Here is a 72,089-nt window from a genome sequence, read left to right as displayed (position 1 = left end):
TAAAAACAGAATTCAAGATAAATTGCCTCTGTCATCCCATCTGGAAGGTGTGATTATGTATTTAAAGTATACATTTTATATTCTGGTACTTCAAGTGTTTAATTGTAAACAGAAAAGTGGGGCTTCTAGATTGAATGACAAGTTAGAGCTTGGACTGAAGTAGGATTATGTTTGTGACTATGTTGACCTGTTAGGCCAGCTGATTCATCCAACAGCATAACTGCACATACACAAGATCCCCAATTTTCTTCTGTGTAGTGAATTCAGTAGAAAACCCCCTACTATAAAATATCTTGAAGGTGAATCGGATTGTTTTGTCAGTATTGGGTTGAAAATATATGACATACTGTTCTGCATACACTTGTGCTGTCAGAAAAGTGGACAGCAATCATTTCTAGAAAAATGGTGGTTTAATGGGACACAGAGAGATATCTGGGGCACCAAGTCTGTCTATGTTCTGAATACAAGGGACTGTCATTTAAAAAACTATTTATTCTGTAATATATTTTTATCTAAGTCTTTCTGTAACCCCTCTGTTGATATAATATGACATCAGTGATAGGTTGTATATATGTTGAGGTAAATGGAGTGGAAGATGTGTACTGAGCTACCAAATGGTACTGTGCTTCATGTTTTGCTCATGGAAGGCTACATGTCAGAAATCTAAAATCACTTTTAAATAAGCACAGAGGGCCCATATTACTTACCAGGACACAGATTCTACACCTCAATGTCTCAAAAAAATCTGTAGCTACTAATGAAAAAAATTTAAAGTTGCCAGAAGTAATAGCTGTGAAGGTTTGGCTTTATTTACATATGTTGACCTGTAGTATATAGCAAGGAAATTCTTTTCTGGTTCTAATTTCTATCTTGGGGAAAACAAAATGTCAATTATATACAGAATATGTAGTATTTCATGTGGCTTGATTCCACAGAGAAATCACAAACGGAAGTGTCATTATTATAATATTAATAGATATTTCCTAGGTTGTTTACTCATATGTGACTTTACCAAGTAGAGGAAAGGATACTTATTGTAAACTTCATAGGTGAAAATTCTTTGATCACGGGCCAGTGATGTTACTTGTAGTGCCAAACACTTACCAATCTTCTGTCTTTAACAGCTGCAGAAATTGCAAGAAAAAGGCTGTCAAAAGCCTTCACAATGACAACAACATATTTTCTTAGTAGTAGTCTAGAAAATATTTTCTGTACCAACTTACTAGTTCTGGTTAGTGTAGTCTTAAAGAACATCTGTTGACTTTTTATATGATAGCTGGTTTGTAATGTTTCTAAAAGGACTTTCTACCTCTTTGCACACTTTTTTAAAGGATAAGCATCCACATTCTTCAACCCAGATTTGCTGGTCCCAATAAATAGATATTCAGCATGTTGATTTAGCATGGGTATGCCAATTACTTCAGGGTGAATGAGAGGAGAGAGAGAAAACAAAAGAAAGAACTGTGAGATCCATTTTCAAACCCTTATAACCAGTGATAGCTGATATGTTGGTTAGATACCACTGCATGGGAAGATACTATCTCATCCATAAGTTTCAAGAGTAATTAAAGCAAAATGTAATTTCTGGCAATACCAGGCAGCAGAGGGAACATAAGAGGAAGACAAACAATTTCCAACCATTAAATTTATCTAGTTGCTGACAAGAGAGACTCCGTTTGCTGGATTGTGTGATGAGATCATATATTTATTGATCACAATCATATTAAAACAGTCTGGATCATGTGAAGGGGAGAGGGATTGTGGCATAATACTGTCATCTGGAGAAATGCCTTCTAGCAGGAACACTTTTAAAACAGCCAACATCTCCCATGACTCTGTGACCATCTCTGAGGCAGAAGTAGGTCATGATCTTTCTTACAAGTATGGAAGATGCATTTGTGATGTTCAGGAACCGTAAGACAGGGCTGAGAGTTCCTCTAAGTACAGGGAGTGAGATGAGCCAGACCTGCACCTCGTTTGATAATTTCCGGTGGTACAGAGGTTTGGATACAAGGTTCTTGATGGAATGTAGAGCCAGCACTCAATGTGATTGTAAGGCGATATAGGTAGAAGTATCCCTCTGCCACAAAATGATGGAGAGGACTGCTTTGGAAGATTTAGAGGCTTAATTTCTGCCTTTCAGTAGCTTCTTCAATCAATGTGCTCAAAGTTGCTGTCAGCAGGAAAAATAAAGCTTTTTAAATGGCTCAGGGGAATAAGGGCTATGTGCCTTTTCTGCGTGTTTATCACATCAGCTCCAGCAAGTAAGGCACACTTGAAGTCTTCTATCATCTTCAAGCGTGATTTTTGGCAGATGATGAGTTTACATTTGTTTTCCCAGCTTGTTGTTGATACTGAATTTAACTAGATTATGATGAAGACTTTGAGACATACAGACTGTTCAATTATTTGGCACCTTCAAGATGAAATAACTAGCTCACAGTCTATGTAATGTATGTACAATTCTGGGGAACCTTATAGATCAAATGTTAATCTTCAAACAAAACATTCAGCAAAAGCCATTAGAAGGATAATTTGCAATTTACAAATCAGTACTATAGATTGTGCATTATTTGTCTTTGATTCAATGGATTGATTGCAAATGGGAATATCAGGTAATGGATATGAATAAAAACAGTCATAGGGTTTAGGGTAGAAAGACTAGTTGGGTACTTCTTGTATCTAACAGAAGACAGATAAAACACCTGAATGTATGTACCCCGTAAGTAATTAGAAGTTTGAAGATTTTTTTTCATTAGCTTCAACCTGGAAAGCGATTGAAGATATGAATCAAATTAGCATTGATGTTGGTTCATTAGCAGAATTGAGAGAGGAGTTTGAAAGACACTTAAGGCTTTGTTGAAATAGGCTTCACTCTGTATCTTGTTGCACACAAAGGAGGGTGAGAGGAATTCACAGGTTGAAAATTTGTTCTGAAAGTTTGGTGAAAGTTACTTTTGGAGAAGGATGAGTAACCAGGGGAGGTGAGACAGTAAAGAAGAGCAGCAGCAGTAGGATGCCAGCTGACCTTTCTGTCCAGGGCAAAGGTGGTAATGATGGAGATGTGAGAGGTTATATAGCTGCAAATAGCAAACTGTTAGTGTTACTGAGGTTAACATGCTGAGGCTTCTCAGCACTTGCAATTTGTTTGATCAGGTTTGTTGAGAATTATGCAAAAATTTAAAAATGCTTTAGATAGTTTGTATCAGTTTATGGTTTCGGGTGGAAAGTCTGTACGGCATCATGGCCTTTCATGATTTCAGCTAAACGCTAAAGAAAACTTTGATTAACTGTTGATTAAGCTTGAACCTTACTAAATGAGACCCAAAGGATATTATTTATAGAGTAAGAGTGCTGAATAATATGAAAATTTGTAGGATGGGTATGATAAAATGAATTGAAGCCTAATAGAGAATGCCTGCCTGAAGGAAACCTGACTCATCTTCCACAAACATGATCAATATCTAAACAGCCAAGGCAGTTCTATCACCATGTAAATGCAGAATTCTGTAATGTAGAAAGTGTAAATTTCCGTGTGTTACATAGCTGCAGAACTATTTTAAGTCTTCAGTATGGGAATGAAGTTTTAGTATATCAAAATGTTGGCTGAATTACCAGCATATTCAATATTTATTTTCTAATGACTGAATCATAATTACAGATCAGTGTGTACCACTCACAGTGCTTAAAATAATCATGAAATGAATGTGATTCGCGAAACCCTTAGCAACCACAAGGCTTCCTGTGCATATGCTCAGACACAGCAGTGACAGAAGTAATTTCATAAAACACATTTGCAGCACTGAAAATGTGATGTATCTTTCTTGCATTTCTCAGTAGCAGAATTCATTGAGAGACACCACCTCTAATAAGAAGAAATATTAGGTAACTGCATTTGAAAGTGCATTTTTTATGTTAACAGGGAAGTATAATGCACGTCAAAGTCTGAGTCAAGAGCTACCTGACCGTTGCTCTCCACTGATATCCTGGCCTCGCCCTGACTGGGAAAATGCCCCCATATCAGCATGTTTTTCCCTACCATTATGTAAAAAATCTTGAAGGAAAAGTTAGCCATTTTAAAGCTATGTTAGGTGGCCACTTAGTAACTGTGGGTAGGACAAGGGGAACAGGAGTGGCTACCCAAAGGGATCACTCCTGAATCTTTATTGCCATGTTCTGGATATTTCTGCAGTATTTCTTGTCCATTTGTATGATCAGGTCTAGTCTTTTATAGACACATATTACAAATATTACAACTGTATCTGGGATTTTCCTTTTTAGTAGTATTTTTTCTCCCATCTTGCAGAAAACAGACAAAAAAAGGGAATTATATCTTTTGTCATAATAAAAGATTTCTGGTCATCTATATACTATATTTTTTATTTGAAAAAATGAGACCATAGACTTTGTGCATGGTTGATTGTTATTATTACATTTGCATTTTATTTCTGATCTACATTATTCTAGAGTATTTGTTGGAGGGACTGGTGTATTTAGATAAAGATTTATTTTATATATGCACATTCTTAATAAAAAAGTGTAGAATTCAAATGACATTAAGTCATGTAAAGATTAATTGGAATTCAGCAATTTATATAGGGAATTTTAGAATTCAAGTGAAATATCAATGAGTTTTTTAATTGTGATTTTTCCAAGATGTTTTTCTATTCCCACTTTAGATTTCTCCTAATTCAGATATTTACCTGAATATCGAATGTGTAGCTTTGTAAAACAATGTGGATTGTGAGATTTGGCTGTTTTAAATAGATGAGCTGAACTTCCCATTGTCTTTGATTCAGAATTGCTGGATACTGGCCCTTTATCACGGTGTTCATGACAGTGAAGATGTAACTTCTGTCTTTATAATCTGAGTAACTACAGGGTGAGCAATGCTTCCTACAGGTTGTGAAAATTATTCAGCTGATTATTACAAGAATAGCTATAGGTAGCAAAATTGGCTTATAGTTTTAATTCTAAATAGTTTTAGAGGAAAATTTCCTACTTTCCCAACTTTTTAAAAAACTAATGGTGTTTAAACTGTGACTGACCATATTGTCAGAATGTGGTTACTCTCCTCCTCTTTACTTGTAATTTCACATTACCTATTAGCCCAATTTTAGTTATGTTTATTTAGAGGGTAAAATCATTTGTATACTAAAGATTACAATTATGCACTTAATTTTCTTGTTCTATATTAAACAGTCCAAACAAAATGTGGAACAATTGTTTCCAGAAAATAAAAATTTGTTCTGTCCTTAAACTTTTTGACACATATGTCATTTGCTCATAATCTTTTCAAGGAATTAATACATTTGGTACGCAGTATGGGCTTCTCTCAACCGGTTCATAGGAACATAATAATTTACAACTGGTAATTGGAGTTGACTTAACCAACACAGACAATTTTAAAACTGTCATTATGGTTATTGACTATTAATATGAATAAGTATTTCTCTGTAATTAGCATCAGCATGTGTTTACTATTTTCGAAGAAGAATTGCCCATGTGTTCTTTGCCTATCTTCAACAGTGAATTCCATTAGTTTCAAACTATAATAGGAAGCAGGGTTAGTTTACAGTTTACTTTTTATAGTTTGTTTTGCTTCCTCTTTAATAGGATCAGTGGCAAAAACAAGCATTTCTGTGTGTGTGTGTGTGTGTGTGAAGTTTCCAAATCAGTTTTAAGTGAAGCCCAGATGAGTGAGTTAGGAAACTTTCTTTGCCATGCTCAATGGTGGTCAGATGGCCGATAAAAGTCTTTAGAAGTGCTGACACAGAGTCTTTTTCTCAGGTTTAGAAGTTAACTTCAGCTGAATTTTCATCTTCTGTTTCTTGAAGACTGTTAAAAGGAACCTTTACCTCTCATTTATTCTCAGCAATTACTGGTAATCTATTTTCCCTTGGAAAAGGAAGAGGCATTCTGTAAAATCTGAAATTCACAGAATCACAGAAAGACTAGGTTGGAAAAGACCTTCAAGATCAAGTCCAACCATACCTGTCCTCTACTAAACCATATCTCTACGTACCTCATCTACCCGTCTTTTAAACACATCCAGGAATGGTGACTCAGCCACCTCCTTGAGCACCCTGTTTCATATCCTGACAACTCTCAGTGAAGATTTTTTTCCTAACATCTAATCTGAACCTGTCCTGGGAAATTGTCCAACTTGTCTACTCCTCTACCTTACCGTCTCCCTTCTCAAGTAATCCCACCCTGGTACCTTTCTTTATGTTCAGGTGTTTAGGAGAATTATTAACTATTTCAGATATATTCTTTTTGTTGAATTCAATAGAAAAAAGCATTTCCTCATTTCTGCAAAAAATCTTTTTTTAATAATTTATTCCTTATCTTCATTATTTTTTGCCCCTGTAGTTACTGAAGCTGTCACAGAAAGCCTTCTCAAATATCCCAAAACCTATCCTCAGTTAATTTGGTGCAAATCCTGAAAGTTACAGTAGATTTATCAGAACATTAATTCAAGCATGGGCGAATTTTAATGACAAAGGAGGGTTATTTTGGTATTGTTAATCAAGAACATACTACTTGGTGAAATCTTAATTTTCACCTGGCTTGCCTGTGTTGCTTGATGGGCCTCAAAGCTTGCTGCCCACAGTTGGAGATGGGCATCAATTGCGTGAGTAGGTGAATATGAAGGAATCAATTGTCCTGATAGCCTCACAGACAGCACTGTTAAAGGTAGGAGCAGAGTGCATTTCAACTGTGTGTAAAAGAATTTAAGACCACAGTGCTGTTAATGGTGTTTACCCAACATGACAGAAGATGGTTCTCCACCCACTCCCTTTATTAACTGCAGATGTCTCTCCCTTACAAACCAGGGTGCTAGTTTTAAAATGCAGTTTTCAGTTGTCCTGGGAGAAATACTGTTTCTTTTGCTCTGTTAAACTCTTTCTTGTTACATCATATTAACTTTGTATACAATTTTCTTTCAACCTTAAAATAGTTACGACAGCTCATTTCTCTATTTCACAAAATAATGCCTCCATTTTTTTTTCTTGGGGATGTCTATTATTTCCTAGTAGCACAGTTCAGAGACAGGGTAATACAATTAGCTTAAATTTTCAATTTATCACACAATTAAATGAAAACAAACAAACAAAAGTCCTGTCCAGTACAGCTAGGGTGTAATTCATTCTTGTTACTTTTCCTTGGTTTTTTTACAATTTTCTTTGTCTTCTGGAATGCTGGGCTCTGAGTATTTTAACACTTGTTGATTGTCTTATAATCTGACATATTAATTCTTTACTAAAATCTTGGTTTCATTACTGAAATGTCAGCTCTCAAACACTGTGCTTTTTCATTTCAACGCATAATATATTGAGTATATTCAGACCATTCATATACTGTTATAACCCACTTAGTTTTGCTGTGTTAGAAGTCCATTCTTCTAAATTTTGGGGTAAATATTATGATTATCACCTAGCAAATATCTGATTAGCAACACTATGGAGGGATTTTGTTGTGTCCAGCTTCCTAGTGGGAAGTTGTACTGTAGACAAAGACATAATTTTCTTGAAAGTGCACAGTAAAGGTTGGGGGTTACTGGACAGAATTTGCCACAAATGACATTCTAGATAAATAAATATTGAGAAAAAACAATCTACACAGTGGCTGGTTAAGTATTGAAACTCGTTGCCCAGAGAGTTTGTGAAATCTCCATGCATTCAAAACTTGAGTGGAAATGCCTTTGAGAAATTTGATCTAACCTAATCTGAGTTTTACCTAACTTGGTGCACTAGATTTGTGCACAAGCCTAGACCACGTTGGAGGTCCCTTCCAACCAAAGTTATCCTGTGGTTCAAGATAGATCTGCACTAAGTCAGCTACAGATATTCTTGAGGACATCTCAAAGTGTGGATGCAGGAAATTAATTATTATCATTGAATTATACGGATTTTATCCTTTGTGATTTTGTAACCTCTTAAGAATCACTTTGACTTTGCCTGAGCTGCTTTTCCAAATTGCCTGGTCTGTTGTGTTCTGTATTCCTCCTAGAATATGGACAAGGGCAAGTTACAGCAGTTGACTGCCACCTGTGCAGTGATTGTTGTGGCTTAAAGGCTCCCCCAGGTGCTCGTTTCCTCCTGAAAGTATAAAAATGCTTCCACATATCTGTCATCTGGTCTGTGCCCTAAGAAAACATGGAACCACTGGACATCATAGGATTTGAAGCCATTTTGAGCTAGTGTTGTTCTACCATAGCCTGCAACCCTGCTGTGAAGCACTGAAGGTTTAAATTCATTTATGCTTCCACTTTGAAATGTGCGATTTGGAGACTCGTTCCGTCAAATATGGAGGGAAGAGTGCAAGTGGTAGAGCCACTCTCTATGGCTATGTGTAAATAGTGGCTCACCTGGAGAGGCATCACTAGGCAGGAGGGATTGTACATGTGTTTGTGTGCATTGCTGAGGAGTAGATATCACAGGAGAATTACAGTATGTGCATTGGGTATGTGAGGTGAGTGTGTATGAATTCGCTTCTTTATAGGTACTTTGAAATGGAAGGAGTTATGCATTGGAAGTTTCTCTCCATGCATATGATTATTTCTTTGTAGGAGATGTACTCCTACAGTTTTTGATCCACACACTTCACCTCTCTGAGAAACATTTTTAACACTAAATTTTCCATTCCATTGATATGCAATGCACTGTGTAAAATACCAAGTAAATATGGTTGCTAAGAGCCTTATTTGTGTTATGTTCTGTCCTAATTTAGATTGAATTAAGACTTTGGAGAACTGAGGAGGCTGGCCTTGAAACTCCATTTGCTAAAATTATCCTTGCAGGCTTGGACATAATTATACTTAGGCCAAATGACTATAAAACAAAAACACAAAAGTGGTTTTATGATGGAACAGTACTTTCCAACTTTATGAGAGATTTGCTTGTAATATCACCACAATTTTTCAATTCAGACATTTTAATTAGGCCCTATCAAATATTGTATACACCCAATAAAATTAATATATGGTGTATATAGCATATTATATAGCACTGCACGTCTTTTATATGGAGTTTCATGGCACAAATACAATTTTTTTCTGAAAGTCAGCTTAGTGCTGGCTCAATTTCAATCCACTTTTTAACTAAATGCCTATGTCATACAATTTTTTCACGTTCATGAAAATATGTTAAAATAATCATGTATCTCTAATTACAAAAATCTTTATCTTACATGATAAAAAATTGTAGATTATTTGAACTCAGAGATATAGCATAGAAAGAAGGAGAATACTCCTACTTCTTTGAGCTGCCTTTTAGTCACAGCTCTACATAGTTACTGGTAAGGTTTTCATTTCACTCCAGTGCTGTGACTGCTCTGGATGGCTAAGTTGAGCAGCATTGGAAGTGTTCTTCTCATCAGAGACTTTGGGAAAAATCTGGTATTCAAGGAGTTTGGATAAATGTGTTGCTACACAGGCATGAGTCGACGCATTACAAAATCCACTTTGGGTGTATCCGTGTTTGTAATGTAAAAGAATGTTCTCAAAACTAAAAGTAAAAGCACACTTGGGAAAATATTTGGATTTTTCTAATGCCATAGGCACCACCTTTCATCTGGTATAATGCTGAATTTTTGGTAAACACAGAAACAATTGAGCTCCACATAAACTCATGCTAATAAGAAATACAATTCTGCAGCAAAAACATACTGGAGGCCTAAATAAAAATTAAAGACATTTAAATGGAGAAAAATCAGTGTATAGTGGATATTAAAAATTTATAATCAACCTTCTAAGCAAAGAAATGTTACTGTAAGACAACATGTAAAGTTCTATTTTTTATTTAAACAAAATTAGAGACTCAGACGTAATAGTAATGTCAAAAGTAACATGAAATTGTTCTGATGGTAGTTAATGAGTCCTTTCTGGCTTACTGGAATGTATATGGCCTTTATTAATAGATCTTATAAATTTAGCAAGCTGTAAAAACATGTAACTGGTCATTCATTCTTATGCACATTATAAGCCCAGATTATTATTTTTTTTTAATGACAAGAAACACAGTGGTGGTCTCTTGACTTTTGTGTTGGCTGCAATATTTCAATTAGAAAATGCAGTCACTAAAATTTGATATAAGCAATGCACTGATATTTTATTTTCTTTTTCACAGATTAAGATGCTTAGTAAAGCAGCTGGAGAAGGGTGACATTAATGTCGTGGATTTAAAAAAGAATATCGAATATGCAGCATCTGTACTGGAGGCAGTTTATATTGATGAAACCAGGTAAGTTTGGGGGTGAGGTGGGTGGAGAAAAGGAAATCTCTTGTTAGAAATTTGGTCTTCGCAAGCTTCAGCTTGTAGCTGATACAAGCTGAAGGTCTCTACAAATCAGAATTGTATGCGGCTTTTAGGTCTTTTAGTGACAAGGTTAAAGCAAGCAAGATTCCAAAGGTCAGGTTTAACTGTCATCTGGAAAATTTGCCTAATTGTCATCTCCCTTGTCAAATGTCCACAGTATAAAGTCATAAGAATTTTCTGTAGGATGGATTTTCTGTGTCCCACCCCTCAGGCCACATAATGGTAACTGGGCTCAGGACTGTATCAGTAGAAAAAATGAGCTGTCATGGAATGAAATGCTCACAGAGATGAGTCAGAATATTATAATCTGGCCTGTAAATGCATACATTTAGGAAAAGTTGTGATTTATTTTGTAATATTTCATGCTTTGTTTATGATTATTGTTGCTGGCAGTATTACAGGCAATCATCTTTAATGTGGTTTGATTCCAATTAAATTAGAAGTTCTAAGTATTTGTCTTCTTGAGAAAATTTTAAGATATGCACTATATTGAAGTTAATCAGCTAATTTACTGGTTTTATGTCAGCATGATGGCCTCTCTGAGTTTTTTCTAAGCAGAACAGTATTGTAAAAACGTCTACTAAAACTTCCTCAGTACTGCTGGAGCATGCAGTGTATGTCTTGGCTCCATAGTACATTTAAGAAGTCTGTCATCATACGGAGCATTTCATGGACCTAACTCTTCCTCTTTCTGTTTTCCCCCTGCCCCTTGCAAATCTGCATATTTGATACAGTGCTTTAGGTACTGCTCTAATTTTTTCCAGTTTCTTTTCCTTTGATGGATGTGATGTGCTTCTTGTACAAAGCCCTGCTGGTCACGTATTTGAGCATCTACTCTTGGGCAGTAGAAACCCTGCCCATTTGCAGCCGGAAGAATGAAAACAATAGCAAATGAAGCTGGTACCAATGATCTGTTTTTCAGAGATTGTATTAAAGACTAAGTTGGCAGGATCACTTATACTGGTGCTCTCAGGGTGCACGTGTGTCGGATTCTGTGAGATGACCTGAGCAGCCTCTCAGGCACAATGCAGTTCTTAGGGACACTTTCAGAAGTGTTGCTAGTGATGCCAAGTTAAATAGGCAACATAAGAAAACATAGGTATCTCAGTGACATCAAAAGCACTGGTGTCATGAAGATGTTAACAGATTCAGTTAAATTAAGCTTAACTGGGCAGACTTGGGAAAGCTACCTTGTGTGACAGATGGAACCTGGAATCATATTACCACAAGAGAGGTAATAAAATTTCATTTTTTGACAATTTTTCTAAACGTAAATCGTGTTGGCACATCTCATGCGCTCAGGAAGCTTTGGAAGATCATGCTCCTCTCTCCACTGTGTTATGGAATATTGTATCTCCATCAGTGGTCAAAATGTAAGCATGTAATTTTTTATTAATAACCATAGGAGCTGTGTCAAAGCTGCATAGGGGACAAGGATAAAAAACAATGATTATTCCTTCCATGCATCTCACAAACACTGTGGTTCTATGGGTTTGGTATTCCTAGCCCTGTCTCAGTAGTAGCACCTGGACTATGAAAATAATGTGAGATTTACTTAGTTTCTAAACTGAGGCCTCAGTGGAAGTGAATAACATCATTTCGGAGAGGAATCCAGTCTTTCTGGCTCTGTGTGGGGACCATTGAGATAAGTAAGGTGTTTCATACACAGAGAAAACTGGTACACCTGAAAATACATATGCTTTGGCAGCAAATAATGCAGAGGTGCATTATTTTTACCATAAACAAATATTTAAATAAGATAATTGCCCTCATAGAAATTAACAGCAGGATTATTAAACTGCCAAAATGAAAATAAACATATATCATTTTATAGGGGGTTGGAAGATTTTCATAGTCCTTGGACTATTTAATTATGCTTAGAGGCGTTATGACCTCATAACAGTGACTATTTCTTTTCAAAAGTTCTACTCCAGTATATAAATAAAGCTTTTCCTCTTTCCTAGCTTGATACACACAGTGTGTAATCTTATTTATATATTGCATCCCATGTTTTGCAGAACAAACTGATTTTTTTACTGTGCAAAGTCATAAAGGAAGGAACAAACTTGGGACAGGCATCTTGTTTTGTTCTAATTTATTGAATGCTGCTATTCTCCAATGGAGCCTTAACCTGAGTTTGTGAACCTATAAAATTTTGGTAGGATTCCATATATATATATATATATGCGTTAAGTATATGGCTTATATATATTTTTCTACATTGATAGCTACATTTCTGATGTATATGTAGACATATAAAAAAATCTTGCCCATGTTACTGATGTTATTAATAATAGTTAAAATGAAATTACCTTAATAAAATCTACCTTTTTACTTCTCTTATTTTCAGTGTTTTGCATTTTATATTCCATATTCTTACCTTTGGTTTGCAGTAGTTGATTTTGGTTTTAAGTTCTCTTCCTTTGATTTATGCAGTCTCCATGGAAGTCAGACTCAGAGTGATGCATTTTTCTAACATGGTGGTCTTTGTGTTAAATTTTTGCTAAGAATCTAGAGGCTGAGCCTCTGCTTCTTAGTTGGAAAATATGTATAGTGCTGTTTGTAAATTAAGATATTTATTACATGGCAGATAGAAACTTCAGTCTCCACTGGTAATAGTAAACACTTTTGCATGGCAACTGCAAAGTTCATCGCATTTTAAATAGCATGATCAATATTCTGAAAAAAAAATGCACAAAGTTCTCTCCAGCTTCTAGGAAGCTAATCCTTAAGGAATAGAAGCAGTATATCGAGTCAGATGCCAAAGAAGGCGGGGATTAGTTTGTGGGGTTACATTTGTCTCATTCCCACCAAAGAATACAGGTTCTTTGTCCTGCATAGAGCTACCGCTGTCGGGAGTCTGGAACTGAGTTAAGTGAACTCATTAGTAGATTAGAAATAATAGTTTAGATCATAAGCAGAATGGCCCATTCCTGCTGAGCCTGAACATGCACTTTTATACATCACAAAGTTAAAATTACTTCAGTGAATTTCTTACTTATGAATTGCTATATGGATAAAAGTAATTGCTATAGCATAAAGCAATAACAATTAATACACTGAGTAAAGCAGTGAGAAAACTATCTGAGTACAGATTACTTTTATTAACTAAGTCCCAGAAGGAATTTGCATGCTTTACAAGGTATAATAGCTCTTACGACTTGGCTTCTGAGATAGAAAATGTAACAGCGCCTGGTTCTACAAGGTACAAAGTATTGCAGGCTTAGGACCAAGGGTTCAGTACAGAGTTTCTGGAACTGGCACAAAAATACCCATGCTTTCTATTTCAAGACCATGCTTGAGCCCTGGATTTTGTCCTGGTTTCACTGAGCCCTTGCTTACATATCCAAGCTGAGGAAGACCTCAGCTTCAACCAGCCACCTGAAACTAAATCCTGTCTGTGGTGTTTTCTTCTTCCCCACCTTTCTGGGATACAAATTTGAATATCAACTGAGAGAAAGCCTTAAATACTTCTACAGCCAGATTAGGGATAGCAACCAGCAGAGTTCATTAGGAGCAGCTTTCTAACTCATCTTTCAGTTGTGATGTGCATCCTATTTAAAAGCATAATAAAATGGTCCCATACCAATTGCAGAAGGCCCTTCTCTTATTCTTCTTAGGCATAGAGATGGAAAAAACAAAAAAGCAAAATCATGGCTAGGGTCAATAAAGAGATCCAAGTACAAGGCATCTCACAAAGCTTGTTTAGTAATGTAGCCAGGGATCAAGGAAGACCCTGGCCTGTTCTACAGGGGTTCTGGGACACCATTTGTGCTATGTAAAAACTAAATGTCAGGCATTAATCTACCAAAACCACTTTTCTCTTTATATGCCTGAACTGTTTTGCTGATCAGTTCCAGTTTCTTACTGTAGGAGACTGTATTGTTACTTCATTTGAGTTCATTGGAAAGTCTGTATCATTCTAAAAAGTTGTGAGTGCACATGCAAACGTGTAAGGTGACAGCACTTTGAATCTTTATTTATAAGGCAGCAATCAGCTGGAAATGGGCTGTAGAATTCAAACCCTGTAGCCTTTTATCTGAGAATAAGATGGCATTTTTTAAAACTGTACACATACTCATTTCCATGCATGCTCTTTCTAAAACTATATTGCAGATGGGTTGGGGAAAAGACAGAGAAATAAAACAACAGGCTTTATTTATGGAGTTCTGAGAATGGACTCCTTAAAACCAGTGATAAGCAGTAGGGACAACCTTCCACAATGATGAAAAATTGTTTTGGGGCAGTGACTGTCAATGTCATATAAAAGTTCTGAGCTGATAGAAAGTTGGAAAGCACAGAGAAATCAGACAGATATAAGTGCTGCTTTCCTAAGAGCTTAATTATCTGTGGCCCCGTGTCAATTAGTAAGCTTGTTCAACAAGCCCTTTTTAGGACTTCTGGATCTCTTGGTGCTGAATAATTATGAGCTGCAGTAAGCACTTCGTTGAAGGAGATCTAGCACATTGGTAGCTGAAGCAGAGGTTCACTGTCAGCTGAAAACCATCAGTAAAACTCTCTCCATTCCAGCCCCTCAGCGGATCTCCTCTGTAGAAGTTCCAATTTACTCAATAGGTGTTATAAATAATCCTGACAAATCTTGCAGAATTTTCTCCATTAGTACCTGCCACTTGGCTCAAGATAGTGGAAGAAGGATATTTAGAGTCAAACAGGAAATAAACACAGCCTGATAATTCAGTCATGACAGCTGTTCCGTTCCTTGTAAACACAGCTCTTCATTCATGCCGAGAAGAAAATAAGTCAAATAAAATCTAGATGGAAATTACAAGATTAAATATACATATATGTGTATTCCAGAGCCAAATAAAACAAAACAAAAAAACAACTTCTTGTGGAAAACATTTTTAAGTTGTTCAGGATAAAATCAGAATATTTTGTTCCAATTATGGCCTTATTACATTTTCTAAATGACTTAATATTTTGGAAAATATACTTGATTTCAGGAGGATATTTATCACTGCAGTTTCATTTCCGTTCATGGTTTTTAGTTTGTTTTGGGCTGTATAATGCCCTTTAAAAAGACTTTAACCTCTTGAGAACTTTTGACTTAGAAGAGACCATGTTTCAGTAATGTATGAAGTAGATCTGTTGGATATAGCTGGCAATTGCTTCATGCATCTTTGGTTCATCAAGACAAAATAAGAAATAGAGGTTATTGCTACATTCATGAAGTGAAAGGAAATCTCATTGAGGGTAAGTGGCGTTACAACATTTCTATGATATCATAACGGTACACACGGTCCTTGAGAAAAAGCTCATTTAAATGAAATGACATATTCTGATATGTATAATGTGCTAAAAAGGAGGCCATTAAACCCAACCTTTGTGACTGCCATTTTAATAAACACCTCAGACCACACTGAATTTCGGATGCACTGCTCCATTAAGGCACTAAATATTTCTGTGGTTTGTGGACTTAAAGCAGTGACAGACATACCTCCAAATTGTGGACAAAAAGAAAATAGTTTAAACTGTGACCATGTCACTTGCAAGAGAAAGAGTTCTGTCATTTCATATCACCAAACGTCTCTGTGAGCCTTGAAGTGTGCCACAGAAGTATTTGTGATAGAAACATGCATGTGAGTATGTATCTTTGTCGTGTGGGGTCTGAGGAAGAAGAAAGGAGAAAATGCTGGACAGGATGCTGGTGCTCAGAGTTGTGTGTTGTGGAAGTGTGAACGGAGCTTAGCAACAGCCCAGCAACTAAATGAAATTCTCCTGTTTCCAGGAGATGCTGAGGTGAGGAGGTGTCAGTATAGCCTGTTCTTGGGCAGCATTCAGTATGCAGTTTTCATTATTTCTGCAGGCTGGATAAGGCTGTTGTTCCCTGGTCTTTTCATGTTTTTCAGTGCTGCCACAGAACCTGAGTCCATGGCAGCCGTACCTTAGGCTAGTAATGAATATCTCAAAAAATAATGAACTGGGATAGTTATTTGAGCCCCCTGTGATTTCTTTCACTCTCTTCTTGCCATCTATATAGGTTTAGGAGCTTCTTTGTATTTTAAATGAGAGCAGAAGTTGGAGAAGGCTCCATCTTTCATGTTTCTTGTGGTATTTCATTTTCATAAGCCATGTTTTAGTGTTGTAAAGCTCTAAGCTAGCCCTACATCAGCTGCTGCTGGGCATCTTACAGCAGGAGACTGTTGCTTGACGTTACAGGACCATTTGCATTCTGTTCCCACCCATAGCATCTACCTGATCTGTGAATCATGTTGTTTCACTGGCCATAAGGGTCTTGTTATCAAGGGAACAGTGCTAATTCAGATCGTTCAGGGTAACCAGCGGAGATGATCACACTGGCAAATCGCTTTGCAGGTGCAAGGGTTGAGAAAGTCAAACTCTTTTACATAAAAGAAATCTAGATAATTGTTTAAAGTTTTTAATGTGTATATTCCCAGTCTCTCTACTGAAGGAAATAGAGTTTTTTCATTTATAGGTGAAGGTAACTGTTTCATTTACAGAACAGGGGGACATAAGGTCAATGATGTAATTTATTTTGGAAGGATCTAGACAATATTGCTCTTCAAGATAAGTTTTTTTTTAAAAAAATATATCTGGGTATATTAAAGAAATTATACAAGGATAAAACAAGTGGAATGGGATGCCCTATTTGGTAATTATTTGCTAAGTAAAAATATGGTGAGTATGATTCCTCTCTCAGTTGACTTATCTGAAGAGAGATTAGAAATGGCAATTATTTAAGCATGCAGTTAAATCATAACCTTGAATGTTCAGTGAAGTTTGCTGTGAGTGTGTATTGCTGCCCTCCATAGCCAACCCATGGTTAAATGTACTTTGCCTGAAGTACCTTTGACAGTAACAAATGTGCCATTTGGAGAAAATCATTCAGTTCATTCATTAAGGGAATCTACAAATGATACTTCTGCAAATGCTGCTATTGAGAAAAAGCTTGTTGTGTGGAGATTAATTCAGTATCTTTTGTATTAAGCCAAAGGTTTTTTTCTGAGAGGGATGCTCACAACAGCATCCAAGTTATATAAAATAAAACCCACTTAAAATCACAGAAAATCTGTTAAATTCAGACTAAAACTCTTAGTTCAATTAGGATATTTAATAACGGCCTGCATCCCTTTTCAGAAGTTACTGAATTTTTCTATCTCACAGTTACAGCTGTTAATTTGAGTCATGCCCTGAGATAGTCCCTGCCCTATAGAGCTTCCAGAATGCCACATTAAAGCAATTGAATGAAAAAAAGGAAAATACATCTGCTCACAGCTGTATTCCTGAAAAATGATACTTCTTAATTGTTCATATTCTGACCTGAATCTTAAGATTGTTGATGACCTTTGCTATGTACATCTGTATTTCTGAATAGGTAGTACATATCAACGAGTGTATGTTTCCAGTAAGAATGATCCTTACTCCATGATTTATCCACTATTGTAATAACTGTATTTCATCCAGAGTCTTTGCCATTTATAGTAATTAATTGGTAGTTCTTAATATGTGTACAAAGTTCTTAATATGTGTACAAGTCTTCTGAGAATATGTAAGAGTACAGCATGTTGGTGACTCATCCTTTCCTTTAGAAAGGTCTTTATGTTCGAAAAATGCACGACAGTCATTTTTGCAATTTGTTTATCTTCAGTGGTAGTCAAGAGAATCTTTTAGTGAATATTAGTGGAAATTTTAGTGGACTGTAGAGAATGTAAATATTGATTGAATATATTGATTCATGCTCATTCAGGAAGATAGTGAGACACTAGAACACAAGTAATTGATAAAAATGTGAATTTTCTATTTGGACTATAAAGTCTTTGCCTTCTGCATTCTAGACCTAGAAAAAGACTTTGATCTATTCACTCTTAAGGGGTTGATCATTAGCTTGATTAATACACTAAATGGTAAACAGGTTAATACCTCCTTCTCAGTCCCTCCACTGGAAATCTTTCACTGTCTCTGTTAGGCAGCGTGACAGATTTTTTTCCCCATAGCCTTTGTCTATTTTTTTTTTAAATTTTCTTTTCTTTCTTCTCCTCCATAGTACATCTGATATATTCCTAAGGGAAAAGATACATACTTCTGATGAGTCTTGTGCTATATTTAAAGTTCTGAAAAAATGAAAAGAGCTAGAAATTATCATTACTTGAATTTTGAAAAACTATTCTTGGTAAAAAACACAGTAGTGTGACAAGAAGATCAGGTTATTAGTTACTATGACTGCAATATTAATTGATTCCTAAGCTGAAATGTTACAGGCCATATCTTACTTATTCCTACAACTGTCAATGGGAGTTCCACTGATGGAACAAATAGAATTAAATAACTGAAGCCTCCCCCTTTCCTTCCCACACATGCCTCTTCCTCCTTTTGCATCTAATAAGCTAATGACATATGAAGAAAATAAGTGTATGTAACCCTGAAATTCTGACTTTGTGTTGAAAAAAAAATACTTTCTGTGGCACATTGTGTTAGACCCTTTTTTGTTTATTTATTAGAATTTTTAGGTGTTGCTTAGCTTTAGGGAATTAAAAATGAAAGTTTGTGACTTGGTATATTAACATGTATTTAATTCAGCTAGGATATTGGAGTTCATGCCTCCCAGTTGAATGGGATTGATCTCAGTAGAGTTTTACTTTAAGGCTTTATGGAACAACTATGTAGCTTTAAAAGAGAAAGTAAATACCTGGCATCTCTGATCTTCAGTGTGGTTGATTTGGAGGATGAGGCTGGGATCTTGCAGTTAATCCACTCTAAGCGTTTTCCAAGCCAGAGGTTCTACCCTCATATTTGACAGCTAAGGTCACTTGTTATTTGCTCATTAATTAATCTCATGGAACTTTTGAAGCTATGTAAAAGTTTACATATTGCAAAATGTTGCAAGATTATATTACAATTTCCAAATTACATTTTATAATTAACAATTAAAATTGTATTGCAAAATCTTGAAAAGAAATCCCTGTTATACTTGTCAGGAAATTCGGTGGTTAAGCTATGTTTGTTTTGACCCTGTCTTATGATACTATTTCACCTTTTCCTCTCCTTTTTTTTCTTAATTTAAAGGCATCCTGAATAGTCACCTCTAATTATAATTTACGTGTTCACTTGTGATTCATAAAGTGGCAAGTTAGAGCAAGAAGTCTATATAACAGTAGAATTATAGAATACAGAATTTATAAATACATTTTCCATTTATCTGGGCCATAATAACTTTCATTAGGCAAAACCCAAGAACTTCCAACTGATTCACTGATCTTACTGAAGCTTTTGAAAGTTGTTAGTTCTAGGTAGATATAAATTAAATTAGCAGTAATATAAACACTCAGAATAAAAATATTCTGAATATACACTTTGGACTGTTATGTTTTGCTCTCAGGAATTATAAGCAACGTGCTATTTTAGAATTTATAAGCAATGTTCTATTTTAGAATGCTATGAATTTGTTCAAAGAAATGATGATGTTATAATGCTCAGTGATTGAATCAGTGTGATGTTATAATACATCTGGTCAAAGAGTCAACCTTTGTTCTGGCTGAGTCCTGAACAATAGAGGCAGTAACAGTGAGAAGGACGGGCACATTGGGGCTTTGGGATTGACTTGGTACATCACTGCAGTGATGTACATCAATATACCAGAAGCCAGCAAACAAGCTGCAAAGTGGTTTGGCATAAAAAGAACATTATTCATGTAAAAAAATACAGTGGTGGCTAATTGAATGTTTCTCGTTGGGTGAAAGAGAAAATTTCAGTTATTATTATAGTATAAGTGCTGAAGTACTTCTGGATGTGTACAAGTTCTGATATTTCTTCTAAAGTGTTTGGGTTTTTTGGTTACATTTAGTAGAATTTATATATATATGCATTTTGTAAATAGTAAGTAAAATTACTGGCACAAAATATGGTTTTATGTCTCAATGTATAAATTTGCTTTATTTGGGTTATTTTAAAAAAATATTTTCACAGCCAGCGGGTAAGAAGTTGAACAATTAGATTTATTTCACAGAATCCACAATACTGTGTATGTACACACATGTATATGCACACTCCTGGACATACATTGGAAATACCTTATTTTATAGTTAAGTTATAAATAGACGAAAAAATTGACAAAAGTTACAAACTATGGAATGAGTTGAATATTGGATTCTAAGAATTTGTGATAATTAAGCATAGTTTATGTGGTGCAATATATAGCCTAACTTATTTGCTTTCCTAAATTATACATCCCTCTAACCCTCCATTTACTCAGATGTGTAGACCCATACATGAGCCCCATCCCTGTAATTACAGCAGAATGGCAGTCATTAGTGAATTTGTTCAAAGGCCATTGCTAGCAATGCATATGTCATGAGCAATTTTCTCCAATATTAGTCTTATTCTTCAAAAGGTCAGGAAAGTGTAGAAAATAGCTATGAGATGAATGACTAGCCCTTGTTTCCTCTCCTTAAATGTTATTTCAGTTAGGCTTATGAAAGAAATTAATTCTTTTTGAGTAGTCACTAAGGTTATGTGTTTAGGGATCTGTAAGAGCTTGTGTGCACTAAGGATTGTGCTTGCAACGTAATTCTATGTTGCAGTTGCTTTCCTGGACGTTCAAGTAGGAACCAGAGACAACGGATCTCTGTCTCCCATAGCACGCAGGGAACAGTGGTCTCATGACAATTACTAGTTAAATACACACTTTTATCAAGTTCTGTTTTCTCTGTTCTGTCTTTATAAAATAATTCCTACTACTATCATTTGCAGACTGAATAGTCCTGTTTTACAAATGAATGGTTAAAAGGTTAGAGGAAACTGTAGTGTGTCTTGCTACCCTTAATTTGTTCTCCAGCGGCTCATATCCTTAGAGCCCAGGACTTGGTTCCAAACTCAGGTCTGCACCAGACTATAGCAAACTGATAAAGAGCTCTGCTTCATGCTGCTCGGGTGATGTGGAATCATAGAATCATAGAATTGTAGGGGTTGGAAGGGACCTCAAGAGATCATCGGTTCCAACCCCCCTCCCAAAGCAGCTCCCTAGGACATATCACTCAGGCGTCCAGACGGGTCTTGAATATCTCCAGAGATGGAGACTCCACCACCTCCCTGGGCAGCCTATTCCAGTGCTCTGTCACCCTCACTGTGAAAAAGTTCTTCTGCATGTTGGTGTGGAACTTCCTGTGCTCTAACTTGCAGCCATTGCCCCTTGTCCTATCCCCACAGACCACTGAAAAGGGGCTGGCTGATTCCCCCTGCATCCCCTGCTTCAGATAATTATAAACTTTAATTAGGTCCCCCCTTAGTCTTCTCTTCTCAAGGCTGAAGAGTCCCAGCTTACTCAGCCTATCCTCATAGGGGAGATGTTCCAAGCCCCTAATCATCTTCATGGCCCTTCTTTGGACTCTCTCCAGGAGATCCCTGTCCTTTTTAAACCAAGGAGCCCAGAACCAGAATATCCCTGCTGCATGCTTGAAGGCAGCCTAATGCCCATGGTCCTTTGATCACTGGAATAATGTAATCTAATTTGAGTAACAGTTGGAATATGTTTTAGGGATTATAAGGTTTATTCCTGATTATACTACAAATACATCAAATGTCAAATATTCCTCAGAAATATAAATTTACTAATCTCTTCAGGGATATTTAATAACAGTGTTAGACTAGTAGGGACTTAAGTAGACTATATCATAGTGTTCGATTTGTGGTATAAAATCAATTTATAGCCTTTGACCTATGGCCAATCTCAGCCTTGGTTTTGCAAGATAATTTGCCCAAATCCTTTCCTCTACACATGTCCTGCTCCTTCAAAATAAATTACTGACTTTTGGCCTCTGTTCCACTGTCAGAAAAATCTCATAATTCTTGTCCATTCTCTTGCACTTATGCATTAAAGAGCCTTCCTGTCCTGGTGATGCTGTGTTCCTAATAAGCAGGAACATTTCTGCTGCTCTTTCAGTAAATGGGGGTTGGAATTTTATGATTTTTTTTTTAAACCCAGTTGAAAAATCTCACAAAATATGCTGCCAGCCAGATAAGCTGCTGAAACTGAGAACAGGAAAGATGAGCAGAGATATATTATGCTCACTGGTCACCAAGAATTTTACACTTCTGGCATCATGCTTCCTTCTTGGATTCTTCGTATAATTCCTCAGACAGTACTGGATTTATGTGGGGATTCCTTTGAACTATACGGTTCCATATTATTGCTTAATTCATCTATGTGCCAGAGAAGACCTAGATTAGACAACATTTTGAAAATGTTGAAGAAGAGAAACAGAGAAGGTGTAAGGTGTGAAAGAGAAGATGAGGAGATTGCATGAATAGGGGGAAAGGTCAACAGAGTTAGATTAAGAGTATAAAGAAAAGATGGTCACAGAGGGGACAATAACAATATAGGGAAGGAATTCCTAATTTTCCTCTCCTGAATACCCATCTGAAAATGCTGTTGGTTGATTTCCCACCAAATATATGTCCCAGGAATCCTGTACACTCAAGAGTAGAGTTGCTGGTTTTAGTTCGACAAGCAGATTATCTGATAATAAAATCCCACTCATAAATACTTTGTCCATCATTGCTTTCTGTCATACTCATGCAAACTCAAGCAGTTGCAGAAAGACAACGCTAGCATAATAGATCTATGTAATTAAGTAATGTCTGCAGATCAGTTAGTACCACTTTTAATATAACATTTTAGAAGTGTGGTATGCTCTACATATGTCCAGGTCATGCTATCTCTGGGGTTTCTGGCATAATTGCTCGAAGGAAAACTTGTTCTCTGACTAAATAAGGGATTTGGCTCTTGTAAAACCAGCAGGCTGAGTGATATGGGCAAATAACAGCAAGAAAAACGTGGTGTTCCTATGTCTAGTAAGTTTATAGAACTGAAGTGTTGAGTCTAATACATTTTGGTTATGTGTTTCTGCTGTGCCTAGCTTCCCAGGGGCCTCAGGATGTCCACTAGAGAAGACATTTAGTGATGTGCTTATTTTACGGATGACCTCAGGTTCTGTTAAGTTCAGTTTTGTTAGCTGTTCACCTGTCCACACTCCTTTTGCTTCAGTCTGTTATCTTCTCAGTTACCTCCTATTATTTTTTTTGTAGGAAGCTTTTGGACACTGAAGATGAGCTCTCTGACATCCAGTCGGATTCGGTCCCGCTGGAAGTGCGGGACTGGTTAGCTTCTACATTCACAAGGGAAATGGGAATAGTGAAGAGGAGACCTGAAGAGAAGCCCAAATTCCGAAGCATTGTGCATGCTGTACAGGCTGGGATTTTTGTAGAAAGGTCAGAGCTTTGTTTTCTTATTACAGAAAGTCCTGCATTTAACCACAGTGTCTGTTGTTGAAGATCTCTTATGTGGTAGACTGAACCTGAAGCAAATCTTTGAGCCAGAATTTAGGTTTCAATTTCTCCTATTTGCAATTTCTTTCTATTTTTCTATACAGAAATCCAGATGAAACCTCTAAATGGGTAACGAAATGTCCTGGACTTTCGAAAATTCTGAGAACGAACTTTATGGCTTTGAAACTTCTGCACTAAAACGTGCTAAAGACTGCACTAACATAAGAGAGTAATATACCAGCAGAAGGGCTTTTCTCTTAAGTTTATAAAAAGATTACATCACCTTTGGGATCAGACCCTTAAATAGCTGCATGTTATTTCACAAAGTGTGAAAGATGAATTAAAAAAAGATAAATTGTTCCAGTACTTCATAAAGGAGTGTTATCCCTTAATATTTTGTGTTTTTTAGGATGTACCGAAGAACATCTAGCATGGTTGGTTTGGCTTACCCAGCAGAAGTGATAGTAACATTTAAGGTGAAATAAGTTTAATCATTGTGGAATTGGAATGTATTTGTACTTATGTTTAGTGACTTTTAGGGTGAAATGAATATATTTTTCTACTGCAAATGCCCTAGCCATAGTACTACAGAGCACACAGAACAGAGAAATTAATAGTTAAAAATTCAGAAATAGCATGATTCTATTTAATGTGTCACTGATTAGTTGTGATTTCACTTAGATGTTATTAGAGCAATAAGATGAAATTTGTATAGAAATTTGTATAGAAATGTGAGACATGGTTTTATCAGCTTCCAGTGGTATGGTAGTCAGTGTCTCAGACAGCAGCATTTGCTTCCTTTTTAGGAAAGAAAAAGGAAAAGTAGTATTAGGGTAGAGCTAACAAAAGAGGCTGCAGCTTATGGAACAAGTACAATATTGCCTGTGAATTTAAGGGATTGTTGTAGTTCACTCAAAAGGCTATATTTTATAGTAGCAAATTTCCTATGGCTATGTATGTGATTAAAAAATTATGTTTCTTGAGAATGTAGTACCTTGCCTTTTCCCCTGATAGTCAAACACTGCTGTATTATTCTCAATTTGCTATATGGCTGTAGTATTAATGACATTGCATGATAGCCTATTTAAAGGATGGGTACTCGCATGAGCTCTGCAGGGTTCCATAGATGATTTGTAACAGAAAGGTAGATTTGAAGCATACAGAGTTGAATAGGTCATGTATTTTTTCGTAACTGGCACATCTATTTCCATCATTAATATTGAAATAGTCATTAATGTGTTATCTACAGTAGGAGTTTGAAAGAGTTGTACAATAAAACCACCAAACTCTCCCCCTTCCCTCCAAAACCCCCCAAAAAATCTTTTCTGGTGATTAACTGGAAACCTACCTAAACAGATGGAAATTCTATTTTTTTTTTCTTTTCCCTTTATCTACAGGATGTTGATAAATGGTCTTTTGATGTATTTGCCCTAAACGAAGCAAGTGGAGAGCACAGTCTGAAATTTATGATGTATGAGCTGTTTACCCGATATGACCTTTTGAGCCGTTTCAAGGTCAGAAACTAGCCACAAATAAAAATATGTATGAAAAATAAGCATGTCAAACTTAAAATACAGGAAAGTCAGGATATGTTTGAAATGTAGGTTGTTTTGGGTTGTTGTTTTTTTTTTTTTATTATACATGTGCAGTGCAGAATTTCAAAGAATATGGCAAATCAAACATTATAATATACGAATAGTTGTACCTAATGGAACTTGACCCAGAGCATACAAATTTGCCTGCAATCCAAAAAATGGAAAACTATATAGACCCATGACAATCCAGTTTGGGATGGGATGTTGCTAGCTAAAAGCTAAAAGCTTTGAGCATTAAATAAGCAGGCTATGTGTACAGCCTGCTTACTCAGCAGTACTGGACCAGCGTCCCAGTTTCATGGAACAAAGATTCCTAATAAGGCAGAAAACAGTAGTTGGTCCTAATTATGTTTTTCATGGTTGTATCATAGTGTGTTACCACCACTGTTCAGGAGTTTCAGCTTTCCTTTCCTAACCAACTTGGGGGATGTATAATGGGGAGGCTGCTTTGTTCACATGATGTTGCAATACAATATGGAGTGCTTATAACCCACTTTGGATCGACACACCAAATTTATCATTATAGTAGTATAAAATTAACATTTTGTTATAATTTCAAAATCCCTTCACTGCAAAACTCCATGCTTTTTTCAAAGAGGCTGCCTTACCCTGAAGTTGGTTCGAATACTTTAATTTTAACTGATATCCTAGACACAGCTTTTCCCATCAAACTCTTCCCTTCAAGCTCTGGGTGCTTGTCAGAACTCACCAGGGCTACCATTACCAGCACAGTCAGAAAGTACACAATATTAATGGCTCAGTGGGCTTAAGCCCATTTTCAGTCTCCCTGTTTACCTTGCAGGGCATTTTTAAAAACAAAATCTTAAGGAAAATGTCACTTCATTATATAGAAAAATTAATGGGACTAGATAGTACCTGCACTTCATAGCTTGCCTGCAGGAAGAGAAGTCATACCATCATCAAGTAAATCTTATCTCAGGCAAGGTGAAACCAGTGAAGAAAAGGGGATAATTCTATTGTCCTATCTGTCATGCCTTCATTATATGAGCAATCTATGCTTTCCTGGTGAAGATAGACAGACATGTCTCGAAAATTATTTGGTTGATAACTCTGAATTCTCTTGTACACTAGCCAGATTCTGTGCAAAACATATTTAGAGTGATAGCAACAAGAATTGGGTGAAGACTCCATCATGGATATAAAATATTAGACATTTGCATTTAATTTTTTCTTTTGTCGTTTGTTAACTAAATTCTATGGCATAGTCACTTGTGGTTTATTTATTGCATGACTAATTTTGCACCTATTGCAGGAAAAAAATACTTATTTGCTTTTTGCTTCCTCCCAGATCCCTGTTCCCAATCTTATTTCATTTGCTGAAGCTCTTGAAGTCGGTTACAGCAAATACAAAAATCCATATCACAATTTGATCCATGCAGCTGATGTTACCCAAACTGTGCATTACATAATGATTCACACTGGTATCATGGTAAGAAATACTTCAAAGTTCAACTTAATTCTTTCCTCAGACTATGCTGTTTTGGATTAATTTGTACATGTGTCTTTTCTTAAGGAAAAAGCTCCCTTGAAAATAGTGCATAGATTTCCAAACTACCATTCAGGCTGTGAACTTTATGTAATTTCAACAGTTCCTCCAGGCTGGAACTCTCCTGATGTGGAGAAAAAAAGAGACAAATATCTTCCTTAAATCCTTCTTGTTTTTCATTGCCTGGGTATTATAAATCATGCTAAAAGAGATCCATTTACAGGAGTGGGCAGGTGAGAATTTTCGCTTCCACATCAGAGCTTGGGAGGTGTGATCAGGCATGGAAGCTTTAGTATCTGCTGGGGTCCTGGCCATTGAAAGATACACTGAATCAGTGCAGTCTTGCTCAAATACTCCGCAGCTGCTTTTTCTTTTAGTTTAGAATCTTATTTAGGACTGCTCTTGCATGCTGTATGTGCCTGTAGTAGGTAGGAGATTGCATTTGCCTTCCACTAATGCAATAGCTCAATATTTTTAGTACTTGCTTTTGGACGTGAGTGTCTGAAAGCATTTTTACTCTAAACACTTACATTAGATTTAATACCAGAAGTCGCATTCTCCTTAATATCAGCTTGTTATACAAATGTGAATGCTGATGGAGAGAAGACAGATCTCTCTCTCAATGATCTTTTGGGGATTTGTCCTCACTATGAACACACTTGTTTCAAAAAAAAACCCAAAAACATTGGGAAGTGATAGTGTCTGATTTCTCTTTGCAGAGCCATGAAACAATTCCATAAGACTTTTGGAAAGGAAAATTTTAGGGATTACTCTAGATGTTTTTGTTCCAATATATATGCAATAAACGACAGCCTTTCATTTATGTTAAGACTTTTCTTACTGAGAACTTTGCCTTTGCTCTCAGTGGAGGCAAGAACATGTCCCTAAGCATTGCGGAGTTTGATTCTATTTTTCAAAGAAGTGTTTTGCTTTTAAGTATCAGATTTTTAGAGCTACATTTTAACACAAGTACTACTTGGAGAATGAAGCCTTCACCAGCCAAGATTCCTTCTCACGTTGAGATGTTTTCTTGAGAAAGGATTTCCATACCAGGCTGAAACATAGGCAAGACTGCTCTTGCCAAGATAACTCCAAAGCAAAGCTTTTGCATATGATGTTCACCTATGAAAATAATAATATACTAAAGGAAAAAACTTGAAGATATTAGATTATTATTCCTATCCCACCCTCATCTTCTACTGTAAGATCAACTGCAAGCTTTAAGTTATGTGAGATGTCTTTATTGCATGTATGCACCTGGATCAGCAACTCAACAGGGAGGAAAATCATTTGTAAAATTATACATTATGAACATCTCTTTGGTCCATTGTAACTGTCCCACTCCACCCTTCAAAAAGCGTGATAGCTTTTCTTTGTGATGCCAGGACAAGGTTCCAATTTGTAGAATTATTCTAGCCAATTTGGGATTTTTAGCCATTGCTTAAACAAAATTGCAACACACTTGATGTATCTTAGAACATGAAATGAAGGAACCTGTTTTGTATGTATCTGCCATTCCACCAGGTTCATGGGGGGGACGAGAAAGGTGTCTCCAATTCATGTTTTGCAATACTACTATATTAACCTTGTATCTGTGCTGTGATGTGATTTGGACTACTATTTTCAGAAAAGCTTAGACTTCATTACTTTGCTGTAAAACCTCATTAATTTTGCAACACAACAGCAAAAGATTCCTATAAAATTAGGCCAAGTTTTAAATAGTCACGTTTGAATTGCTGAATTATAATATTGGAAAGTTCTTGGAAAGATATCTATCTAGGACACTTAGTCAAGAGTGCCTTCAAACAGATGTAGCTTGCCAGGCAGAGGGAATGTTTATAGAAATCAGTGTTTCAGAGACCTGGTGATTTTGCACTTGCAATGAATTTCTATCCCAAATGTCTTTTGCAGTTTGAGAATGCATCAGTTTCAGGTGAATATTCTCTTTAGGTTGATCATTTTTTTTCCCTGTTGTCTGGTTAACCTTGCAGAAGCCTACTTAGTAACAAGTTGAAGTTCGCTTCTCAAGTGAATAGTTTTCAGAGAATGTCCATTGTAATGCCTCTTTTAACTCTGCTGAATCTTCTAACAAATGCCTGGATTGGAGTCATTTTGATGCAATTCTATATCAAGCTCCTGTGTGGCTTATGCAGAAAAGCACAGGATGTGATTTGAAGTTCATGTGCTTTCATCGCATCTTAAGGAACTGATACTGACTCCCAGATCTTACAAAGAATTGCTGTCTTCCATGTTCACTTCTGAAAGACATACTAAAGAAAAAGTTTCAAAAAGCTGGGTTTTAGAAAATCCTTTTCAAAATTCCTGTTGTTGAGATCATACATTTTGTATCTTTTAAGGCACCTCAAAACCAGCCATATTTCAGCATTTGCAAAAAACTATGGCTGGTCAGAGTTTATGCTTCTCCACAAACCTTTAGAGAGATTCCACTGAAGAATAACACATATGCAGAGTCACATTTAAAGAAATAAAATTGTAATTGTATTTTCCAAAAGTTACTGTCTATCTTTAGAAACAAGATCCAGCCATCTCAGATCAATGTGTTAAAAAGTTGGATATCACAGATGGCACACAATCTATTAACCTTCCCAAGAGATTAAATCCCAGATGATACGACTGAAATGTATAACTCAAGTTTGCATTTATGAAGTCTTAATCTTTATAAAGATTTAAGAATCCAAGTCCCAGGGAATACATCTTGTAAGGAACTTTTGAGTCATCGATCATCTTCCCACCATCCCTTTTCTCCTCCCACGTACCTGTATTGCTCAAAGTAAAGGAAAAAATTTCTTTACTGTCAATAAGTGCATTGTGAGACTCCATTTCTTACTCATTTTTTAATCCATCATTGTTTAAAAAAGTCCCTAAGCAGTTTGAACCAGCGATCACGGAAAGTTGAAATGTATGTATTTACTTATAAGCAATTTATAATACTGGCAAACATGTCTCAATAGCAGAGATCTTTTCCAATAGGTGTTACATCTGCATGGCATAGTATTTTCCAGGAGGGAAGCAGAGTCCAGCTCTTCACAGTCTTGCAGATCTCCAGACACTTACTTTCCCTTCTCCCTTTGAAGAAAACCCTTGTTAACTAAGAGGTTTCTCCTGCTTCCTTAGAAATCCTTTAGCTAAAGTATTCTTTGATTCTGAATACTAATCTGAATTTTGACAGTACAGCTGGTCTCTAGAACATCTGTTCTCATATAGTACTGGATGAAGTTTCTCTGTAGCCCATAGGTATTGTTTGTAAGGAATGATGTTCTACTTACAAACACATTGTCTAGCAACTACTTTGGTTACTAAAATAGCTGATCTTTGAAAAGGTGTCTTAAAGAAAGTGTTTCTGTTTAGCTTTAGTTACTAAAAATTTCTGCTTTTCTTTTCTATTTGGTAAGTTGAAAACATTGTGAAAGCCAAGACTGGTCATGACTTGGTTTCTTATGACCCAAATACGATGAAGGTCATTGTTTCCATTTTTAGAACTGTTTACAGTACATTCTCATTCCTCTGTTGTGACCTTTTTCAATCTATACTGCTTCACCAACAGCCAGTACTTCTTGTTCCTCAGCAGTCTTATTTTGTTGCTGAATGACCTATTTCATTATTCTCACATTACTTAGGAGTGTTGACTGTTTTCTTTCTTTGAAGGAAGTACTACTATTGTCAGCTTATACATCTTTGAATCCATTCATACACATGTATGTGCATATATAGGCACATAAGGATGGGATCCCTAGAAAAGAAGCTTGCTTCTACACTAATAAAATCTGAAATATGTGTGGAAATGCTTGACTGGCATCTGACTTAATCAGCCCTATGACTGTGGGGTTTAATTATCATATGATTTTTCTGCCCCCATTTTTAGATGGACTAAATTTTCCCCTCAAGGATGATTTATCATCATTCAAGAAATAGAACTTGAAAGATAAAATAACAGAGGTTATTTTACAAACTGAATGGTATAGAACAGCACCAATTAGCAAGAGGTATAAAAGTGCACAAAACTCTAAGCTCTGCATGATATGGTATGCGTGACCTGCATTACCTTTTGTCCTGCGTAACTGTATACTGGTCTTATGCACCCTTTCTTGATTTAGTACAAAGTATGGTAGAATTTAGAACAGAAAAATCGCCCATGGGCCTAATTTTAGTGCTATGTACACTAATAAATATAGTTAATGCTGATGTTCTACCTAGAATTTAAGAATTATATATATTTTCACTAAAAGACAAATTATAACCTTAAATTCATATCAAGTTTTTAGATTAATGTACTATAATTTGGCAAGAGCCATATATGGTCTAGCAGATTAGAGTCTATTCAAAACAGCTACAAAGTATACAGTATAATTATCTTAATCACTTATATTTTTGGCTGCCAACACTTACTTTGCTAGTGACCATGAGGATGTTAATTTTGTCCTAGAGAAATAATAATAAGTACAAGACGTTATTTTACTATATAACACTGAAGTGTTATGGATACATAGTTACCTGGAATAAGACAAGAATAAAATTTAGTTAAGTTGAAGGTAATGCAAAACATTTCCAGTACTGTAATGTTTAATCTAACTTAGGCTATTGTAGAAAATATGACTAAGATTTGTTTTTTATTTGCCAGCACTGGCTCACTGAACTGGAAATTTTAGCAATGATCTTTGCAGCTGCCGTCCATGACTATGAACATACTGGGACCACAAACAATTTTCATATTCAGACAAGGTAAGCAAAGTGGTCTCCTAACCTGGAGTTTCCTGTTCATCAGTCTGAACTGTTTCATACCTCTCACTGGTACAGCCAGGAAGTAGCCAGGTCATTCCTGATTTTACAAGTTGCTTCCTTGACCTCTGTACAGTTAATGGGACTACTCATATGAACACTGTGTGGAGCTAAGGAATTAGCTCCATAGTGTTTAAAATCATTACGTTTTGGAGCTGATATGTCAAGAGAGATTTCAAAATACAGGCTTGAAAACCCCTCACACCTCTATTTGCTCGCTTAAATTATGATACTTTCATTTCAAAAATGTCTTCTACAGTGTCCCCAGAAAAAACCTCTTAATTTTCAGCAATGTGTCTGCACTTCCAGGTGCTACATTTTATTTCACATTGTGTATTAAGCTTACAGGGTCCTAGTACAGAAGGAGAAATGTTTAAGTACAGTTTAAGAAATCCTTACCGAGAGTCCTCTCCTAGCATGTTTTGACAGCATCCAAATTCATTAGAAAAAAAGAAATTCAGAAAGAAATCCAGTTTGCAAGTCAGGCTCACTATATAATCATGCAGGTGGACTGTGTCATCCTAGCCTCTGGTCCAAAACAACAGCATTAATACCTCTCTCCCTTAAAATATTTTCAGTTTATCAAAGAAAAACACTGATGGATCCATTACTGGATGATAAATGGTGTACCTGATAATTAGTCTTGTACAAAGTGTCATATTGTTCTCTCACACTAAACTATACTTCGTTTTGAGCAACCTCAGTGAGGTATCTGCTTTACCTGCTTTTGAAAAAGAAAATGCAGGAAACCACTGGCATATACAAAAAGCCCCAGCTCTGTGCTAGAAATACTACTTCTTTGAACAGAAGCATCCTTGCACTCACCTATACAGATAAAGTGCCCAATGGTTACACCTAAATTAAATCCCTTACATACTCGTGCCCTAAGATGTGCCCTTCAATAATGAACAAATTCTAGATCTACAGCTGAAACAAAGACATAATTCTTTTCTCCCTCAGTATATCCTGGCTAAAAATAAACTCCAGTTTGTTCTTCCAAGTTTATATGACTTTTCTATTTTTGCTCTTAATATTTTACTCTGAACTACTGCAAAAGTGGAAAATGAATTAAGATGTTAGCCATTGAATTTCACTTGGACATACTTGCAAACAGGTATTTGTTTTTTGATGAAGCTCATTCTTCCCTCCTAGTGGAATCTGGCCCTAGTGTGCCATCTGAGGGCTGTGGTTCCAGGCTTTTTCTGCCTGAGAAAATCTGATGAAATGACTGTCATACTCATAGGATATCTTAGCACTTTTTGAAGCTAAACATAAGTAGCTATTTGGGTCAAAGTGTGCTTCATAAACATATGTGATTGGCAGATCACAGATTTTCCGATTATTTTTGTAGGATTTTAGTAGGACAAGAGGAAATATCTGCAAGTTGTGCCAAAGGAGGTTTAGATGGGATATTACAAAAAATTCTTCACCAAAAGGGTTCTCAAGCTTTGGAATGGTCTGCCCAGGGAAATGGTTGAGTCACCATCCCTGGAGGTATTTAAAAGACCTGCAGATGTGGTGCTTAGGGACATGATTTAGTGCTGCACTTGACAGTTACAGATTAATGGTTGGACTTGATGATTGTACAAGTCTCTTCCAACCAAAATTATTCTATGATTCTATGATTATGGATGTAAACATATTAATTATGTAGGTAGGTTATGATTTTTCCCCTCTAAAAAAGTTTCCAAACATATTTGAATTCTTTAGATTCATTGATATCATGTACACATGGGTAATTACACTGGATATATACTGCTGCTGGACACAACAAGAGGTTGAATCTACCTTATTAATATCATCATAAGCTGCACTATTAAATCATCACACCTTTCTTCTAATACAGACATTTCAGTTGACCAGACTGGAATATTCAGGAATAGATTTATCAGAAGTGTAGCAGAGAAAGGAGACACAAGATTGCTTAGCAAGATCTTGGGGAAAATTAATGAGGTTTGAAGCTAAGTATGATAAAACCATACTGCATCAAAATTTCTGAAAATCTATATGTAATTTTGGCATTGTAGGCTAGTCCTTACTTAAGAAGGAACAGATACTGTCAAGGGGTGCTAATGTTATGGTGAGGGTCTGGCTTTAGGAAGCACTTAAATGCAATCAAATTTCAGTTTAATACATCTTCCATTCCTTTGTTATGAGGCTCAAGGTATGGCTTTTTTTTTTCTGACAAAAGATGGCATTAATTTAAAACATAAAATTGCAGTTTTTAAGCATTTTATCATTTACAGCTTCTTTTGATTATGAGTGACATAGGCCAAAACACACCCTGCTCAGAACACTGGTAGTAATTTCTTAATACCTATGCTATGAGTGGAGTCCTCTCTGTTGGTGAATGCATTGCATTTTAAATGGTTGTTTCGCCAAAGAGTACTCTTGAGTAGCCTAATCAGGACATTTCTGATGCTCTATGATCCTATCTACAGTCAAGAAACTCAAAGCTCTCCTCACAAATCTTTGTCAGTTATATAAATAAAATATTATGGATTTTAGAATACAACTTTCCCACAAAGAGTATATACCATGGTATAGTGATTGTTTATGCATTTAGGATGGAAACTTTATCAGTATGTGATACAATAGGAAAAAATCATAATTTGGTAGTTAATTGTTCTCACAGAACACACAGTTGTACTTTCCCCAATGCCTTCATCAGGATGCTATTGCAAATTCTGCTTTTTTTTTTTTTTTGTTTAACACTAGGTCAGATGTTGCAATATTGTACAATGACCGTTCTGTTCTTGAAAATCATCATGTAAGTGCTGCTTATAGACTCATGCAAGAAGAAGAGATGAACATCCTGGCAAATTTAAACAAAGATGACTGGAGGTAAGACCTACTGTGACATTCAAACTTAATTCCAGTATTTAAAAATAATAAAAAACACCAGGCCTTCCCTGTAGAGTCTATTTTAAGAATTCAAAGTACAGGAAGAAACTTTGGCACTGGAAGGAGTAATGAATATTTAGAGCTTAGGGGAGGCTGATGTGGTGTAAAGAAGTACTGTCTGGGTTAAAGCCTCAGTGCAGAGTCACATTCTGCTGCCAGTCTGAGCACTACTGCCTCTGGGATTTCTACTGTGTAACCTTGCGCAGGACAGGCACATCTTGGTTAAGCAATAAAAAATTAATTATCTGGAGACTCCAAAAATAATAAGGGCCCAGAAGCACTACAGAAATCTCTTTTTTTCTTCTTCATCATCTTCTTAATTTTAGTATAATTCCTGATGAAAATTTGACCAGCTAAAGAATCAGCATCATGTCCCAAAACCTGAAACCTGTAAGACCAAAATGAGTAAGTGTTAGAGATAGGATGTTGTCCATTACTATAAAGGACACGTTGTCTTTGTATGTCTTTGAGCACTACTTTGAGCACATAAATATGAGCCTTCTGTGCATTTCTGTAAACATAACTATTATACAGAGATCCTAAAAATAACTTTTAATTAGGTGGACTGTGAAGTGAGAGAGAGATGTTCTGCTTCCAGGAAAGGCTCCCACTATGAATGATGTCACCATGAGTAACAAAGCTGTACTATGCTTTATTTATATTTTCACAATTCTATACATTTATGAAGGAATATGTAAAGGTCAAATAAAATTTTGGTATGGTGTATATTTACAGATGAAGGACTATTTTACATGGTAGATTTACATGGTTTTATATATCTATATGATCAGAACCCTCCTAAATAAAGCATTTATTGAATGCAAGTCTTCTGACCTGTTTGGTTTTCAATTCATTACTTTTCTGTAGCTACTCCAAAATTTAATGTTATTTTTCTCTTTTTATTTGATACCAAGTGAGAGAGGAAGCATACACTTCATTCTCATAAAAGATTTCTTATCAGAGGATATGAATTTGGATTTAGTTATCTTAAAGTTTGTATTGTAAATTTAGTTCTGGAGATGAATCTGTGGGAGTAAATTGTAGACTTCAGCAATAATTGTCATATACACCTACGTTTTCATTGCCAACGTGAGTCAGCCTTGCTGTGCTTGTAACTAATTTGGGCCTGATAGTTTGGGGCCTGATAGGCCTCTCTGATCCTACTTTTGTTTGTCCTGGCTATTGAGTATCAAGATTGTTCTGGTAGATAGTCACTAGATGGTCATACTATGTCTTTTAAAACCATCATTGTAGAGAGATTTTTGAATCTGCAGACTTGATGCTTTGAGTATGTTTTCTTGAAGTGTTGTTTCATATTGTGTCCTACTAGAGAAAGCTTCCAGGTAGAAAGGGGCAGATTTTCTAGAGTTGAATTTCAGTTTGGGACTGCATTAAGTACAGCTTGAAGACACTTACGTACTTCCCCAGTCCTGGCTCCTTCATTGGAGTCAGGCATAAATGGGTATAGTTTGGGAATCTTCGCAGCAACATGCAGTTTCTCCAGCTGACAAATCTGGTGCCTGCTAGTGCAGTTGTTCCCTTTTCTTATGTCACTCGGGAAAAGAAAGTGTTTCTCAAAGGAAAGAGAAGCCTATGGTTTCTGGGCGTGAGATGTTCATACGTGTTGCTTTAGTGGACTGCAACAGAATAAAGGGTGGAATGGGATAGATTGTCTTCACGTTTCTGAAGCACGCTCTTCTTGTATAGATTGCTCTGTCTTGTCTTCCGCAAATGGACCCTTTTCTCTAACTTCTGTTGTGTAGCATTTCTCCATGGTTTTTGGACCTGTAATAAACTACTATATTCTTCAGAAAGTTGTTCACAGACTAGGTGTGTTTGCTCTTGCTTTTCAGTATCCTCTAAATATAAGCCAGTATGGATTTCCTGGAGGATTTTATTTCAGCTTGGTGAATCTTGTTTGTATGTTGTGGTTGTAGAGATCCAGTCAACTGTTATACATAGCCAGTGTGAAGTTGGTAGTGTTTGGCAACCAAAGAAAGTAGAATTTATGGTCTCTCACTGGGGCTATTCAGTACAGTTTACAGATGTATGAACTGACTAATAAGCTCAAGCAACTAAAGGAAGACACTTAGTTCCATGTTTTGTCACTTAGCTAGGCAATTACGGTCTGTACTTTCAAACAAAGTGGTAACTTCCCAAATGCCAGTCTGAGATCCTGCACAACCTGTTAAAGTCTGGTACTTAATTTAGCAGGTCATTCATGGAAATGACAGTTTTCTATTAGCCAAAAGTATTGGTTACCCTGTCATCTGATACAGTTGTTCATTGGCGCAGTGATAGGTTTTCTAGCCATTTAATAGAGGCTCTTCAGTTTTCTAATAATTGCTAGAGTGAACTTCTAGGATCTAAACAGAAACTCATGCTGTTAGACTCAGTTTTTAAGTTTGCCCTGAATCAAATTGGCAGTAAATGCAGATGATAATTTGTTCAGCTTTTTAATGTACTTCCTGGCACTTGATTAATTTCTTGACTACTGTCAGATCTGTTTTCTTGAGTTGCAGCAATTTCATTTTTTAAAACTTTAATACCTCTGCCTATTTAAACTGTAGTTCTGCTAATTATTTTAGCAAAGTGACTGAGAATGACTTTGTAGTATTACATTTTCTTTTCTACATGTTAACATTAAGAAGATAAATGCACTAATAAAGCGTCAGCTTCAATTAAGTTTAAAACACAGGGTTTGGGTCTGAGCAGGGAAACACTGCCAGCATTCTGATCAAGATGTCCTTTGTGGATAACACATGTGACATACATAGTCATTTTTCTTTCTTTTCTCAACTCTGAAAATATATTCCAGTCTTCTATATTGTCGTGTTCCTCTCAGCACCACTCAGTAAGAAGGATCCCTTTTTACCCTCCATTCTCCTTTGATTTTTCAAGGTTCTAGAGCTCTAGCACGTCATGTATTACATGTTATAGGCGGTCAGGTAGCATTAATATCTCAAACCATTCCAGTCATAAATCATACAGTGATATATTGTCAGATTATATAAAAACAATTAACAAAACATGCATTATATACAATGCACAATGAACAGAATTTCTTTCACAAATTCCCCCAAGGACTTTTCTGTCTGAAGAAAGCAGGATTTCTATAACTTGCAAGTTGAACTTTATGTCTTTAGTTCCCAATTTGCTTTGCTCAGCCTCTCCCTGCATTTTTTTCATTAGTTTCCAGCTAATTCATAGACAAATCTAGGTAAAACTGGTTTCTGTTTATTGGTTAACTACCTTTCTGAGAAAGTCATGTGCCACTCTTTGTCTCTTGCTTATTACAGCATTACTAATGTCATTTTTTCACATCATCTTGCATCTATTTTTTTACAGTATCCTATCCATAGGACATATAGGAGGATATAGGAGGGCTAAAAAAGGATGACAGCACAGGACATGACAGTTTACTTAAGAAAAATGAGGACTGTATACTCAAAACCAGTAATCTTCCAATCGTGGGCCCCAAAATACCACTCTGCACTGTACATGAATACCGATACCACTTCCCACCAGAGAACTAAAGAACACAGATGGAATTTTTTGACATAGTAGCGTGAGCAATGCTAACTATTATGCTGATGCCTGCAGCAGTGCACCTGCTTAATGGAGCGGGCAGAGATTTCTGTCCAGGAGTTACCTGTGAGACTGGCTGAGGTCTCCTGCAGTACCGAACCCGAGATGGTCTTTTTTCCTTTGGGAAACAATTTGGGAGTGGTTTAGGTCCAACAGCAACCTTCAGTGCAACGGTAGTAGACTAAACATATGTAGCTCTAGTAGAGCTTTATTTAACATATTTCCACCCCTCTGTTGATGATGGATGGGGCAGGAAAAAACTGCAGACTGTAGTTGGAGAGACTCTCCTTTGCTGTTAAGAAGATTTTTAGTGGCCTGAAATCTTCAGAAATTAAGAGAACAGTGCTGTGCTCTTTGAACTTTATTCAGGCGATGTAGGTAAGAATTAGGATTTGTCTGCTGCCATGCCAGTGTGAGTAAACTGGAAGCAGCATTTTGGTTCTCTCTGTGTCTTGTATAGGATAGGTAAGCTTATTTCTGATGGCACTTAAAAAGTTCAGACATGGAAAGATCCTAGGAAAATCTCCCATGGAAATAGGAAGTAATAATTATTTCAGTCTCTCAAACAACAGGGTTTAAGAAATCAGAGCCTTCAGTTTTCATGCAATGTTAGCTGGGGTTTTTTTGTTTTTTTCTTTTTCAATGGGTTTGGCTGTGTTTGAAGGGAACAGTTTCAAAGCAATGTGGAGGAGTAACAGTTGGGATGCAAATTAATTAGTATCTTATTATGAGGTCAGATAAGGTAAGGCATTTTCTAAACACAAGTTGCTATGGCTGCATATTATTGAGCAGAAGTGAGAGGTTTGAGTCTTTATCCAGTTACATCAAAGCAAATCAGGAATAAATATACAAAAATCAATGAGGACTATCAACTTAGATATGCAATTAATTTGGCTCAAAAGCAGTCTTGATAGTTTTTCTAACAAACTGTTCTTACATCCCCAAAGAAAACTGCAATTTACCTCTTTAAAACAATCCTTTGGAAAAAAATGCATTGTTAAGTAAAGCAAGCATATGAATACAATGAAAGCTTAGTGATAGTGACTTGAATAGGGTTGATAGTTGGACATCCTTAAGATTGGGGGTGTGCTCATGAAGACATATGGTCCATAATCACAAATTTAATGCCGTGGATTGTCCCCAATATACATACAAGCCACACTTGCACATAAATCTTTCTAGGCTGTTTAAAAAGCATGTAAATAAGGATGCAGTAGACTCCCACATGGTGTATGTGGACTACTTCTACATCATGGAAACAGAGTTTTTTTAAGTCATTAATTATTGTTGACAAACTTAATGCACTTTCATATACAATGAGAATTAATACACTTTATTTCAAATTTTACTACTTTCATATTCATTTAATAGAAAACTGACGGGCAAGCCAACATCTCTGACTATAATACCAAGATATAGATAATTCATAAATCCCAAACATATTCCAATTAATGACATAGGCTTTAAGATTTTTTTGAGATGAAGGGTACTTTGTCATAATGTTCTGATATTGATATAATGTTGATAGTGTTTCAGATGTAATATTGCTTGCTCTTCTGAGCATTTCCACAGCCTTCTTCCTAGGTTTAGTGCTATGCCTGCTCTGTAGTAATGTGAGTTGTAACAAAAGACACAAATATATCCTCTTGTGTGGTGGTAAGCCCAGAAACCAACTGATTTTTGAATACGCCACTGCTGGAAAAATAAGAATAGACTTCTAATGGGTGACAGAACTGCATGTAGTTTTAGTTTATACACTAGAAAAGAGGAATTACAAAACAGTGTGACTCTGAAATGATTGCAGAGTGCATTTTCTAAAGTACATTGCTTTCACAAAATCCCTTTAGGATACAATGTTCAAGTTGTTAATAATTTATTTAATAGCCTTTAAAACCATAATAAAACCGGTGATGTTGTTTAGAAAGTTATAAATTAACAAGTACTGCTTAAACAAATGTACTGTATGTAGAATAAATGAATTGTAATCGGTCATTTTGCTTTTAATTATTCTTAGGGAGTTGCGTAGCTTGGTCATTGAGATGGTTTTGTCTACAGATATGTCGGGTCATTTTCAACAAATTAAAACAATGCGACATACTCTACAGCAGACAGAAGGGTAGGTTATTTTCCATTCTATTCATTATCTCCAGTCTTTCAATGAGCTCATGTATAAAAAGAGATTTTAAATAGTTGCTTTTGTTTGGAGATAATTGGAGCATGTCCTTGAATTGACAGGGTAGACAAAGCCAAAGCCATGTCTCTGATTCTACATGCAGCAGATATAAGCCATCCAGCAAAATCCTGGGAACTGCACTACCGGTGGACCATGGCCCTGATGGAAGAATTTTTTCGACAGGTGCCATTTTTTAAATCTTTTAATACGTCTAGTTCAAAAATCAGTAGTTACACAATTAAATTGTCTCATAAGTCTACCAGCAAGGATACTGTTGATTGTGACTGACAAGCGTAGTCAGTAGTATATATTCCTTACTCTTTATACATACCTCTGACATTAATTCAACTTTTATGTGCATGAATAAAATGAAATTGTTATAGCTCTATATCTGTTTCAGCTGATACCAGGATTCTGAGTGTTGTAGCATTTTTTTCTTTCAATAATAATATAACTTGTCAAGCTGTTTTCATTCTGTAGACAGGATTTATATATGCTTTGAATTAAAAAGAAGCACCTGCAGGGTAGGATGAGGTACTTGAAAATAGGAAGAATTCATGTTCAGCAAAGAAGGCAAAAAGTTGTCTCCATTTTGCATTTCAAACCCTCCTATTTATTTGCCTTGCCACTACCTGCCATGTGTATGCCATATAGATCTGAAGGTTTTGCTTTCATAACAGCCCAATCCAAAGCTAGAGGTTAGACGGTATCATCCTGTTAATGCTGTGGCCATATATCCTAAAATAAAAATGAAGATGCACCCTTGTGAAAGTCTTTTCATTTCTGTGAGATATTGAATTCCAAGAGAAAGCCCAGGAGGTGCTGGTGTCACTGCTGCCAGTGTTTTTTACTCTCCTCAATCTCACTGTAATGAATACATGTGACCATGCACATTTTAAACATAACCATTACCGAAGTAAAATTGATAACCAAAATCCAGTTTAGGTATTACACAGTTTCTGCAGCTATACACAGATTTTAAAGATTGTTAATACAGACAACAGAACAGTATATGGCTTGCTCATCTCAATTGACATTGCTTTGCTATATGCTGACAATATCAAATCAGTTAGACCACACTGGAAAAAGGGGTCAGAGAATAAAGAAGCCAGTATGTTAAACCATGAGATTGCTAGGCCCATCTGCCCCAGAAAGTTCTCGCTTGGTTCCTAGAGGTTCTTTATATGAATTCACAGTAGGGACCATCGGGACGTTCTTAACTCTGGGCTTTGCAATGGGGAGACAGACTGGAGAGCTGGTGCCTTAATCTAAATAATGAATGGACTAAGCTTTGCAGAAATGCTGAGTAACAAATTTGTGTCTGTTTCTGTAAATGGAAATTATAAAGATTGTGAATTTGAGAGGAAAAGAAGGAGCAGATTACCCCATATATATATATTACTTGAAAAGATCAGAAACTACCAACTGTAACAACGCTTTAGGCACAGAAAGACAGGCTAGACAGAGCCCCTGGCACCGCAAAGCAATGTGTCCTGTCAAGCGGATGTTGCATAAGCAATAAAAAGTACCACACTGGTCATCAAGTGCATAGAATCAAGTAATATTTTAGTTATTCCTTTATCCCTTCATTAGAAGAAGTAACTGAGTCCCAAACAAGCTACTCAAAGACCTAAGCAGGCATTTAACAATAGAACTGAACCACCATGTATATGTTTCTGTAACTCAGTAGTACGAAATGTGAATGTCTCTCGGGCTGTAGAAGAGTGCAAGGAACTGAATCCTTTGTTATACCAAGAACAGTGTGTGGAGTAGTTCCAACACATTAGAAATGTGACGAAGTATCTGTACATATATAAATGCACTGAGCAGGGCAGACACAGTGGGTCTTTTGCTTTCTAGATTCACTGGCTTTGTTGTACATGCTCTGGTCTTTTGATCTGAGCTTGTGTGGATTTCCAAATCTGTGTCGTCCGAGATGAACTATTCCAATTGTATACAAACCCCTCTAATTCTTCCTCTTTTCCTTAAAAATAGTAATTCAACTACTACTGCCTTGCAGGACCAAGCAGCAGATACAAAACCAATGCCTTACCAGGCAGCTTTCAAAATAGTGAGCACAAGTAAAAAATTAACATTGATGTAGAAAAAAAAAAACATGGTTAACTGCAGCTAACAGTTAAAATATGTGCCAGTGTTGACTTCAAGGAAAAAGCCAAACAATTCTTTACATTTAAAAGCAACAACTACAGAAAGTGTGTTATAATGCCAAGCAAAATCTGAGCTACTTGTTTAAAATAGAAATACACCCACCCGTCTCAAAACCTTAAAAAAAGAGAAATACATAGTTCAAGTCACCCAAAAAATATCAACACATTCTGCTGTCAATCTGAACATATCCAACAGCACAAGAGATTTTTTCCAGAAAGTTCAGCACCTGGGCAAAGAATTTTTTATACTGTTTCGATCTTTTTCTTGATTTTAAAACTTATTAAATTCTCACAATCAGTTTAAATATCAATGCTGTGCCCATTATTACAATTTATAATAGATTTAGACTTACATGACAATAACATATTGGGTTTTTATTATATTAATTGCAAAGTAATTAATAACTGGTGTAAGAACTTCTTGAAAGTACTAAAAAATCCAAACTCATTCTTTGCTAGTGAGAAATTCTCTCTTTGGTAATGCCTAGTTAAGGGAACATTGCAAAAGTAAGATTGATTTAGTAATCCTGTATTCAGCAACTGCTGAAACTGTTAGAACTAGCCCAGTTGATTACATAGCACAATCTGGCTCCTGCATTTGCACAGAGATACCATTCACACTGCTCCTAATAGTAAGTGCTCATTTATTCTTCTAAACCCTGAAGTCAAATTATGAATACTTGGGTGTAGAATTTAGTGATAAAATTCTCTACTTCCACATGAAACACAATCTGTGAGCTACATCTGTTCATGTGGCTGAAGTGGTTTTATTGTTATAGTTCTACATTTTTCCCAAATCTAATTCAATGATGTATGATAAAAGGACTAAGGAAGTTTGATACTGCACCCTTCATCAGCAACTTCTGATAAGATCTTTGGAAAAATAGTATGTTCATGTACTGCTCCCCACTGAATGATCACAAAACAGCACTCTCCATGACAAATGTAGTATGTAGAGCCATTTTACTTGAAAGACTTACGTTTTCCTATATCTGTGTCAGTGTACCTGGGGGCTAGGTCTGTCCAGCAACAGAAATTACAGCCTCCTTTGAAAAATGTCTCTTCAGGGGTTTTTTGTACTACTAAACTTTGTTTTTGAACTTTGGCAAGTCACTTGATCTACCGTGCTGAAAATGGAGGTAGCACCCTCTGTCTGTTAGTACTGTGGTGAACAAAAAAAACCCCTTTTAATATGTTACGTGTTGAATTACTTTCAGAAGTAGGTTGTAGAAACCATCTTTGTAGTGAAATTGAGCTTGTTCTATTTTATGGGTGAGAGACATGCCTGCTATGAGTTCAAGTCACATGATGTCATTGACCTGTGTAAATCCACAGAATAAATTTTACATGTCAGATAAACTAATGTAGTAGAAGGAAACACTTAGCTTTTGGCATACTACTACAAACATGTCTAGTATCTCCAAATTCCATTACATCTGGGATCAGCAGGACTAATCTGTAAATATTGAAGGATTTCATATACATTAAATCTCATTGGCACACACCTTGTTCTTAAGGAGAAGTTGACTTTTTCTGAAAATTTCAAGATAAATAATGAGTGGTTTCTTGCCTGTGGCTTGTTTTTGTTTAGCAATATAAGTGAGCAAAGTAATCCGCCGAGTAAATCTTAAGAATGTTCAGATTCCTTTGTCCCTCTGTCTCTCTTTCAAATGTGTGCTTGTAATGTTGAATGTCATTCATTGGTTGCAGGGAGACAAGGAGGCTGCTTTAGGTCTTCAGTTTTCCCCACTCTGTGACCGCAAGTCTACTTTGGTAGCTCAGTCCCAAATAGGTAATGACAAGTTGTGTTTTTCTTTTTCTTGTATGTGTGAGCATGTAAAATCACGTGGGTATTTCTTACACCCATTTTGAATTTTAAACATCCCAAATGCCATCATATAGAAGGTATTTCTTTGCACCTATCTGTTCACCAAACACATAGGCTTTTATGGCAGAAATCCATTGGTCTCAAAAGAAGATGTAGTGATTCCACCATATATGATGCCAAGAAGGATTAGGAGAGAAATTAATCAAGGTACTGGACATGAGCCCAACTTTTACTTTACAGTCTAGAGTTTGGTAGACCATGTCTTTAGAGAGACAAGGTCTATCTCTACTACAATCTGAAAGCCTGGTACCATTTTGCTTCAGCTTCCTATTTTAAGAAATTCTGGTCTTGGCTCTCTCTATCCCCATTTCCATCAGCAATAGCAAGGAAATAAAAATTTGTAAAAATAATACAATCATAGAATGTGTTAGGTTGGAAGTGGTCCTTGAAGGTCACCCCTGCAGTAAGCAGGAATACCTTCAGCTGTCGCTGGGGCTAGTTACAAGGAGGTACCCCAGAAGAAAGCTGAGTAAAGCAGTATGTCCTACCAACAGCTGTACCTTTCATGTGAGTGAACACAGTACTCAGGGAGAGATTGTATAGGTGACAGTATCTTAACCTTGAACATGTCATGCTGCCTGATCTTGTTGCTCAAAATGTCCATTATTCCTTTTCACTGGAACTTGTTAGGCAACGTGCTAGAGTGTCATCCCTATGGCAGGAGGGAAGCTGGATCCTAGGCTGAAACATTATTGTTCACCTTTGTGCTGTGTTGCACTGTTAGAGTATGAAGACATCTGGAAATCCAGTGCTAGCTCATGTTTTAGCTAGGTTTTTTTCCTGTTAAGTGCTCAGCAGAGAATAATGCTTCATTCTCTCACTGTGTCATTCCATACCTTGATGAGCACTTTAAAATGTAAAAGACATTGTTCAGAGCTGACATCTCAGAACTGTGGGATGAATGCTGTCTCCTAAGGATATTACTTGTTCTCTTCACTGATTTGACAGAACACTCCTACACACTGTGAAATAACACTTTACCTCCACAGAATAATAAACAGCAGTTTGAAATATTAACTCCTTGGCAAGAAGCTCTGAAGGGTAAAAGAGACAGTATGACTTCTAGCCCCCTGGCTCAATGATAGCTTCCCTTCTAGTCAATAATTAATATTCAATTCAAATGGTAGGTGTATTCTGCAGTGCATAAAATTTACCACAAAGATGAATGAAAAGCTGTAATTGTTATTTTGTAGTTTTATCTATACAGCTTTTGGTGAGTTTGACTTTTTTCCTCAAGATTATACTGGTGGTATCTAGAATATTGAATCAGAACTGCAGTCAGAAAATCAGCCTGATATCAAATATGTATGTTTAGATTTAAGAGCTATGGAAAGCTAAAATCTGATTTTTGTCTCTTTTACTTCTTTAGGTTTCATTGATTTCATAGTAGAACCAACATTTTCTCTTCTTACGGACTCAATGGAGAAAATTGTTATGCCTCTTATAGAGGAAGCATCAAAATCTGAAAGTCCTGCATTTGGGACGCCCAGGTATGAATACGCTGCTTAGTTATTGAACTAACATAAACTAACATCATAATGTCCTTCTCAGACGTCGCAGAACTATCTTATCAATTGGAAAAATACCACAAATAGCTGTGCAGTATTGCCACCATGTGGTGCCATCTTGTATTTGCAATATCCTAGATTGTGGATGATCATGCATATGAAAAGGCAGAACCATAATACCGAGCAGAATACACGTTTAAAATATAAAGTTGATTTTCTACAGCATATCTAATAACATTTTTCCTCCATCTTTAATCCTTGCAATGGAATATAGAAGTCCCTAGTTGTCTTGAGCCTTTTTCAGTATAATTTCAATTGACAGTACCAAAAGTCTTTCCTTTCTGAAAGACAATTGGAAGTGGAGGCAGTGAAAGTGGTTTCACGAGATTTTATGGGTTTTATTAGGCTGCAGGGCCACTTTTCTTCTTCACCTTTCTATTTCAGTATTCTTTGATACATAGACTAGAGAGAAAATTTATTCAACTTATATTCCACTTGAGAGATCTAAATACAGTGTGAGATGGGGATGGGGAGCAGCAGCCCATCAAGCTCTTGATTTTTGCATCATGATAGAAGTTGTCTGTAAAGCAATCTACCTATGACAAGCAATATTATCTGAGTGACCACACAGAAAGCATTGTTAAATAATCAGATGTTGCTCTTACAAATATGGCCTTCATTATAACTTTTTTTTTAATTTTAAAACTGTAATTTGAGCTTTCACTGAGGATATTAATATGTTAATTTTGTGGGGCAATTTCTTTAATAGCAAACTGATGAACCTAGCTCTTTTCTGATCATGACTTTACTTCACATGTATTTTGGATACTAGAAGTAATTTGAAGTTACTAGAAGTAGGTATTTATAACAATGTTTGTAGTGTTTTGGGGAACAGTGCTAAACTAATTGGTTAGACATTGGAACAGGTTACCCAGGGAGGTGGTAGAGTCACCATCCCTCTGGGTGTTCAAGGAAAGATTGGATGAGATACTTAGGGACATGGTTTAGGTAGTAATATAGGTGGTAGGGGTACGATTGGACTGGATGATCTTGGAGCTTGGATGATTCTGTGATTCTGTAAGGCACTATTGATAAATTTGTTTACCTATTCACTTCTTCACAAATGACTGATTAGCACTTGCAAATGAATAGTAGCTCCAGGCTTAAAAATAAGCCTGGTTGATGTTCACGACTGAGCGGTAGATGAACAAAGGTTTATGATCCAGCAAAACTTCCTTATGTGAGATAGAGGATAAAGGGATTTTTTTCTTACTGTGGAATCAAGAGCTACACTTCCAAAGAGAGTAGAGAGCCTATAGCATGGTGCAGCAACATCCTAGCCAGCAGAACTGCACAAACACTACTGGGAGGACACCATGAGTTTATGCTGTGGCATTCACGGTGGTGCCTGGAAAAGGTTAGAATTATAGCCTCTTCTTTCCATTCTATACCATTCAACATCTCTGGAACACACAGAAATTAATATTAACTCTTTATGTGTAGTTCCTGCTGATATGTTCACTGCAACTATATCCATCTGTATGCATATAGACAAACTATGCAGCATAATTGAGTAAACAGAACCTGCGATGACAACATTATCTGTACAAGGCCAGAAATAGGTCTGATTATTTTAACTGTAGGACGAAAAAGAGAGTTAATTCTTTTTCTCCCACCTTTACGTGTATCTGCACTTTCACATACCATTTGATTTGAATTCTACCTTACCCTATGTGTAAGGTAGCTGCAGTAGCTCTTAAATAGATATCAAAGCCACAGTAGTAAATCCTGCTTTGACTACACGTGAAGGCATGTACCTTGAAGTGTATTTTCAGCTGAAGCTAAACTTACTTACTTGTCATATACTTCCATGTCTTGCTTTTTTAAAATGTCAACAGATAACAATCAGATGTCTTTCCTGCAAGCCCCAAAGATACGATTCACTGTTCAAAAACAAAGCTAAGAAGCTGCTCCAAAATGGCTACATATACATTCTTTCCAGAATCAACTTAAAAGTAATGTGTTTTCAGCTGCTACCTTTTTACCCTCCCTGGAAAAAGGCTTGTAAGAATCTGTCCCAGGTTAGAGCTTCATGAATTGAAGAAATGCACTGTTAAGTGAAAACTAATATTTCAAGTTAGTAATTGCATGTAGATCCTAAGACATTTGATTCAAATTAACTGTATATTATTAAAATTGCCTGACTGTGTTCATAATTTAGGGATTTTTTCCCTTCTGCAGCCAAAATAGTTTGGGAGCAGTAAGCAATGTTGAAGCACAAAGACGACCCACTTTTAAAAGTGCGAGTGATGGAGGGAGTCACACAGAAAATTCTCTAGCAACGGTAGACCTAACGAGCTTTAAGGACAACTTGATGAAGATCATTCAAGCAAACAAAGAAAGATGGAAAGAATTAGCAGTACAAGGTATGATATTCCAAGGTGGAATGTTTTTATAGGTTACTCCCTAAGGTCGCCCTCCTTTAATTTTTAATTTCCTTCAACCTATAAAAATACATAGTTGTCTTGTATTCATATATTTGTATGTCTTAATGTTTGTTTAGATGGTCCTGTTTCTCTCCCAGGAGGTATAGAGAGATGCAGGTGGTCAGGGGATGAGAGGAAATCTTACGGCACAAAAAGTCTCTGTACGGCTCAGCTTATCTTTAGCATTCTGGTTTTAAAATGTGCATTCTTGCACATTTAATCATAACTGATACTGACATCTGCTTTAAATGCCAAAATCAACAATTCAAAGTAGTATGTGCTGCTGCATTTCTTAAGAAATGTAAAAGTTGTACTTTGCTATTAGAAATGCTCTTTGTTCCCCACTGAATGGAACAAAATTCAGTATTTCAGGCTTCTTGGGATTATGCTGTAGGCAATTATTTAAATGACTCAGTGGATCTAAAGACTTGGGCAATCACAGAATATATTAGACCCCAAAAAAGGCAAAAAATTGACTCTTCTTTTGCCAGTGGGTAATTAATAAAACTAAACCTGCATCAGGCATTTTAGTTCATAAACCATATCTGAAAATTGTCTGGGATTACAGTTGAGTGAAATGATCTGTGGTAATTGCTGAAGAGAATTTTTAACCTTGATCTGGGTTATGTGAATAGCATTTAGGAATATTTTGTATACAGTCTGTGTTGTTTCTGAGTAAAGACCTGGAATATTTCAGTATGGCGTTTCACTGCCGGGACTGGTCTTGTTTCACATGACATGTTACTGATTGCAGGGAGTGGTATCCTGGAATCCAGTGCCAGCCTTGTCTTTCATCCCATCATTCGAAGCAGTACCTTTATTGTCAAAGAGGTGTCAGACAAGGACAAGATAGAAAAGCACTCCTAATCAGTGCTAAAATCTCATTTAGCACTAAATTGTGAATGAATATTCTCCATAGGAGAATATGAACTAAGAACAAGCTTCCATAATCCACTGTTCTAATGACTTCAGAGTTACATAGAAGGGGCAGTTGAGTAGGAGATTTAATTAATATTGTGTCTTCCTCATGAGCAGCTTCATATAATCAATTGCCTCTTTTGGTGTTGTCCAACTAATACCAACTGGTTCCAAAGGACAAAGCTGCTAGTTTGCAATGATCAATACTAGTGGCAGATCATCAGGGTCCCCAAGACCATGTTGCTACAGCCTGCAGAAATCAAGCAGCCCCACATGCAAGGTCCTTCAGTATAGAGGAATGGTGAACTTGTTTTGCCATTTCCAGTTACATCTAACTAACCAGTTTGATTTTGGTACATCAGCATTTTGGTATATTGTTTGGAGGTTTACAGTGCTTTCAAAAGGATAGTTTCCCCTTCATTTCCAGTGGTCTATAAATTACTGTTAGATTTGGCCCAGTTTTTCTGGGCCGTTGACAGACATTGAAAACACAAAGCTTCTCACAGCAAAATACTTAAGAATTGTTTCCCTATACAGTCAATATTAATGTGAGGCCCAGCAAGACACATGAAAGTCTGGGCATGCTTTCTACTGTGAAAAACAGAGCTGTTAATGTTCAAAACTCAACGGACTTTGTTGAGATTGTAGTTGTCCGTATTCTAGGATGCACTTCTTTTCTTCCATTAACTTAACAATGATATCTAAGTATTTCCTGAACAAAGATATGGAAAGTGAGCATACATTAGGAAAACTGATGGGTAAGTGGAAATAGTTGGTTTTGAGGCTGGAGCTTGATGAATAATGTCTGCTCTGTGTCATTGTGGTTGAATCTGTTTCACAAAACCTCTGTGAGAGAAAGGAAGAGATTTATAGAAAACATTGCCCTTAAAGAAACTACTTGCAGCAGCATCTGCAGTTGAATTGAGTATGGCTTTGGAGAGCTTCACAGTGCCTGGTTAGCATCTAGAAGAACCTTGTTAATACTGCAAATATTTTAAAGTACAGATTTATATTTTGTTAGTACACAGATAATAAGCTTTTAAATAAAAGCTGTGGGGTGATTATATAGGGTAAGTGAAAGTTATTTTCCATTCATTTTTTGCAAGCAATGTGTGGACAGTTACTTCATAAGTGCTGCTGGAAAAGAGGTTTTCATCAAGTGAACATAGCTCTTTATAGAGCTCTATCTGAGGTAACACGTTAAGTTGTTTGTCACATAATGGGAGAAAGAATCTTCCCCAACTGGTCCAAATCAGCAATATTTTTGCTCCAAAGCTGCACTCTGCAAAGGCCAAAATTTGTTAATCAGACTGTGCAAAGTTAACATCTAGTAAAGATGAAAAATATTGAAATATATCCCCTTTTCACTTGAAACTCCTTGGGCATTCTGCTCAAGTTTGACTAAGCTTGTACATGAATAACCTGAGACAACAAACCTCAGATAATTTGTTCCTGCCTGCCTGGATCTCCCGTTACCTTCTCTGACCCTGTTGCCTGATGAAGAGTCTTTAGGTTGCTCTGGGCATATGTATGAAGCTGTGTTTTATACATATGTTAGTAGGAACATGTACCTAGGGAAGAAATACCGGGGGTCAACCACTGCCAGGTGAAAAGATTTTTGTTAATGCTATCATTATTCCTAGTCAGACAGTTTATGGCATGCCACAAAGAGCTCTGAGAAGGTCTCCTGTGTGAGGGCAGTACCCCACAGTAGTAAGCAGGCTGGCTGTTAGCGTAGATCTCCACACACACTTCCGGAGCCAGCTGTGACAAACAGTACTTGTGCTGTTAAAAGAACCATCTGCATTCTTGTCAGTGGGCTCTGCAAACACTAGCCAATGTTTCCGGATTAGTTCATAGGCTGAAGAGAAGTTGTCTCTATGAAATGTAGTCATACAGATGCACAGGGAATACAGACAGGAAACTAGCAGCAATCCATATAATCTCCTGAGTGTTCCGGGTTCTTGCCTTTTCAGGTTAAGACTACATGTGTAGTACTGGTTGGGAGGCGGTTCAGCCAGAGGTGAGTGAGGTCTAATGAAGATGGTCTGACTGCTGTGCCCAGGCAGGTCAGAGCAGGTGATTAAGACACACTGACAGTGCTGCTGACAGTGCAGCTTTCCTGGAGATGTAGTGGGCCCAGCTGCTGATGCTACCTACCCCTGCTGATGCAACGGTAGCTGCTGCTGAGACCTGATTCAGAGCAGGCAGCTTGTGCAAGGAGCTTTGTTTTAGAAATGCCTGTGTTGTAAGGAAAGCACTAGGTAGCTGTAAATAACATGGCTCCACTTTGCTAAAAAGGCCATGTCTTGTATAATTGATGCGGAGGAGCTCAGTGCTCAATAGCCTAAGGGTCCTCAACCTTTCACCACTGGAGAATTAGACAAATGTTTCTCAGGCCTTTCAGGGAATGCTGTTAACAGGGAATTACCATAATGATCAAACATCTGGGATTCTAATTTGAAAGCCTTGATGTTTAATTAATATTCCAAACCCCTAATCACCAGATAATCTGTCTTTGTTCAACTCAACACTGGTACAGAGACCATTCCATCCTGTGCTATTGCATAGCCATGACGGCTGCTGCTATTTGCAGTTGTGGTACTTGTAGCAAACAGACAGTAAGATGCTCAGAGCTCTGAGAGGTTGTTTCATTTGAGAAAATGTTTGCTAAATGGATCTTAAGGTCTGGAAGTTATTGATCTACTGAGAAAGCTGTAAGAAACAAACACATGACTTGTTGGGAAAGATTTAAGTATCGTGTATGAACCTTCATGATGCAGTTCCTAGAACAGAGAGATTGTAAAGCAATAATTTAATATTTTTTAAAATACAATGCTTATTCCTTCATGCTTGTTTTGTGCTACAAAAGTATTTTAAAGATTTACTAATTGAGTTGGTCAGTGGTTGGCAAGCTCAGGTACTCTAAACAGAGTAAAAGTATGGACTAGTTACCATGCTTACCATCTGTTCATTAGACATCATTGTAAATAAAGTTGCAGGGATAAATAAGTATCATTATCTTCACTTTGCAGCTGAGCAAAAACAGGCACAGATAGTTTAGGACACTCACCTCAGGTCATACAGTAACACAAGGGAATTCGGCATCTAGTCCGAGGGTCCAGCTGCCAGTCCATTGGCAGGCTCACGTGGTTCACTGTCAGGATAATACAACAGCAGTGTTACTTGTTCCCGTTTTATGCTCATGTCACTCTTCTGAAGAACTGACTGTTACTGGACCTGAATAAGGGTTGCATTATTCATGTGGGAAGTGGTCAAGGACAAACCTTGTCCACAGCACCATTTGGCAGTGCACTGTGCTGCATGGCTCCAAGGTGTGTATGTCTGGGATAACCAACTGCACCGGGACGAAATGAAAAGTGTGTAAGGCTGAACGATGCACTCTACTGTCCTGTGTTTAATTTTGATTGTGAAAACATGGAAAAATGGCAACTACTACATCTTTAGAGTGGGAAGCAGATTTTTTTTTTCTTTACTGTGGGCAGCAAGCTTGAATAACAAATGTCTCTTCTGAAAGACCTCTGCATGGTACCTGAAGGCCCCCCTCGGGCACTTCTGGTCCTGCGCACTTGCAGTCACAATAACCACGGGGTTCAGTTCCATTTTGTCTGAAAGATTTTCTCTGCAGACTTGCTAATAAGAAGAGAGTAACAGCTGCTGAAATGTGAAAATCTGAGAGTGATGATCTGATAGCATCTTAATGTGATACAGCAGCCGCTAAGAAGGGCGGGCGGTGGGAGGACATGTGTGACAGTCACAGGAACTGACTGACAGTTTGGCACATCAAATCTACCCTAATGGACTGTTTTAATCTGTTAGAGAAAAATAAATGCAGGGGGCTAGAGATGTCCCATCTAGGACCAATGAAAGTGATTTGAATTGCAGTGATAAAACATTTAGGTCACACACAGGTTTTGAGCCAATCCAGAAAGGTGTTCAGAACAGTGGGAAAAGGAGAATTTCTCTCCATGGTCTGAGGAAGTGCAATGAATGGGTTGAGCTATGAGTAGCAGGAAACGTTGTGTATTGGCAGTACCTGGTAAACCACAGACTAAGGAATAACTGAATCTGATAATGGACACCTGCTATATATCCCTCTCAAGTATACACCAGAGTGCTGACCTGCCTCGGCACGTGGCAAACGACTTTAAACAGCTTTTCCCTCTAGTAGGCTCAGAACAGCATGTCCCTCCCTTCCCCAGTCCCAAAAGTCCCAGCATTCAAGTCTCTGTGCTTACAGCTAAACAGCAAAGAGAAGTAAGAGGTGGAGGTAAGGTAGCTGTCCTAGGAAACCATAATGTCACAAATTATTTTTAACCAAATCTTTTAGTAAAAGGTTTTGATAGCTAATTAAGCCTTTGCTATGTTCTTTATATTACATAATGTTGTGACATCATGTGCCACTGGATTACATGGTCTGCAGTGGTTTGATATACTCCCATATCTGTGATAACATTTGTGTGATGAGTTGAAAGTAGAAGGAATCCATGTCTGAATAACTCTGTGGGCTACTGCAATGTATTCTTGGGTTTGAAAACAGCAGGTTGGTTGAGAAAAAAATCACAGTTGTTTGGGAACTCTTGAACAAGTCTTTAAACTTACTTGGAAGTCCCAGAGGAACCAGGATCGGTTCTCTTGTTTTCTGCAAAGATTTTATGCTTATTTCTGGGCTCTTCCACTTTTTAAAATGGCTGATGTGAGAACATGTCTTTGAGAAAGGTGCGGTTCCTTCCCATGTTGTCCTGGTTTTTGTCTCTTGTTACTTCTTGCAGTAAAAAAAGAGAGCAGACACGCCTAGAAATCAAAGTTTGTTGTAATATACATAGAGAGTCCTTAACATCCAGCAGTATTCTTCATTACAGATTCCTCAAATAATTTAATTCTTAGTGAAGATGAACAGCTTTCCTCTCTAATTCACTAGTTTGCCCATTTTTAATACTTCAGTGTCATTGCATCCATTGTAGCTTATTTTCAACACTGCCAGTGCAATTCTGCAGACATTTGCTTTACTGACAGTTAGCACTGTGGCAGTTGCTGCTACTACCTGATTCGAGGTGTACTGCTTACATACGGCTTTTGTGTTTCCCTCTCCACTCTTGTTATGTCACTACATGCTCAAGTGGTGCAATTGCTGGAGACAGAAAGGTATCTTACAAGCCCTGTTAGTGTGCTGATGAGAGTTTCCTTTTACAGAATGGCCAGGACGAGAAAGTCAGTGGACATATACAGCAGAGAAAGTACCAAAATGTAGAAAAGCTTAGTTTTGCTGCGTGCACAGGCAGTAACGTAACAGAGCTGGTGGAAATCAGTGTTGTCATTGATAAGGCAGACTCGCCAGCAGAGCAGCAATACTTTGGAGGCCAGGTTCCTACAGCTTGGTGCTGGAGATTGAGCCATATAACATTTTAGTGATTCATGGACAGTTTAGTTTTTCATTGGGCTGACAAGAATTCAGCACTCCCATTCACTCCAGCTAACAATTAAAAAAAACTCACTTCAATTTTCAGACTCTTACTAAGCCACACAAAAAAAGGCGACTTTATGAAAGAAAAGTAGTAAGTGGTGAAAAGGGGAGGGGGATGAATTCACCTTCACTAGTAAACACATTTTCTGTAGCTGCAAAATTACCAGGAACTGAAATTTTCCAGCTATTCTGAAATTTGGCTGTTGCTTTACAACTCCTGCTAGTTTTCCAAACAAAATAATGCATTACAATTATTTTGCCATCAGCCCAGCCTAAACACAAAGGAAGAAAGACACCACTTCTACCATGTTTATGTATGGAATGCTGTTGTTGCCTCTCATGAAGGACAGTGATTTAATGCGGGAGTTCAGAAACAGTGCAGAAGACCAGAAAAGAGGGGTAAGATTGAGTCACCCCTACCAGAGCACTTCGGAGAAGCAATTTGTTTTACAGATGAACTCACACAAATTTTGCTGAATAACACTTGGGTTCTTATAAAGAAAACAATACCAGACAGTTGGAAATATGTAAACAGTCCTGGCTCCAGGCACTTTCACCAAGTTAATACAGAGAGCAAAACCAGGAGCAACAATAGCATGTACACTGAGGTCACTGTGCTGCACAACACACTTCTGTCTTTATCTGGATGGATATAATAATCCTGAAGCTGTTCGGGGCCTGACTGACAACTGTCTTCCCTACCCCCTATCCCAAAAGAGGGTTGTTGAGCACCTAGAAGGTTGTTTAATTTTATTAATCTCACTCATCTATTTACTCATATTAAACATTATCCACATTACAAATGCCAGTTGTTCCTTTAGCATACCCCATTTCTGTCTCTGGATGGCCATGGCAATGCATGTCCATGGTGGGAGAAGGAGGAACAGCAACACTGTGAAGGGCGAGGGGCTGTGACCTTGTGTGCTGCTCTTCAGGGGTCCTGGCTGTTCATGGCTGGATGGAGGCAGAGGCTCTGCTGCAGGATTTGTTACAACTGGGGCTCAAACATCATGCCACTTCTGCTTCTCTTGCACTGGCGTAACCTAACAATGCCTTGCTTCAAGTTGAGTTACTTGGTCACTGACCAAGCCTCAACCTCTTGTGAAGACTGCTAAATATTTCTGTTTCATCTGAGTGATAGGACAGCAGAAGTGATAGAAAATGCCAAAAATGATATAGGATATAAAGGTCCTATACAGTTATTACCTGTTACAGAAAGCGGAATTCTGTCTTCTTCCAGTGCCTGTAGCATATTCTACCAAATGCTGACATACCAAAAGAACAGAGTTTTTCATCTTTTTGGCAGCGGATTTCATAGGGATTGAAGCTGAGTGGAGCAAAGCAAATCATAACATAGTCTCAGATGGCCAACAGATGACAGACCTAATACAAAGAAAAAAGATTTGGGATCTTAATGAATTAAAGTTGTGATATCCTTATAGATGATTTTGTACTTGAGGCTTCACAGTCTCTGTCACAACTACCAGCCATTCTTCCTAGTTGCCCCAAACAAATTCCTTCCAAGTTGAAAACATACTTTTCTTCAATCTCAAGTGAGAGTGACTGAAATTTGATCACTGCGGAATGGTAATCACAGGTATGGTTGTCAGCATAAAAAGACTGATGTTTTAACTCCACAGATTTTAAAATTCCACAGTATTTTTCATACCTGAAAAAGTATTTCTTGCATGTTATTTTCTACTGACGTATTGCACCAGATCAAGTGCAACAGGTATACCATTTAACTAGTAAGTTATCTGGTGTAACTTTGGCAGACATACTCCATCTCAAAGCTACGTCCCTACATCCATCAGATGTGCATAGGTCTCAGAGTTGGCTGTGTTTTAAATATCCTTAAACAGACATGCTTGACATCATCTCAGACATAGAAATATGAGACCAGCATGACAGAAGTGATAAACAGGCCATCAGCATTTTTCTGATTAAACTGCTAATCTTTATTTGCCAGTTTAAGTTCTTTAGGGAGTGAAGGAAAGCAGTATTAAGTTCAGATATTCATCTTTATGAAGTAAAAAAATACTAGGGGGTTTTGCCTAGATGAATATCCTGAGATTTCGAATATGAGAATAAAGGGGTCAGCCACCCAGTTACACCAACACAAATCTGATTTCTGGATACTTTTGTCATAAAACACAATTCTGTGAGAAAAATACTGTCTGTTCTTGCCAGCTTTCAGGTTACAAAAGCTACCTTTTGTAGAGTGTGCTAAGCTAATATTGCAGCTTTATGTGCAACTGTAGTTCAGCTTTGCTTTCCTCAACTTACCAATGCATCTGAATGGCACCTGAAATACTTTATCGTGGAATTTCCTTGGGTTTTGAATAAAGTTAAGGAAAAAATGCTTGTAGCTCTGCCATATGGAGGCAAATATGGGACAAAAATCAATTTCTTGAGACAAAAGACTTAGGTAGGTAAATTATACCATGAGTGACAGATGCTTTGATTAACATGTCTGAATTGAACACCGTATTTACCTCAAGTTACACATGCATATTTCTTCATGTCTTTAGCCTGACTGATTTTTCTAAGAGCTGTATTGAAGTGTGTAGAAAAAGAGTACCTGTCCAAGTTTCAGAAGATCTGTCCAAAACAAGCAGGTTTTTAAAGCTTGTAAATATATTAGCTTAACAATTCAAAAATTGCTCAAATTTGAAAGTGTTTTTTGTCTTTTTTTTCTTTTTTTTTTTTTTTTAATATGCCAGAAAGTATGGGAGCTGACAAAAGAAGGAATTTTTTTTAGCTATTCCATGTTTCTGCACATCAGTTTGGAGGTGTTCCTTTCCGTACAAATTCACAGGACAAATTGTACTTCAGGGGTAACTATCTTTGGATTCAGAAAAGTGAGGGGATGAAAATTCCAAATGCTGACAGTGGTAAAAATGAGATTGAAGATTTGGCTGTCTTTCAGTTGACCCTTGCAATCACTTTTGATTTGAATTTGGACTGGTCACTCACAACCAGAGCTTCTGGGAGCTGCCAGTTGAATTCAATAAACATCTTGGTGCTTGGTTTCCTTTCATAATAGTGTGCACAGACAAGTTAGAAATTTATGCAATATCATACGGCTGTCTTGTGCAAGTGTTGTTCAAACTGCAAAGCTTTCACTTTTTAAATTGATAGTGGTTTGTATCTTCCGCATTAGTATATAGATTCTGAAATCGTAACAAACAGAGATTCTAGAGACATGGGCTCTCAGTGAAGATGGTACAGTTGGGGTTTTTTTATCAGACATTTCACCCTCCATCACAAGTTTTCCATTCTCTGTTCATCTTCAAGTTTCTCCTCATGCCACCTCTCTGCACAGCTCTGTTCTGTCACCTTTCACTCTGGGCCATTTCATTTGTATTGTTCTCCAAGTCTCTGCAGTAAAGCAAGAAGTAGATGGAGCTTTCCACAAACAGTATTTTCTCCTGTAGCTGCTGTCTCCTGAAGCACAATTACCCCCTATTTCATCCTTCCCATTCTGTATGTGCCCTAGCTGTAGTGGCAGCAGTACTGGACTGCATGCAGGTAACCCTCTGCAGCTCAGTCTGAAGCTCTGCAGTAGCTGCCACTTTGGAATTTTCCAGGCCTCCCCTGTCCCCAGCAAGGTGCTCCTTTCCATGCCCTTTCTCTACTGCAGAACTGATGAGCTTTGCTTCTCCTAGCCCTGTGGTGGTAAACACCACTGCTGAGCGACGTGCCTGCAGCGTGGGCTCCTCCTGCTCCCATCCTTCAGCTTACAGTGTGCCTGATGGTGCTCCTTGATCTGTACTATGGCCAAAAGAAATAGGTACAAATTAGAGATCAAATCAGAAAGCGGACCACTATGATTCAGCTGCAGTAGTGTAATCGGGTGCAGAATCTGCCCCGTATTAAACATACCAGTGCCTATGTCCTCATGCAGAAAGTTGATGTTCACAATGTTCCTATGCATGGATCTATCAGTCACTACTCTGAAATCAAACAATTGTGGCATATCCTTCATCTCTAATTCACATATTTTGTTCCCTCTTTGTAGAAGAACTTATGAAAAATGTTGGTGAACAGGAAAAAGACCAAAGCAGAAATTCCACAGATGCACAGTTACAGGAAGAGACAACAAGGATACAAAATGAGAGTAGTCAGGGAAGCGATGGTACAACCTGCCCTCCCAGATCCATCGTCCTACAAGTAGTCTCTTTCGACACTCCTCTGAGTGATGAATCCAACTCAGAAAAATGCACTAACTCTGATCCGAACCAGAAAGATCTCACCGATGCCCAGCAAGAAACACAGCATACAGACCCACTGAATGGTAATACTTCATCACAGAGCACCAGTCAATCTAATGAAGCAGTCCAGGGTGAAGCTGCAGCAGTGTCTGGTATCTCCCTGTCAAACATCGACAGTAATGTAAAATATCAAAACAAGGTGTTGTACAAACCACTGGTGTAAGAAAGTTTCTTCAGGCTTGTGTAGAAACACCAGTGTCCTAAAGACATCAAATAAAAGCTGTTCGATATGAACAAATATAATCTGATGGATATTAGATATTTGGTATCTAGTCCAAATTTTTTTACATAAAATAGCAAGGCCTTTAGTTGAACTGGAGTAATGATTCTACAGTAATGTGCCTATTTGCAATTGCACAGCAGTTTGTTATCAGAAAATGAAGTAAACTTTCAAAACAGAACTAACATTTTCTCTTTGAATAGATGATTACTCTTATGCTATTAAAATGCACCCTCCTTAGTTTAGGCATCTAATACAACTATCATTTTGTAAACCGCATCCTTTGTACTAAATGTGGACTTTAGAGTAGATGGAATTTGCTAAGTCTAGCAGACAAGGGACGGTGTCATTGTCTAATAAGAAAGACAAGTCTCCTGACTGCAGCTTGCAGGACAAGTGGGGCAGCCAGAAAATCCCTGTAATTTCAGAATATATTTTTTAGAATGTATTTTATCACAAGCTGACTGTGGTTTAGTATCTGGTGATTGTAAGACAGTACCAAGGGCAAGATACCCAAGCAGCAGAAATAGATGTTCTCAAAAGTAACAGTCACTGTGCATTTTCATTTTATATTCATATGGTCTGAATTTGCTTATAACAGGAATTTGCTGGTAATAAGAATAATCAAGACATATAATGATACTTCTTTCCCTCACTTCTAATTAAAATGCTAAACCTGATAATGCTTTTGTGACAGTGAGCCTTGTAGTGTTATGCCAGAAGTATGGCATTGTCTGAGCAGCAACACTGCAACACTTATAAGGCTTAGCTTAGGCAGGAGGCTTGGCATGTTTCTCACAAATGCTTTTTATGGAGAACTCCCACTTATTCTAGGATTCTGTATTCCAGCATTCCTTGCTTTTATTGTTGACAGGTTTTTCTCCATCAGAAATGACAGATGGTTAATTTAGGGTCCTAAATCAAAATATTTAATCTAAAATTAATTTCACAGCATTTGAAGTTGTCTAATAATTGACATCTTTTGTCTTTTGACATGTATTTTTTGCAACAATTTTTGTATTACAGCCCAACTTGAAATTTATCTGCTTTAGAGAAGTTTCCCATGCCCTGAATGAAGAACTACATAGGAAAAGCTGCATCCTCTATCTTTCAAGCAGTGCGAAAGGCGGTTGTACTGTAACTGTCTTGGAGGGTCTTTAGATGGCTAACCACCAAAAATGCTGTTTCAGAAGTCAGATATGACTCAGCATGCAGTTAATGCCCTCTGTTGCCTACTGTATCATTACATTCCACCTTTCCTATGAGAACAGGGAAGTCTTATGTCAGGAAAAACCTAATCCTATTCATTTGCTAAGGTGGGGAATTTTCTGCAGGATGCCTTGTATTTTAACACTTCAAACTGCCAGAATTATGAGAAGAGTAAGAAGTGATTGAGTTGCTAATAGCGCATTTCCAAAGGCAAGGATGATCTGGAAGCTTTTTTTTTTCTTGAAGATGGTAAAAAAGATCTAATAACATGAATTCCACCAATCCAATGATGTTCCTATAAGTAACGAAATAGAAATGAGAGATTGATTTATTTTTGATTTTGTGAAAATAAATGGTATTGATAGGGTCCTGAACTAAAAGCCAGAGCTCATATGAGGAGATTGCTCAGATCTCGCATCACTAAAGAGGCAGTGGTATTTAAACCATGGGCTGACAGCTTATTGGGGAAGGGGGGACAGAGCAGGAGACATTAACTGCATCAAGTGATTAATCACACCGTAAGAGAAGCAGCAAATTATTATTAAGGCTACTCCAGAGGCTGAGTGATGAGCCAATACTCACTGGGATCTCCCAACTTACACCTGAGCCTCTGTAGCTTTTGCAGCACACATCTGTATTGCTACTGATTGGCACGGAAGGTTTTGGAATAGAAATGTAGATTTCTTTACTGAAACTGATCATCTGTGCCTGAAAAACTTAAACTGCTGTATAAAGGTATTTGGAAATGAATGGAACTGAAAAGATTTTTCCCCAAACCCTCCTTTTCTACAAGCTGTGCCTTTTTCTGCTGGCAAGAATATAAAAAAGCTACAGCTCATGCCATTGATCAAACACATGCCCAGCCATTGCAAAATTCTGTTCTGAACAGATCTTCAAATCAGTTTGAAAACTGTTCGTCTGATAGATTTTGTGATCAAATAGTCACCAGTTCTTGGTGCTGTCATGGGAAATTCAGAGAATTTATGCATTCCCGATTCTTTGGATCTTGCACTCTACAATGGTGACTTTTCACCTGTATAGAATTGTGAATCCTTCACATTTTTCAAGTGGAATTGTGCATTCCTGGTCATTCAACCTAAGCCTACAGAAAGTAAGTCTGCACTTCTTTTAGTATCATGGTCCTTTCATGGATCCCCTCAAAGTAATCCTAGTTCCTAAAGTCAGAAAACCACAAGATGAAACTGGATTTCTGATTTACACTGTCACTTTTTTAGTGGAGTTACTAATGCATAGAATAAGGATTTGGGTTAGGTGGTGTTTTTAAAGCCATCTGATACTTGAAGGCATTTTTATTTGTAATTTTATGTCAAACTTCTCTTCACTGTGGCATGTTATATTTACTCTCATCCGTCTCATTCAGTGATTATTTGTGTTCATTTTCTAACATAGATAAATAAATACTCAGGAACACAGGGACCTCGGTGAATATTTTTGCCTGGATTCTGTCACATTGTATTGTCAGAGTCCAGTCCTCTCAGACCAGGTCCTTTTAGATATTTCACTGGTGAAGAGCATAATGTTTAGTATCAAAATTGGCTGTTTGAAGACAGCAGATGCTGCATGGGATTTCTGACTTAGCAGTGATAGAAAACATGCTGAAAGCACACTGCAAATGTAAGTTAAGCTTAGCAAACTAGAGCAATTGCAGTACACAGCTCAATCCCAACACCGATGTGATTCCCATTACTGGTCTCTTGAATACACTCCCTGTCATGGTACTGGGTGTCCCAATGTCACACATGTCAAGGCACACATTGGTTAAGGCACACATGGGTTGAAGTCAGCTCAAGCCCATTGCTCTTTTCAAAATTATTTTGCTAATTGTTTAGTTTTTACCCTCTGTATTGGGCAGAGTCACATATTCACTTCCTCCAAACTGGTCTGTCAACCTCATGGAGACAGTCACACTAGTCTAATGAACCCAGGGAGGAGTGACTGCACCACCAGTTCATCCGCTCAGCTGGGATAGGGTCAATGGATCCACTCAACTCATTAGTTTCATTTATATAACATCTCATTCTTCCTGTTTTTCCAATATTTAAATCTTTCTTAAAAAAATATTTTTATATTTTATGGTCTTCTGAAATGACTTACAGAGGGACTATGCCATCACGTTCTTAAAACTTTCCTAAGGACAGATCAGCCAGAGAAATCTGTCTATATATTATTTAACTACTATAATCTTTTAAGTCAACACTGACCCTTACACAGAACTTTATGCTTCTAATTAACCTCAGAGGAGACTGAATATTAATTTCTCAACTATGTCATGGATTATATAAATGAATGGTAGTCTTTCTCTGTGCCTGCTGACTAAACAAGTGTACTGCAGGTGTCTCCATCCCTGCAACACGCAGGAGCCACAGGCATTTTACAGACCCGGTCCTGGCTCTTTGAGACAAAGTGAATTGTTATCAGGTTGCTGCAGCAGCTTTAAGGACCTCTGCAGAGATTGTGCCACCATGTTATAGGTAACTGATAAGAAAGACAGTGCAGGCATTCAGTATTGGAATAGTCTGCAATATTCAATGCTGTCATACTAATCACCACTCTGTCACTCACTCACCCTTCCTCTGCAAGGGGATGGGGAGGAGAATGAAAAAAAACCCATGTGGGCTGATGTAAAGAGAGCTTAATACAAGAACAAAGGAAGAAGAAGGTCACAATAGCATCAATAAAAATAACAAGTGATGCACAAATGCAATTGCTCACAACATGCAGAAAAACCCCAGCCCAATGCCGAGTCTGCTTCAGAGCAGCGATTCTGTCTCGTGGCTTCCCCAGTTATATCTGGAGCATGACACTGCATGGCAAGGAACATCCCTTTGGACAGGCTGGGTCAGCTATCCTGACTGTGCTCTCCCAGCTTCCTGTGCACCTTTCAGAACATGGTAAGCTAACAAGTCCTGGACTTAGTGTAGAGACTACAGCGACCTGGCAACAACTGAACACTTCAGTGTGTTACCAACATTGTTCTCATGTTAAATCCAAATCACAGCACTGTACCAGCTAGAAATAAAATTACTCTATCATAGCCAAAACCAAGACAAATACTAAAGGGAAAACTCAGGCGAAAATATTTCCCATTTCTCTTTCACAGCAGTGCAGTGATTTAATTACATTCTAAACTTTCATTTAAACTGTCATTGTTGTTGTTAAGTGTAGATAGTTAATACTGGTATTTTTACAAGTTTTCACTGCTGCAGTGTGTGTAGAAGCCTCATAACTACAAATAGCACAGCAGCCTCTGTTTTCTGATATCTCCCTCCACTTTCTCTGAACGATGTTTGAGTGGTCCGGGCTGAGTGTGTTGTGTATAAGGCAGCAGCACTTGACACAGAAGGGGGATATAGCACAGGTAGCACCCCCACTTTTCACTTCTGCCCCTCTGTTGATGCCCAGTGGATCTAGACAGGACTCTTCTTACAAAGGTCAAGTGTTTTCAATGAAAAGTGACTTCAAGCAAGCAGGAGGCAGCATATGCTTGACCTAACATTTCTTCCCCCACTTCCCAAACTAGGGGTGTTTGGGTATTCAAAGCAGTACTGTACATCTGTCAGGACACTATTAACACTCTCCATGCTAGATGTTTCACCTCTTTACTTTCTATACTGAGGGTGGGGTGTAGAAGACTAAAGCAATTTTATTAACAGGAGTGTTAATAGAATGTCCTGGTCAGTGCGAAGGGACCGCTGGTGGGTTGCTGTTACAAGAACTCCCGTTATGCCCGAGTGTCATTTTTCTCCACAATGCCTTTGTCCTTTCCATCATCTCACTTTTGTTTAATTGAATGTTACAAGATTAAGTGGAACTATTATAAGGTGATTTTTTTTTTAAGTGATGATTTTCCTTTTCTCCTGTGTGATTTATTAATTAGAACATTAATTTTAAAACCTGCTTATGTTTAATTAACTCCAAGTTTCAATGATTTATAAATGCTAATTGGTACACTTTTAACTTTTCACTTATGATGATAGCCACATTAATCCTTAATATTAAAATGTAAAGGAGATCATAAATCTGTGATAAAACAGATGATAAGTAACTTTAGCCTATAGGACAGTCAATGGCTACCCAGCCATATCGAGTTGTGCAAAGCAACAATGTTGTCAGCAGCCAGTACCTGAAAAGCCCCTGGAGGATAACCAGGTTAAATAGCGGCGGGCAGATCCACATCCACAACATGCCAGTTTGATTTATGATAATGCAGGTGCCCCCACATAATCACCTGTGCTGTGCAAATGCTCATGATCATTCGGTGCCGTGGTGGCCCTGTGGTGCTCAGCCGAGTGCGGGACGCTTCGCATCCGCGCTGCGGTGCCTGGCCCCTTAGCGTTCCTTGTGCACGCTGCAGGGCTAAACAGCGGCAGGAGTCAGATCTTGGTGCTAAGGGAAGGCTGCTGTGTACCTGCATAGGATGAGGATGGAGGGAAGGTTATGTTAAAAGAGCAAACAATGTGTTTATAAAGCGGATAGGGATGATAGGATAGCAACCATCCATAGGAATTTATCAATTAAAAAAATAAAAAGGATGCATTGACAGGAAGAAATAAAGTTAGTTTAGAAGTTAACGTTTAGTTTTCATGAAAATTAAACACACGAAGTTTTTGTTTTAAGGCCTCTGCAGACCACTCCTATCCCATTATTAAAACTATACTACACATGCTACCTCAAGTATAAAACTTAAATACTTAGATCAATAGATTTTGGTTTTATACCTCTCCCCACTCCCTTTCTTTTTTTAATGGATAATAATAAAAATTTTGCTAAACCCTTCCAAAAACAACTGCAGGCTGAAAAATCTGGAGACGTTATTCTTAATTCACATTAATCAAATTTTGAGACTTTAAAAGCCTTTAGTTGCCTATATTCCACCTACACTAAGTTTATGTAAGATAAGAGGGACAGTGAAGAACGCTGCTCAGGGGAATATAGCCCATCTGTTGCTGGCCGCATCGCAGCACCCACTCTGCCAACATTCATGGTAATGAAACAAGGGTAAAATCAGTAACAATTCTTACTTGTTTACAGTGAAGCCATGGTGAATTCATAGATATTAACTTTCTTCTTTCCTCCTCATTCTCCTGAGCTCCTTTTCCTCTCTTCCCTTTCTCTTTTCTAAACTGCAAGCATCTTCAATATTTTCCTCTTGGATCACGTATCATCCTCTTTCAGCTGCTGTTCCTTTGTTTTCTGACTTTCAGAAGTCTTCCTCTGCCCATATTTTTATTTGTATATAGTCTTATACTTCTCATAGCTCATCTTCTCCACTTTTGAGACGTTTTTTCCTTTTTTGCATTATTAATCACTGGTAGGGTCAATCAACTGGTTCAAACTGAGAAGTTACTATAGAGTTAGTAAAGAGCACTGTAGCTTTTTACGTTCTCCCCATGCCTGCTATCTCAGTTTAAAATTTCCTCAGCCTTACTCATGCAAAGTTACTGAAGGAGTAGTTTAAGCAATAGCCTAATATTATGATTTTTGGTTTGAAATTGATGTTGTATCACTTAGTTCAAAAGCTGCTTGTGTCACTCAGTGTCATTGCTCCTATCTGATTGAAATAATTGAATCCTTCGAACTTGACACTGGCATCTTTCATTATCTGAGAGCAGCTTACTCCAATTCAAAAGCCTGCTTTAAAGAGAATTTAAACAGCACCTCTCTGCAGAGGTTGAATTTTGACTTTCAGTAAGTTGGAAGATCAAATAAAGCAAACCCAAACACACTTTATTTACATTTACTCATCTAAATGTCTCCATATTTTTGTTTCACGCTCTGATCTATTGCTTTTCTATCTTTTGCCTTATGGATAAACCATTATGATTAGTTAATTCAATCCTATGCTTACTCTGGTGAGAAAGCTATTAAAGAAAGCAGTGACTGAAGCTCATTTTGCCCTTAAAAAGGTCAGGAGGAAAAAGTCCCTGTCTGCCTAGGGCTGTGCAGATTCTCCAAGCTCCAGTAACTTCCTTGCTTAGGTTCTCTGTTGCATTTGTTTACCTTCCAGGTGAGCCTAAACACTGTAAGAAGACAGAAGATACAGTAAAAGCCACTGAGAAAGAAGCACTGATACAGAACTAGATTTGTGATTTCTTAAAAGCTTCTGATGTTACAGGAGGGACAGGTAATTTTGTCACTTCTTTCTTGTAATGGGGAGAGGTTTATATCATAAATTTATACCATAAATTGCTTAGTGCTATTATTATCCTCTTTGTTCCATTCCAGTTTTTGTTCATTACAAAATTTTGAAATGGGGACACTGTACACCCCATTTTCTACATCCACTTAAAAGCAATTTAATATAAAGAAGGGAAAAACAATACTTTTATGTCTCCTCTGAATACCTACTGTCAGACCAAATGGTCATGCAATTAAACATCCTCAAATCATGTATATTAAACACTGGAAGTAGTAGTATTAAAAAAAATATCTCTTTTACGACTTTTCATTTGACCTCCATTGCAGGAGAGGAGAACTCTAGCTCTTCCTACCCACCCCGTGCTCTCAGAGGCTGGTATCTGTCAACGTGTTCTTGGATCATCCTGTTTCTGTGGAGAGTGATTGGACAAAACAACCAAAAGTGTAAAATGTAAAACCCTGAGCTGGTAACTCAAGGCACTTCACAATTCTCAAGATGTCAGTTATATTTGTTGTTGCTATTTCCTCTTCTATTCTGCTTTCTTAAACTAGCCAAAACAATTTTTTCAGCCAAAGTTGGACCTTGCTTTATTGCATCACTGACACCAGACTTTTCCGGGTAACCATGAGACATGTGAAAATACAACATTTATCATCTGCCCGGGGTTGCTGTTTCGTATCCCTGCTACTAACGTCCATTGAAAATGGAAAGTCAAAATTAAACATTGTTATACATACTTGTTCATGCAACCATGATGCATGCAACATCGAAGTCCTACTTGTTAGCTTCCTTAAAGTATCTGGAAATAAACATAGGTGGACTGTACAGGAGAGTTGTAGAGTTACACTGACCAGCCTGCGTGGATGATGGTTCTTCCCCACTGCAGCGCCTGCCATATGGAGAGAACTGGTGTTTAACAAATGGATATTCAAAAGATCTCTTTAAAGTTAATTAAATAGCATCCAGCATTAAAGATTAAAATGTTCTCAGTCCTTTAGTATTTTGGAAGACCTCAGCAATGGTGTCGGCCCTACCATGAAGCTGATGCTTATTGTTTTGTAGGGCAGAAGATACAGTGACTGGAACACATAGAAATTGCTTCACTTCAGCAAAACTCTGTGTTGCCTCTCAGACAAAACTGGAAGGTGACGCTGAGGCCTTCTGCCACGGTTTGTCCCAAATACAAAGTTGATGATGTGGATCCTGCAAAGTCCTTGATAGCATTTGTTTCATTAAGAGAAAACACCAGACCATAGTTCTCTGAGAGGCAGCAAAAGCGGAGCACGCAGGCAGTCACCCCTGCAAGAAGCCTCAGAATGAGCCCTCCAGCCCAGACGGTGCCCAGAAGGAGACTCCGTTTGCATCTCTGCTTCCCTCGAGCTGCACGTGGCCCCTCCTGGCTTGCCCAGGTGTCCCACACAGCCACAGCCAACCTCATTTCCCTCTGCTGGAACCTGCCAGGAAACTTCCACGCTCCTCTCTGTGTTGTAGTCCCTTGGGTGGCTCGGCTCGCCGCACACCCAGTTCTCCTTTTCAGACCCTGTGGTTATTACCTCACTGACCAAAAAGTCTTTCTAGTCAGCCTTGGTCTGCTCTGAAGAGGACTTGTGGAGGCGGTGGTGCTCCCCTCTGTGCAGAGGCCTACGGGTGGTTGAAACCTATGTGCGATTCATGTGTCTCTTCAGGGATCTAACCAGAGCTCAGCAGGCATCAGGCACAGCCTCGGCACGGGCATGCTTTGTCCCGATGGAAGAAGGAATCATAAAATCATCACCCTAGACTGAGGGACCCTTAGACGTGCATACTTGTTGACTGTCTCTTTTCTGACAGCAGAGCAATTGGAATTGAGCTGGGAGAAGTGTGAGCTCTGAGCCCTGGGATAAGGGCATGCCAGAAGGTGGAATTCCTGTCATTGAATATGTAAGCCATATACACGCTATGCATAAGTAGTGTGCATAGTTTTAACTTAAGAAATGTTTGTGCATAGAGGATGTAAAAAGTGCATTTAAATTGTTTTGTGTATCGTCCAGGGCTTGTATTTAGCATGGACAAATTTCTGTACAGTGCAGTTAACGAATGAATTGTTAACGAATGAAATTGTATCATAAATGTTATAACGCAATTGATATTTTTTGCTAAGAGTTAAGGATTTATATATTCTCTGCTAGTGTTTGAGCAAATCATTAGTAGCCTGGACCAGTTCATGCACCTTTTTTTTCCCTTTATAATAAATTGTAAACCATCTTATGGCTTCGTACTGTCATTATGACAAGAGAGTAGCGGTCATATGAGACTTTTTTTTTAATTGTGTATTGCCATATGCTGTAGCCATGGAAAACCTTGTTTAAGATCTGAGAACTTGGGACCTTATCTCAGATATGTTGAGCATCTGCAGTACCCAAGAGATTTAAGTAGAACAAAAGATGACTGATATCTTTTAAAAATAGGCCAGTTAGGTATTTGTTTTTTACCTTTAACTGTGTGATTTATGATTCACTGAGACCAAAAGTCTGGAGCAATCAGAATTTAATGTTTTATTGTATTTTTCAGTTTCAGACTTTTGCCGTAGTGGAACTTTAGTTTTTTCCTGTGTCTCTATTCCATCATGATTTATGTACTCTGCAAGAATTTTTTCCTGGAAATACAAGCAGAAAATATAGCAGATTCTGCAGAGTACTCGGAGCATCCTGTGGGACTCTCAATGTCCTGTTGTTATAGCTGGGACCAAGATCTCCCACTGCAGAAACTAGAAGTAGCTCCTGATCTCACAGGAGGCATTCATTGCCTGCAGAACTCATTCATTAATATAGAAATATGATTGGTGTATAAATTATCCTATTTGCTCATTTTTATTCAGTTTTAATCACTGTGGTAGATGTTACTGAAATACAAAGAAGAGTCCTTAGTTTTTCTTTAATACCAACTGATGCTCTTCCTTTCTTCCTTCCTTTGTTCTTAGCAAGATTTTACCTGGACATGACCCAAAGCTTAGTCTGTTGTTTGGATGAGAAGGTATTTTCTTTGGCAGAGAAGACCGATATACACAACATGTGTTGGTTAAGGCTTTGACCTTGGGTGAAATTCGCATTTGGATGGCAGAAAGGCTTCTGAGAGAGCCTCTACCTGAACAACAGTTTTTCTCTGAAACCTGTAAGGCTGCGCTACCAAAACACTGCATGAGGCCATAAGAAATGGTGTTTGTATATGCATTTGTCCCACAGCATTATGGGCATGTACCCCCGCATTAAGCACACTGAGGAGCTGTCGCTATAGATTAGCCCTCAAGAGGTTTATTTTGTATTTTTATCTTGAGATATCTGACAGGTATATTATGTAATATTGTTATGGGTTATGATCTAGCCAGTATTTTTTTATTTAATTTTCAACAAGGCAATCTACAACTGTGTGTTTTTATTCTGCTGTATTTGTCCGTATTTCCTATGATGATATTGCCAAATAAATTTGATTTGAAGGCAAGGATCATGAAGCTCCTGCGTGTTAGTTACAAATTTGCTTTTCTGAAGCAAGTTTTATTTGTGTATGGTTGTCTTTGAAAGTGATGGAGCATAAATGGTTGTTTCCAACCCTTTCACCACCTGTGACCCCACACTTCTTCCATAACTGTGCCAGTTTGCCACACAAGCTCACTCGCATCCTCATAGCACTTTTGAAAACAATTTCTCTAAGCGAGTCTTGCCACCTTAGCCTTTACTGCCAAAGTACCCCTCACATAAAGAAAACCATAACCAATTAAATGGGATTTTTACCCAAAAAAAATCTTTACAGTGTGTTGGTATGGATGGAACCACTGGGACTGTTCATATTAGCAACAACTCTTCAGGAAGGGTATGACTTTCAGAGGCAGCTCCATGGCATAGTATAAATTTAATATCAGCCTAGTTCAATGGAGTAAGCAGGGCCCCTTCCTACTTAGACTGGAATGAATGGGAAGAATCCCATTGACCTAGACGCATATGAAATCCTAACAAGGTACATGATGGAAATAAATCCAGACAAATACTTTATATCACATTCTTTGCAGTTCTTTTTTCCCAGATGCTATCCCAGCTGTGTTGTGTGCGAAGGACCTTCCTGTGTTGTACAGATGCCAGAAGTCAAAGAAGCCGCTGTTGGGAGCAAAGTAACTTCAAATTAACAAATAAATGAAGATCCCGAGTGGTAAGTTTCTAAATCTACATATAACTACACAGTTATTACATGAGAAAGAAGAAAATGTAAGAATGATTTACAGCAACCTAAAGAGAATTAAATTTACAGTAGTTTAACAGGCAAAGGTTTGTCTGAGAGGGGATTCCATCCACTATTAAGTAATTCTTTGGAAAATCACATCCTTGAAAACCGGCATGGAAAAATGTGTGGAAATGGTGTTTAATACTACGAGGAAAAGACAGTGTCCTCTGTCAAACACAGTAGGCAGATATTTAGGCCACTTCCCTGGGATAATTTTACTTTTCTGGTCATTTAATTATTTAATGGATGTCAAGAGACTCCTTTTCCATGTCCCTGGGGAAATATTCAGAAGTTTTATCAAACTGTGAACATCTAAAGTAGTCCCTTGGGAAAAAAGGAGCAAGTCATAACCACAGAGCTATAAATGTGAAAAATCTCTTATAAAAATGGGCATTTTAAATGTTTGGGGATGAAATTTGCTGCAAAGCACTTCTCTTGTGCTTAGGCAAGTTCTTTGCTTCTAGCTCTTTAGTGAGAGCTGTTGGAGAACTTTCCATTGGCTGAGCTTGGATAGATAATATCTTAACCAAACGTGCTTTTTGGGCAAATGACATAATAGATGCACTTAAAGTTCATTAACTCATCAAAACTGATGAGTTTTATGAAAAATTCTCTGTAGATCTTTATTAGAAACCTTTATTAGAAACATAAATAGGGTGGTCAAAATCAAAATGGTGGCTACATTCTGTGCCTTGAGCTGATACATGCTTAAGCAGAATAGATGTTTTATCACTTTTGTTAGTATTGTAGTCATAAAGCTGTCTCACTGATGCATAGGGTCTAATACTGATGCAGGTACAAGCAACACTCCTGAACCAAAAGTTAATTTCATAACTGGGCACTAATTGGTTGTTTCTTGCTTTCTCTGGTTGTTTCTCAGGTGGTGTGCTGATTGCTTTCTGTAGTGGAGGGTATGCTGAGGGTCCAATGTGGCTGTACAAAGCACTGCTCAACTCTAAGCCATTGTAAATTATTTCATTGAAACTGGGCTTCCTTTTCTTTGAGACCTCTCTCCTTTGAGAGAGAACTCTCTTTCTCTCACCAGTCATAAATGAACAATCACCTTTATTACTTGGGTTACTTCAGTAGTTCACAACTGGAGTGAATGGCAGCATATTTGTGTCAAGCATCATAATATGATGCACAATGCATCTTTATTTTTTCATTTCTGTCCAGAACAGACCCCTATTCTGTAAGTCACGGTGTGCTTTGGGGTAAGGATGAACTGTGACTGCAGGCAGGGTAGTTCTCAGGGACATATGTGTGTTCCTAAGTAAAAGAGTTGATATTTCCAGTAAATCAGAGAATTAAAATGGCACGAGCAATTTAAATATTAT

The 72,089-nt window shown here is 37.5% G+C and overlaps 1 protein-coding gene across 1 annotated transcript; it reads left to right on the top strand.

Annotated features, from left to right (window-relative positions):
- Positions 1-23,463: 23,463 nt before the first annotated feature.
- Positions 23,464-66,443, top strand: PDE1A (phosphodiesterase 1A; the record flags this gene model as incomplete). The annotated part of the gene is made up of 13 exons (XM_084264464.1): positions 23,464-23,564; positions 24,031-24,097; positions 25,019-25,135; positions 26,526-26,666; positions 31,363-31,463; positions 34,239-34,364; positions 40,027-40,128; positions 40,248-40,368; positions 44,064-44,145; positions 45,611-45,731; positions 47,991-48,175; positions 58,660-58,935; positions 66,370-66,443. The coding sequence occupies exons 1-13, from the start codon at positions 23,479-23,481 to the stop codon at positions 66,441-66,443; spliced, it is 1,599 nt and encodes a 532-aa protein (XP_084120590.1). The 5' UTR covers positions 23,464-23,478.
- Positions 66,444-72,089: the final 5,646 nt, after the last annotated feature.

This window comes from Gallinula chloropus (assembly GCF_964237585.1).
Source record: "Gallinula chloropus genome assembly, chromosome: 5".
NCBI lineage: Eukaryota > Metazoa > Chordata > Aves > Gruiformes > Rallidae > Gallinula > Gallinula chloropus.
The sequence above is the reverse complement of the archived record's forward strand: the minus strand, read 5'-3'. Positions and strand labels throughout refer to the sequence as shown.